This window comes from Physcomitrium patens, chromosome 5, assembly GCF_059467195.1.
Source record: "Physcomitrium patens ecotype Gransden chromosome 5, ASM5946719v1, whole genome shotgun sequence".
NCBI lineage: Eukaryota > Viridiplantae > Streptophyta > Bryopsida > Funariales > Funariaceae > Physcomitrium > Physcomitrium patens.
The window spans coordinates 14,672,009-14,744,097 of NC_143414.1; the positions used below are offsets into that span (position 1 = coordinate 14,672,009).

Here is a 72,089-nt window from a genome sequence, read left to right on the forward strand (position 1 = left end):
AAGAAAGAACTTGAAGAATGCGTGGACATTTGAGATTCTCGCGGGTAAAAACCGTAGGGAAGGAGGGGAGGGTTTTAATAAAACTTGGAGGCCTAAGTGCAACCGACAACCTCGTCAATGATCTAGGTCCAGTTAAAATGCCAGTGCAACAACACTGCTCCATTAGTTCTAACGATTTGCCAAGTATAACAGCTACTTATTAATTGACTGAACCGCTTACAGCATTAGCTTACCAATTGCAGCGCGGGTCCCCAAATGATAGAGTTGTTTGGACGTTAAGGGCTTGTTTGACTCTTCAAATAAATGAGTTTGCGTTTCAACAAAATTAGCAAATTCAGTAGCGTCCACCATCCCGTCTGCATTTGTATCTGCCTGCTGAAAATGGTCCACTGATTCCTGAGTAGCTGCACAAATCGGAGTTGTGAAGTATGATGTGACTGCCCTTGCTTCAATCGTTATTGTAAAGAATGTTGAAGTTCAAGGTAAAACGAATCGAGTAACATTCTAGAAACTAAGAGGAAAGAATTGAGAGCACCGAAGCCAATGATGAATTTTTTCTGAATTCGCAGATTTTTAACTCGAAAATCTGCAGAGTTCATAGCAAAGAAATCCGACATACCACCTACAAGGAATAAGAAGAACGGAATGCTTACCAGGGAAGAGAGCGGAAATAAGGACAGAACGAGCTGTCGGGGTCATGGAGTTGACTAAAGAACTTGCTGCTGTCGTTGCCGATGGACTTTCAGTTTCTAGCAATAATCGCATCTGATGAGTCACATCTTCAATGTTGATGCTCTCGTGCCCAATTCCTTCATTTCCTCCACTACAGCATATGATGCTATGCCGATGAAATCTATCTCCATTCACCGCACCTGTAACTTTGCCTTTAAGGTTCTTAGAGAAGATAAATCTTGATGTCAAAGGTGATTGATAGATTGTCACGTCTGTCAGACTCTGATTGATTTGATATGTTTGTGTTCCTTGTTGTCGAAACCGAAGCCGATGGCATGGCTGACGTACGTTGTATCGCACATCCTTCTCCACATGGAAACTGCCAGATGGCAACTGCTTGCCTAATGGCAAAAGCAAAATGCAACGCGACGCCATAGCCTATTCTTGATTCCTCCCCAAATTGCAAGCGTAACAAATGGACCGATAGATGATACTTCAGATTGGAGAATTACACCTGTCCATATTCCTCCCCAGTAACCTCTCCTTGATGGCGCATGATCTAAGACTCACTTTGGAAGAATCCGACTAAAACAGTGCTACAATCGCCATCTCGACCGCGTAGGGACATTAAACAAACTGCGCATACAAAGCGTCAAAGATGCACAAGACAATTAGCTAAATAACCGTGACCTCCCCCTAATTTCTTTTCATCATATTCTTGATCTCTGAGAAATATCCCGTAGACAACATCACATTAAAGCATGGAACTCGAAAGCAACTTCGACCCGAACTAAAGATTCCACACAGACATGAAAATGAGTTCGTCAACTCAAACTGATGTCAAAATCAGAGTGCAAACTGCACTATCGACAGCAGACTTTCCACCGAAATCACACAATCGAAAGGGGAGCGATATTAAGTCAACGAGGATGTAACCTGGAAAAAAAATATCGATGCCGCCGAGTAAGTCAACTATCTTTACAGCCTTGCGCAAGTGATACACGAAGCCTTGGGTCTGCTGCACCCAATCCAGCTCGCATCGTTAGGGATATAATCTCTCCCTTCCGCCAGTTCCTCTTTAAGCAAGTGCTAGCATTCAAAAGGTATTTCGCTGGACTTATTCCGGTGGCTCTTTCAGCAGAGCCTATCTCCCATGCAGTTTGCGCTCCACCTAAGTGAGCTTGCCCTTTCCAGGTTATCTGACTAAGTAGAGAGAAACAGACACGCAAACCAAAAAACAAAACGAAGCAGGAAACTATTCCTCCAGCCTATTTCAGAGGCTCCACTTACAGACTCCAAGCATTTCAGTAAAGTGCTCCTCAGGCATCATGGTTCTTCCATCATACAAACACTTGAAAGGTTCTCTTTCTTGAGCTACAGAAGGAACACGGCATTGCGTGCACGTCCAGAACACGTGAATAACGATTTGCGGAATCAGTGACGATGCCACTTGGCCAGTTCACTGTGTGTGCGTGAGTGGGTGAGTTTTTGGATCGCTGTATCGACGGACACCAGGGCCTTTCCATCCAACACACAGGGTCCAATCGCATTCCTGAAGCGGCCAACACTTGTGCTCCATTGGCCATCGCCATAGGTGGATAGGGCTTAGAACACATCTATTAGAACATCCGAAAGGGAGGAGGACATGAAGAAGACGACAACAGCTTTCCCTCCCCTGTAAATCAAGAAACTTCCTCGAAGCTGTCCCCTAATACCATTCACACAGTCGTTCACTCCATCGCGAGTTCACACAGCACAGACTGTTTTCCGTTTAATCACTTTGGCGTTCACACTGCACAGACTGTCTTCTGTTTAATTTCACTTGTGCTCACACTGCACACACTGTCTTCTGTTCACTTCATAAGATGTTCACACTACACCTACTGTCTTCCGTTCAAACTATCGGATTTCTCAATTTTGAAAACTAGGGTTTTATAACAATCTTTGCTGAGTTTAGAGCTTCCAAAATTAGATGTTCATAGAAAAATTGGTTTTTTTAATTTATTGTGAAAATAAGTATGTAAAAGTAGATCTAAGGAGATATATGCAATTTCATGTGTTTAAGATTTTGAAACTATGTGTCACTGGTTCAACAAATTTTACAGAATTATTGTGATTTAAACATTATAATATATATATATATATATAGATATATAGATATATAAATAAGAAAAAATGACTATGTAAGTTATTGAAGAATAATATATATGTATATATATTTACATATTCTTTTTTTACTCCTACTGTTCTCATAGATTGTTTGTTTAGATTTATCATTTGAAGAGTTTGTTCAAATTCAAATTAAAAAAAAACATAATCAAGCCAATAGGTGTTTAAAGCACAATTTTATCTTTTTTGGTTTCTTATTTTTCAATTATTTTTTACAATATAAGAACAACAGATCATTATCTGTGGTTAATTGCATCAGATTTATCTGTTGCATTATTTTTTATGTAAAGTTTTAGTGATCAACTCTTCCATCTTTGACATGCAGGTTACATGTTTTTTTTTTTTTTTTTTTTTTTTTTTGAATAGGTGTTCAAAAATTTGAATAAAATGGTGGTAAAATTTTGAATTGTATTCCTCAAATTATTACAATCATTGGTTTGCCAGTAATAATGTATAATTGAGTTGTGAATGAATCTTTGAGGCGTTATTAAGTTTAAAATTGTATACCTGATAAAACATGATTTTTTATAATTATAATTTATTATTATTAGTTTTCAATATACTTTTTATCACTTTAGTTAATTTAAAGTAAAATATTTGTAATGTTCCTTTCAGTAAAAGATTGATAATTAAGCCACTTTTGAAGTTGTGATGTATGTACTTATTTCTTTACTATAAATACTATTAAGAACATTTAGTAGGTTTAATACAAAAGACTGTCATAATTTTCTCAATATATATTCTTTAACTTCAGAGTAACTGATTCCAGTTCATAAAATTTTGAATTTATGAAACTGGGTACCTATGTCTTTTGTAGCTTATAGGCATACACATGTGTTGGATATTTAAAACAAGAAAAATTGTCTCAGTTTGAATTTTTTCTTTAAGAAAAATAATAATAATTTACTGATTTATTTATTTATTTTTGATTATGTGATAGATAGCTCATTCCGAAAATTGCAAAGAATTAATAAAATGTAACTTAATATTGGCTCAAATGGTTTGAAGTTATTATGTTCATTGCAACCTATCAAAAGGCTATCTTACAATTTTATTTAAATTCATTTATATTATGATATAATAAGTATTGAATGAATTTTATCTGCGAAGCAAAAGTTAAATATATATATATATATATATATATATATAATCATATTTTTTCTTATATTTCTAGTAGTAACCTATTAAAAACATTAAAAATTATTGACAAGGAGCAATCTTGTTGTAAAATAAAACAAAATTTAAATAGTTATATTATGCTATAATTCGCTTTTCAAGTACAATTATACTATATTAAGAAAAAATTAGTGAATTTAATAAATGGTTTTAATCCTCCTTCATCATTGTTTTTGTTTTTAGGGTTTATGGATTTGTTGTTTATATTTTTATATACTTGATGGAACAATTTCAAAAACAATTCTTTTTATAAGAAGCTTTTTATTAAAATAATTTATAAAATAACAATTATTGTATCTATTTATAATTTTAAAAGAAAATATGTATAAAGTATAAATGATTTCAATAGGATATTTAACACCTATATTTGTAATATTGCTATCTTTTTTTATAACCAATATTTAATACTTAGTGTTACTACTTTTAAATTAGCATTGAAGCCTCTTGCTTTACTTTAGGAAGAAAGAAATAAAGCAGTGGGGTTCTAAATATCTATGGAGGATGTAGAACTTGATTGTTACAGCAGTTTATTTTCTAAATAGCATCACAACAACAAAATTTGAAGTAAAAGAATGCCACATGACACATGCGAAGTGGACAACACACAATATAGTGAAAGCCCATGGAATGTGGCTCTTGGTGTCAACCTTGAATGTTGTCTTTTGCTACCTTTCTCATTAATTGAAACACTAAATCGAGGCAAATACAAGCTAATGATTGTAGATGACATCATAAATTGATTGACATATAAAAAGATATAATGTCTTTTACATAGATACACACATAGGGATAATATTGTCTTTAATAGACACATTTGTTTTAGTGTGTTTGTGAATGTTATATAGCATATTTTTAGAGATTCACGCAAATCTAAGTTTCTTAAAATATTATTGAAATATTTTATCTTAAATTTAAGTTTATACATTTTAATGCTTTAAAATTAAAAACATTGCATTGAAGTTAATTATTCATAAATAAATGTGTAATTTATGTTATTTATTTATATAGAAATTCAAATTATTTGTTTCTAAGCTAAAAAATAATAATACCTATGAGCCGTTTTAATTTTAATTTTTGTTCTCAGTTACACTACTTATAGGCCTTATTATGAAAATACAAACTACATTACTTATATACATAAATCACTGTATTGAATGACAGTGATTTTTCAATAATTGAGTGCTTCCTTTATTTTATTAATTTTTGATGATTGGTTCAAATAGATTTTGTCAGCAAGTTATAAACAAATAAATAAAGTGCACATTAATTAAGTTTTTTTTATTTTATTTTCATTTTCATTTTTTTGATTCTATGCATGCTGATTAATATGTTATTGTGTTACATAATTCTGCTTGATAGATTTCGTTTTAAAATTAATGATATTATGATTTGTTTTTGATATATTTATGTTGAAACTGTACATGCTTTTTTTTTGTTTCTTTCATCGTTTGTTGGTTTTAGCATTAACAAAATATGAAAAAGTTTGATTTGTTTCGATGTAATATGATTATATTTGAATAATAGTATTAAATAATACATTGAATATTGCACTACACAATTCAATTGCATGAAGACCACAGTATAAATAATTTTTTAAAAAAGAAAATTACTTCTAGTGATTTTTTTTTAATATTATTATCTCCAAAAGCCTCAAGTGTTACAACCATGTTGTGGGGTATTTGTTCCTTGTACCTAAACAATGGCTACTTTTGACTCCTAAACTTTAGGAACACTTTTAAGTACTAACAAGAACATCATCAAAGGTCCAATCCACAAAAGGTGGCCCACGCCACATATTCTTCTAATAAACATATATTCTCCAACTTATTCCAATCCTTTGAATAAGCAGTATTATACAAAAAAAAATAAAAAAAAATAGTGAAAATATGAATAGATTTTACAACAATTAATTTCAGAGACATTGTGGGAGTGGTACGTGTGGGAAGCAAAGTGGGGCGCCATTCTCCAGGCCCTGCACTTTGGTTGTGGTGATGGTGGTGGTTTTATTTTATCTTATTTTATTTATTTGAAATTGCGTGCATTCCGACATTTGTCTGTGGCCCGATTCGCCGTGTTCTGGCCCATCTCGGCTGCCTCGGAGAGCTGTGTGAAGACATGCTTGGAGTGGCTCCTCTTTGTTTCTCATGAATCCAACTGTTCAACGTTGCTTTTATTTTGCCGCGGATGTGTTTGTGGACCATCGATGAACGCCGAATCGCCTCCCTTGATTGTGCGGCCAACTTCGGTGACTGTCTCGGCTGCGATCTGCGATTTCATGCGGATTCCTCCACCAGCGCATTGCTCAGCTGATTGACAAAACACCGTCCAAGCAAGTATTTGTAGCTGACGCTTGCGACACCCGTGTTCGTCATTGTTCTACACCCCGGCTTGGTTGCAACTTGCTTTCATTTCGGTGACACAGATTGAGATTGCGTCACCGCATGTTGTCGGGATCATGTCGAAGATCATGCCGAGCGATGGCAGGGATAGAATAAAACATGGAGTTGCAGAGAAGTAGGTCTGGATAGGCAAATGAGGGTATTCGGAGTAATGTGAGATGTACCTTCGAGGATAACCTCGGTTCAGAAATTCTTGTATCGCAGGACTAGCAGCACCCGCTGGATGTCAGCAACATCATGCTCATCTTGTGGAATTCTGAAAACTGCCTCACACGGGTGAAGCTCTGTCGATTACGACAACGAGGAAGCATGTCGTTGATTTTGAGCGAGTGATGGATTGTGCACGCTTCTGACATGGATCGCATCCTTTCGGGATGATTAGTCAAGTGATTTTCGCCGGCAGTACGAGCAGCTTCGAGGGCCTCGCTGAATACTTTCAATTTCTGCAAACATTCCAATCATATACGGAAGACAAATTTTGTGAACTCCCTATTGAATGTGCACTGCTCTTGGTCTCAAAATTGTTGGTTCTGGACTTGAACTGCATGCATGTGGAGGTGCAAGTAATCGTGAGTGTTGCTCCTAATCTTTGCTCTAGATCGATATTGACGTTTTCCCTGTGTCCATCCTTGTTGGAACTCTTCTTCGACAATTTCCCGCGTACAGGACATTTGCTTGCTGCTAAGGATCTTTGACTGCGCCGTACTCAATTCACTTAGCAACCGAACTCTAGAGCTTCAAAATTTGCCAATGTTACTAGTTCTTCCACGTACATCCCAGAATTGACTCGTTTGTTTGTGGGATGGATTTGATTCGTTATAAATGGCAAGTTAAGGGAGAACGTATGAAAGCAGCATCAGAATTTACTACCTTGAGGACCGCGTTTTTATGATATCAGTTATAGATATACACCGAACTAATTGCAATTCGACGGATTCACAGTGAGATTAAGCAGGTGGGGGGTAATGCAAAGAAAATGGTGATGAAATTGAGCATTTTGTACATGTTCACAGTGTTGTTCTCGCTTAGCACTTTTCCAATTGCATTATCGCCAAAGAGTTGAAGGTTCTTGGGTTGTATATAACTTGCTTGTGGATGCGTTTCTTGTTACGGAAGACCTTCACTACTCGAACTGCATTGTACAGTTGATTTTAATTGCTCGTCTTAAGCTATTTTTCTTAAAGACCCTTGAAATCTTCAATCTATAAATGACCCGGAAGCAGCCTATCACCTTTTTGTCCCCTCTGTCTTCATCGGAGCCAGTCTTGTTTTCGCCGTCCGCTGGAAGCCTGGATCTTTCGGAGTACAAGGTCTAAAGATGTGTCTTCGTGGTGAAGTATTTCTCGCTCCTTAAACTTTGCCCTTAACCTGCACCATGCAAACGCCAGAGCATTATTCCCCGCACCCAACTCCACGTAGCAGGAGTAATTGGGCACCCATGACAACAATTACAAAACAACATTCCTCACCTCCATAAAATGGTAGTTGTTTCTGTAAAGCCTGACATAAGAAAGATCGACAGCTACCTTCGGACCTGTAAACTGCTCGCTCGCTCGCTCACATGGTATGAAAACTCCAGCGCCGTTAGATGAGTCGCCGGTATTAGACCCACCCTCAAGTGCAACGCAGATTCCAAGGCTTGCAGCTGCAGGTTTTCAGTGCGTCACAATTTCATAAAAAACTTGAATCGCTCAAGGTTGCTAGCTATCCCTGTTCTTAAATGTACTCAGCTTTCTCTTTAATGCCAAGGGATTCCGAATTCTATCAGTACTCAACCTGGTTCGGCAAAGCGATGCTAACGAACTCCAGTGCACGCTTCTGGAGCCAGTCTTGCACGGTACTCTTGATGAACAGAGTATTAAGTTTTTGTACGGAGTTTTCTCTCTGTGAGCGAGAGAGGGCTTCATCCATTTTGCGAAGTCTTCCCCTTGATGGGAAGTCCTTTCACCAGCCAGACTTCGACTTGGACAGAATTAGGGCGGGTCGTCAGTGCAGATCACTCGTCAATGTTGGAAACTCCAGAGGTTGACCTAAGTCGCAGTTGAGCGTGACTGAGAGTCTGCTATTTGCTGTACTCTGTAGTCTGATGTTGATGCTGCGTTGACACTGGTTTTGTTCCTGTGCGGGAGATTCTGCGTTCTGACGCTTGCCACAGTGGTGTGTAGCTTTAGGAGGCGAGCCGGGAAACTGTGGAAGATGACGACGGGAGCTTGTTTCATGTCCATTTTGGTAGGGAGCGAGAGCAAGAGCAAAAGCAAGAGCCAGAGCCAGAGCGCGCGGGCCAGAGACAGCGAGAGAGAGAGAGAAATTTCGTAAGGTCTGACGTGAGAAATAATGGGCATCTCTTCTTAACTTGCTGTTAGCAAAGAATATCAGATGATATTCTGTTAGCAATGAATATCATCTGTTAGCAAAGAATAACATGAGAATTACTTCATAATAATGATGCTCAGTGAAATACGTGTTCGGGAGTTTAGGATGGATTTGCTGGTTACATGCAGCAAGCGAGACATTCTGCATTGGCAATATTCGTTGCATTCACTTCCAGATTGAATACCGTACTCGACAGATGAGCTTGGGAGAGAGGTAATACGATGTTAACGTGCGATGTTGAGAAATCGAGTAAGTGCCAAGATCATAGCACTTCATCGTGTTTACGTTTAGGATCATCATCTGTGATGCCTGTAAAAAGTTAAGGATATCTTAATTAGCAGATCATGCTAGGTGTATTCTGCCAGTCATAACTAAGGCTGAACGTCTCGATGGAGTATGCCTAACTAGAATTTAGATTTTGTCATTTCTCTACGGGTGGTACCCGGAATTAAAAACTGTACAACGTTTATGACTCTGTAAAGCTTTAACTAACTTCTGTCCGCTCAATTTGACTAATTGTACAACTCTGATAAATTGCATCACGAAACAGGTTGACCGGCTCTATAATATTGTGGCCAGATACCTGTACTGTAAGGGTGCACTTTTCTTAGGCTCTCTAACGCTTTTCGTACCCATACAAAGTGAATGTATAATTTTGTACTAGTGGAACTCGTCTACCCCTTTAGAGTCTCCAATTACGGAGCAGGTGGTATCTATTGATTGATGACGAAGTGGCGATCAAGAGCATCCAGCAGCTTTACCGCAATATACCCTGCAAATGTAGAGGATCCCTCCAGGATCTGCACTTATCACCCACTCAAACAAAAACCATTTCTTCGTGAGTTCTAAATTATCTGGACCCTAGTATCTTTATACTCTAACACATAAAATCGTTCAAAGACTCCGGAAAAAGAAGATATACAAACATTTATGCCCAACCATTTCGAAGCAAAGTTCTAGCAAAACTGACCTTCGTATTGAAGAGGAAAACATCGTGTTCGCCAATGGTAGCGCCACTGGCTTGAAGAAGATCCAATTGGAGCTCTTGTAGCACGGAGATGACATCAAATACTAGGCAGGTTTTTCCTCTCCTCTGGTTTACTTTTATTGTCACCTCGTCGTGGACTATGCGCACATCCACATGTGTTCCGTTTTGTGAAGTTCTTTGAAGCCAGGAAGATCTCAGTTGTGAGCCATCCGCAGAAAAGGTGTCATTGCCTTTTTGCATCACAAGATGCCCGTTAGAAGCATTTTCAGGCGTGCAGGCCCCTGGATAAGTGTCTGTGGCGTCCAAGGATCGCCGTCGCTTTGCGCCACTGGAATCACCCGCTGCTCGTCTCTTCTCTTGCACCAGCAGCTGCAATTCTTGAACTGTCCTTTTGAGTTCTTTCACGTACTCAATAGCATCTGCTACTATCGATGCCCTGTCCGCCTGCCATCACGGCATTCGTGTTAAAATCCTTTAATTACAGTGGTGTTCCTTGTCTCACAAGTACACTTGAGTCTACTTTAGAGTTGGAAATCCATCCCATTATTAATGCTTTTTCTGGAAAACATTAGGGTTCTGTAATCATATACCTTCGTTGGATTAGGCACCAACGAGCGTAGAGTTTGATATTTCTCATTAAGGTATTCTCGCCTCTGTCGTTCGGTTGCAAAATGGTTGACTCCCCGCGGCTCTCCTTTGGCCGATGCAGCTCCGAGCTCCCGCTTGGATCCATACACTATATTTTTGCCGCTCAAGACTTCTCTCTCTTGGTCCAGATCCACTAGTGTAGCTGGTCCACCATGCCTCGAGGCCTCTGGAGTATTTCCTCGCGATAAGTTGTGGAAAAAGCCTTGTGAGGAATTTTGTGAGTGATGAGCAAGAAGAGGATCAACGCCGATGCTTCTGTTATCAGTATTGACTGGACCTGAGATTGTGGAAGTCGAATACCAGGGACCTTTCCCTCTGATGCCTGTTGTATAGCCAAAGCTTGGTATGAGAGATGTCGAGGTACTTCTGGGAAACTGGAAGAGATTTAGTAAATCAGATTCGCCGGGAAATTTTGCACCGCTGCCATATGGTGCGTTTCGAAAGCGATCGGCACTGTAACTTTGATTGAACTCATGCGCTTCAGTTTGAGCCTGGTTATATATCTGCTGTACTTGTTGTTGCTGCTGAAGGTGGACCATTTCTTGTAAAACGTTAAGACTGTCTTCCCAAGCCCCATGACTTGCTGTAGCTGGAACCTGACATAAGTTGGCCTTGAGTGTTTGCGATTTGTACATCTAAAGAATTTTAACATCTTGAACTGTGACTTACAATGTGCAGACCTTCCAAGTTCCAACTGATATTCAGGAAGCATAAGCATGTATATCCAAACCCTTCCAACAAAATTTATCTGGAATGCAATATACCTGGGAATTAGCATCCGATAGTTGAGCCTGCTGGGTTTGCGAATGCTGTTGGAGCATTTCCTGAAGCAGATGATTATGATCATCCCCAACTTCGTATGCAGTAGAGTTCAAGTCTCCCGTGAAAGTACCCGTCAGGTTTTGCTCCACGGCTGGTTCCATTCCATTTGACGGTAACTCACCTAACCCAGGGAAGCTCGCTGATGGATCTAGTCTATCCATTGTTCCACCAAAATTCAGCATCATATTGCGCCCGGCGGCCTCAGGTGCTTCACTTTCAACCTCAAATGTCGATTCCTGGGTCCCATTGAAGTACCGCGAATCATCATATGTCATATTATTTTGGCTGTTATATCGGTGCATGTTGTCTTTAGGTCGAGATGGCCTCGAACTCAACAGCTGACTGGAAACCTGCAGGGACAGTCCATAATACAACCGTGCATAGAATGTTCGCTCTTAGCATTTGTTGCTGGAGGATTGGGAATAGATGCGTTGGTCAAAGTCATTATTTTACTGATCTACGCTTAGGACACCCTAGTAATGAACTCTCAGAAGTTACATTATGTATGATTCGTAAAATGTATGCCCCACTGAACTCAAGTATTATTTCTTTTGATTTATAACCAATCGACCGTTCCCTGATTTTTGTGTACTTACAAATAGAATTATCAAATCTTGTTGTGCTGTCACGGAACAAAATTTATGATATTCATTTACGAACTGTATCGATTTTATTTTTTGAGGTCTTGTTAGGGGCGATTACTATCTGATTAGATATGTCCAGTGATTCGCTGGTTACCGGCTGGTCCAAAGCAGCAATTCACATCATAGCCTGGCTGTTAGTTAATGAAAAGTACGGAGGGCTGATATGTTGACGCACGTTGATTTCGTGATCAAGGATCTCCGGTGAGGTAGGCGTCTTAGGCAGAATCGAGGGACTCCTCTCGAGGTCGTTTGCATGACTCCTCGCTCGCTCTTGAAACTCTCTTTCACAATCTGCAAGGCCCGACTACAGACCAATCAAACACCCTCGTCAGCCGATAGCGGTTGGAATCCGTCATGACCATATGAAGGGCTGTGACAATCCACGTTGGTTTGTTTCCACACTAATCTGAGACTCATTGGTCGGAGCAAAGTAGGATGATACATAACACACTGTTGCGAGGGAATTAGTTTAATTGTAACCGACACATCTCAGTAACGTCTACGTATGCTGATTTTGAAGAGATGAAAGAGAGCATCGATGCCAATGTCATAACTGGATCACGGTTTCTAGTTATTAATTCTCTGTGTAGTTCTAAGTTTGGATCCTTCCGAGAAACAATTGAAAGACATCCACGAGTACTTACAATGGACCACAATTATTCGGAGAGCTGGGCGGTGATAAAGAAAAAAAACTGTATTTGATGTCGATAGGACAGAATGGCTAGTGTGGAAAATCGTCCGAACATTGACAACGTCATTTTGAGGTCAGCTAAATTGTAGAATCGTTCTTGGCTAATGATGTTACGTAAGCGGGCTCTAAAGACTCATCTTGGTTCTGATCGTGCAATAAAGAAAGCTCTCAGTACTAACACAGGTCTAGTGCGGAGATAATGTGATTGTATCCCTGCAGGAGAGTGAAACCTTGAGCACTCAACAATCTAGCCACTCGATGCTAAACATCACGATTCCAGAGCGACCTTGCGCTAATGAGAATCATGAAACTTCTTACAATCAGCGGATTACGCGGGTTTGTTCAGGGGGCACATTAATCTTCTAAGCAGAACTCATTTCGTTCCTTCATATCAGTTGAGAAGGTCTACTAAGCACGATTCGGCTAATCTTGTAGTTAGTTATCTATATGCACGGATAATGGTAAAGCAAGTTTTCACTTGATCTCTAATCTGGAGTCTGACCCAGTCATTTGAGGATTTAGATCACCAGGATCTCCTCAGAGACAGAAAGTGAATGACCTACTAGTGGATAAGTTCCACGCAGAGTTGGTTTTTTTTCATTCTTCACCTTTTTTTTTTTTTTTTTTTTTTTTTTTTTTGTCTTTCCACAAATCGGATAGCGCAGAACCAAAAGACTTGAGGTCGGAAGTACAGCTATAGTTTCTCACACCGATATCTGGAAATTTTTGATCTAGTCAAGTACTTTCGAAAAATAAGCTAAAAGTCGCTTCTCGTCTCTATTATGTTCACAGTATCAATCCAGCAAGAGCCTTGGCTCTTCAAGCGCCCGCACAATTCTTCACAGGGTTACCAACCTTTTGTGTAAAGATGGACAGAGAAGGGGTAATCAGATAAAGAGGGCTTAACCACATCGAAGGATGCTTCCAGGTTGTTTACCTCTGATCCATGTCGCAGGCATTCTCTACCAGCCTCCCGAGCAGAGAGTGTAGTCTGCGGGCACATTGACGTGCTCTTAAAGAAAACCTCTTCACTTCAATGAACGATTAGGCACTCAGAGACAGCCTACGGTGCTAAACATCAACAACTCAAGACATGGAAGAACTCCCAACAAAAAGAAGAAAAAACTCCTAAAACACCTGGAACAGAAGGTAATCTGTAAGCCTAGAGTTAGAAACTAGGGGCTCCTATGGAGATCAGAGATGGAACAGGAAACACAACAAAATACAACACACAAACTTTAAGCCATAGTTTCTGGCGTCTATCCACTGCGAGGTGACTTCCAGGAGAGGTTAATGGATAAGAGGTGGGTGAGCACTCGGTAGCGACGACGACCAGAGCAAGAAATGAAGAAACCTTGGCCGCGTCTTCTTCTTCTTTGCGACTGGAATCACTAAAGCTGCCTCTGACACATCCCCTTGATCAGCCCTTGCCCGTCGCTTTGTGCGTCTGATATTGTCTTCCCGGACCCAGTAGCACTTGCTACCAAAATCCGACGGTGGTAGCTGACGGTCAAGACGCCGTGACCCTACCATGAGCCTCGGTTGCCGCCCATGTTCCCCTTTTCGCCGTCACCGGTATGCATTATACACTATAAGCCTTGAATGTCTTGCTCCACGCCAACTCTTTCTGCTCGTTTTGGATCAAGTGCCGCGCCACAGCATGCAGGTCTTCGTCTATACATAGCGTGATGTTTCCGACTTCGGTCGCTTGAGGGATTACATCTCATGCCAGGAACCGCGTCCATCTTTCATTGGGGGCCATTCTTGCAACCTACCGTCGCGCGTAATAACCCGTTTCGTCCTCTTCCGACTTGCACATCATCCCTGGCTTAAATAGGCAGCGATATTCACCTGGTCCTGCCTTGAAATACGATCGGGGTGGTTCGGATTCACCTCGTCTCCTCATCCCCCGCGAAACGCCGTCCTGCAGAGCTGTCAACAAAATTATTCTCCCAGGATCATGTGTTAATGCTTAGGATAGAAATTATCAACATATGTTCCCTTTCTGAAGCTTTTTAGGTACCCTGTCACAGTTCTTGCTTTCTTATACTTTCGAGTACATTGTGGTGGTTACGGTAACTGGCGCTGAGGTATCATCTGTAATTAGGGGTGGCCGCGATCGTAGCGCGCCTAGGCCCCTCGATAGTATCTACATGTACAAGCTGAATCGAGGGAGGCGCAGCTGACGAGAACTGGTGCAACATAACGATGTCAAATTAAGTGCAAGACCAGAGCATGATCAGGTAGAATCCACAGCCGGATCTGGCCAGTGAAAAAGATATACAAGACAATGTGTTCATTGTCTGGACAAAGGAGAACCAGTGCCGGGCCGCGTTTCACTGTTGGTAGACTGAGACTGGATTCATTCCTATCAATGAATCAGCTGGAGAAAAATTATTTGAGACGAAACTGTCAAGTACTACAGACAAGCTTGACATGCTGACACTGGTGTCCACATGCATCCATTATCATTGTAATATTTCTACCACTAGTGCTAGCCTCGGTCTGTAGGATTTATTAGTGAAGACGGTCTCAACTTCTTCTGTAGACCTTAAGCGACCTGTGTTGTGTTTACGTAATGGGGTGGGGTTGCAAAGTAAACTGTGTATATCTGGGACAATTCAAATCATGTCCTCAAGGGCTTGGCGAATTGTGCGCGTGGTTTTTGCCGATACTTGCTGACCTTGTTACCGGCAAATGTACCAAAGGGAGTCATTGGGGAGCCTGGGCAGCCACACAATGTTGCTGACAACCCTTTGCAAATGACTGCTAACTGCATCATCTTTAAGCACTTGGATTCTTTGAAGTGAAAAAAACTCGTAGGGCTGACCAGGGTGCTTGATTAACATGTGCTGCACCTCTTGGGGAGAGCGCTGGAGTGAGCTGCCAAGTGAATAATGGGCCACCAGGTCACCCCCAGGTATGTACGATGAAGCGCATAAACGCTTGACACCAAAACTGAGATGTTACATCATCGTGAGTGGCTTCCAGCTACTTCTGTAAAGATTCTATACGTTTAATTCTTCGTTACTCAACTGTACACCGCCACTCCAAATCAGAATGTCCTCGCACAACTTGTTTAACTTGAGTAACATAATTTGACTCGGGTCTAAGGATTAATGCTGGGGTGGTCCTGGAATGTAGACGCTGGGCCGGTCCTTCAAACTATGATAGACAGTTTCTTTCAATGGCCTTATTAAGAAAAGGATGTAGACCACTGCACAGACATACGGTTCAAGCTGGACGACACATGTATTAGGTAAGCTGTGGCAACGTAGATAAGACTGCGTAGATACATTGACTCCAGCCGAAGGACAAGAAACATGTGGAAACATGTACGTATGCAGAAACATACACCACATGCAGACAATTAATCGGTCTAGGGGAGACAGCAAATTTCTACCGTGAATCCCACCCAGAGATTGCTTCAGCGAAATCGACCTGCAGTTCACACTGAAAGTCTCCTTTTTTGTAGTTCAATAAAAATAAAAAATAAATAAAAATAAAAATAAAAATCTAAGCGGAACTCTGGGGATACTCATATTCATCACAAACCATTCAACTTACTGCATAAGCTTGTTATCCAGCTAATGGAAAATCCAGTGGGTTCTGGTGACCGAACCCAAAACCAACGCAGGGACTCAACCAAAACCTGATCAACGAGGCCAATTTTGCATTTGACCAAATTGACTCTCGCCAGCAAACAAGATTTGGCTACTAGTACACCTTTAGGGAATGGTCTGCTGATAGTTTCACTGTTTCATTCACATCGTACTCCATGATACACAAGTTAGATTGAACCCTAACATGATGATGGCCAAGTCTTCAGAGAAGTACCCCCCTCCCCACCCCCCCCCCCCCCCCCCTCCCTTCCCATGTTCGGGCTTCAACTCACCCATACATGTGGTGGATCACTGGCTGGCTAGAGGCGATTCGGCACCAGAATATTCAGCTAGACTCCAAAGCACTGAGAGCTGTAACGGTCATCCAGGCGCAACCTTGTCGGATGCATGATAAGGTTGTGCTTCAAGCCCAATCGGTTGCTAGAATTCGGAACTTTAGAACTTGACCTGAAAGGTTCCAGTGGGGTCATCTGTGCCACTGTTTATTTTTCCAGTGCTAAGTATATGAGTACAGTTAGAAGGATAAGCATTGGCCCCCTTTTGTCAAGCTCGATCGAATGAATGTGTGTACCAACCAACCAACTGGGTAAGTTGGTTTTTTTATTTTATATTTTATGAATGATCTCGCCGAAGCTCCATAAGCTCGTCGCAAGTGCGATTAGTACTGCGGCGTTATGTCTGTCTCAGATGTAGAGACACGTAACTTTAACTTTATGCACAATTGTAACCAAGCAAAATCCCCACTCCAGGTTCCCCTACAATCATAAGACGGCATCATCCGGCCATGTAAATTGTGTCGCCTCTCCAGAGACGGTGAACAATTGCTGAGGTTGTGATCGGACATGGAAGTTACCCGCTGCTAAACACACAAAATGCTTTTGGGTCCCTTCACTTCTTCTTCTTCTGCTTTCCTCCTTCAATTAATTCTATGGTTTCTGCTAGTTTCTTTTTTCTTTTTCTTTTGAATACGTTGTGGGACGAAGGTTCTAGATGTGTGTTGCACTTTGATGATTCATTGTGCGTTTTCTTAATTGTTTGTTTGTTTTTTTATTTATGGTTTAAATTATTTTTATTTTCTATTTTTAATTTTTAAAATCACATTTTTTGGTAGTAATAATAAAAATCATGATAAAAATAAGCTTTTATATGAATTTTTCATTCACAACAATCAAAGTGGAAACTTGTATTATCATTCATGGAAAAAATCTATAAGAATTTTAGTTCATATATTTATTTATTTCAGATTTTTAATGTGAATTTTTAATTAAAAAAATACAAGTAATTTTTTTGACCTATACAAGGACTTATTTATGTCTTTTTTTATAACTTTTGTTTGGAATCTAAAGATATTTTAAGTTCTTAATTTATTTTCTACATTTATAGGTAAATTAGAAAATAAATAAATAATATTTTTATAGATATATTTGTATACTGATAATATTTTAAAAATACACATATTTTTTCACCACAAAAATATTGGCCATAGAAGTTAAAAACCAACCTACTCCAAGTCATTAGGTTTCAATCTTTACTTAGAAAAATATTAAATAAATGATAATAATATCTCAATATATTACAATTTAATTTTAAACATGTAAATATAATAACATATTTATAATGTAAAACAAATCAAGAAATAATTTAGTATTAGTACAATGGTTGAAAGCATATTCCAACAGGTTTTTGGAAATTTTTATTTATTAGAATTTATATTTTATAATAAAAAGATTAAAATAAAATTTTACTATTTAATGAACTTTTATAACATGGATAAATTTTGATATACTTAGATGATAAATTCACATCACATGTGTAAAATAGATTAAAAAAAAAAATTGTTAAAATAAAAACATTGATCTTTTGATACATATGAAAATTTATATATAGTATTTCTATAACCAATGTTATTTAATGGCAAACAAATTTCTTGTTAATGTTGTCTAAATATTATTTTGATATAACAACATCTTAATAAGAAGTGACTTCTTAATGTGTTTTATTACTAAAAATTAAAATAAAAAATTTGGAATGATTTGATTTGAAAATCTTGATCTTTGTAATATAAATAAAATTTTAAAATAATTATTTATCCCTCCTACCAATAGAGTACATTGTACCAATATTTGACAAACTCATGCTTGTTAAGGACTTGGTTACAAAAGCCTTTGCTATTTGTATTAAGAATCTTGAGAGAATCAAAGAGTTATATCATTAAATCATTACCAACATCCAAAATAATTAGGTAAGGATGACAACATCATACCAAAAGAAGTACAAAGCTTAGAAGTTCAACAAGAAAGACCTTATAATTTGGTGTTTTAAAGATACAAAAATTTGCAACTCTAAATTTGATGCCGTTTGGCACAAACTATCTAGGATATAACTTGAGTTGCCTAATAATACAATATTACTAATCAATTAAGACAACTGAGATCTTTGTATTACTATTGTAAATACAAATAAACTTTGTTTATACAACCTTGTGATTTTGGCTCCTATAAATCTACAAGCCATCTTATCTTGCTCCAAGACATTAGTCAAATTCTTGAAAATAGAAGTGATGCTAATACCTCCACATTATCCTGCAATCATAATCATGAATTATATCCAATACATCCTTTCAAGCTTATGGTAGCACATATCACCACCTTATTATTTAAATAGAATATAATTATAAAACATCTTGTCTTGTTAGTAATAAAAATAGAAACTTTCATGATGGCATTTAAAAAACTTCAAATCAATGAAGCTCCTTATAGAAATATCTTGTACCATTAGTTTTTAGTCTTATGATCAATCAACATTGATAATCCTTACACTATATCTCTTGCACTTCACCTTGTATTGTTATCTTTTCATGCTTTTGATCATTTTTATACTTTATTATTCTTCTTCTTTCTATATGTAATAGAACAATGGCCTCATTCACATTATATGCAGTTCTTTACATTGCTTAAAATCCAAGTTTGGATGGATATGAAAGATTACATGTGAATAGACAATATTGAACTAGGTAGTTTTTATCAACACTTGTTTGCCAACATTAACAAAACTTGGTGTAAAAAATTTGTAGAGAGTATAATTTACTGCAACTCCATCAAGAAATAATACATAAACATAATGGAGGTTGAAGACATCTTATGAAACATAAAATACCTTTATGCAATGTATGGATTTATATTCTTAGAAATAATGTGTTATAAGCTTAAGTATGAGTGCCCTCATTAATTCCAAGACCAAGACAAGCTAAGATTACAATATTCATACCTACAAGATTCAATGTAACCTTGATGAATTTATGTGCATGTATAGAATTCTTACATTGGTATTTTTTTGCAAAAAAAATCAACTTCATATCAAGGTCATAGTAGATATTTATATTTTAGCTAAAGATAATAAAAAAATAAATTAAAAAAAGATAATTTATAATGCATTCACGTATAAGTTGTAATATCTAAGGGACAATCCATATTTGTATGGTACCATTAGCTTACTTCTTATAAATTAAATACACAAGTCAAATACTATGTCACAAAGTTCTAGTGCCCTCTATCTTGGCTTACAATGAAGAAAATCTGAAATAAGGAATGATGCTTAGTTCAAATGACAATATAAAGAATACAAAAGCAAACCTAAGCAAAAAAAAAAAAAAAAAAAAAAAAAAAAAAAAATCCCGCACAAAACTTTATGTTAAGACAATAAAAATTGACACCACACTACCTCAACATAGTCTTAGGAGGTAAATTGAGAGGAGAAAGTCTACAATACTTGTTTACAACATGAAATACTAAAACACACCAACCAAGAATTAGTTTTTTTGGAAGCATTATAGAGCACAAGATTACAAAACAATGATAAAGTTATTTGAGCCACAATTAAAGAATATACAAGACTTTCTACATTATTATAAGTCCAATTTAACAAATTATAAAAGACATTATAGGAGTTGCAAAATGCATTGTCTATTTCCATAAGCATCAAAGATTTAAAAGATACATAATGCAAGAGTGACAACTAACATCTTTAGCTCAAGAAATATGATTGGATAATATTGCAATATAAACATGAGATTGCAATACTTACATATAAGCACAAAAGGGGATATACAAGCATTATATGATAAGCTTCAAGCGACAAGAAAAAAATAAAATAACTTAAAAGTTATGAAAAATATTATGCAAACTCAAATAAAGGAGTAATAAGCAACAAATATGAAGTTACATAGGGCAAAGAAAGTAGCTAAGTTTGGAATTAAAGATTTATAAGTAAAGCTTAAAAAAATAGCCTAGATAATGGATATATTTGTGCATAGAGAAATTCAACTCGCACTAATAGAAAAGAATTATTCAAAGTCATTCCAACTCAAAGTCAATTCCAAATATAAAGAAGAGTGGCTCATATCAAAGATACTACAAGATACCAACATCCATACTAAAACACCTCATCTTAAGCAATCTTGCAAAGATACAAGTTTATTACATAATTCTTTCAACAAAGTAGCTCATTACAAGTATATATTGTAGGTCTTGGATAGTGCCTTGAATCCAAAATGTAACTTGTAAGAAATCCAAAATGCTTTTAGGTATAAGAAACTAACATTAATAGGTTGGCATAGGCATCAACTTGTAGAATGGACAACTAGATACATACTCAATGACAAAGATTAAAGTAACAATTCAAATAACAAAAGTGAAGATGTATTGGTTGCTAAAAATCCAATTTTAAAATATTTTTTCAATCATGTATAACTTGAAGAATGGTATGCCACAATTATAAACATGATAGATTGTTTGTTATAAGCATAGTCAATAAATTAGTTAGTTTTTAATATATAAATTCATACATTATACATACAAAGAAAACATCAGTGCATGCATCAGGGCATGGCTAATACAATACATCATTAGTATTATGGTAAAAAATTGCCTTATAAGGTTCAAACTTTTTCTTGTAAAACCATGCCAAAGACTTCCACGCATCACCAATATCTTGAAAACATGATGTTAGATACCTCAAAAGATGAAATGTTACTTGATAGAGCAATAAAATGATACAAGGACAAAATAATGAGCAGAAAAAAAAGAAAAATACTAATGATGCTTCTACAAAATGCAAATGCATCTTTCAAGTATGGACAAAAGAAACAAGATATTTAAAGATTGGAGAAATATCACAATATGTAGTCAAAAATTAGTGGAATAAGTATAATGTTATCAAATAATAAAATTTTATGATAGAGTGTTATTGGACTAATGCTACAGACATATATATTTATTTATTTTAATAATTATCTAGATAATATTAATTAGTAGAAGTAGGTAAAAATAGATTAATTTCATAATATCTTGTAGAAAACTTCTTAAAAGCTTTATAGATGTGGTTTCACCTTTAAATGTATTTATAAGTGATTGATAGGTTAGAAGATTGGCCAACAAGTTAAGCACATCTTGAATTTATTGATAGCTTATAGTATATGCTAACAATGTGGTGCATATATAAGAAACTTGTCTTATAAGTTGATGCACATGTCTTACAAATTGGACACAAGTTAAAGGTCTTATAAGATGTTGCCATGTAGCTCTTAAATATATAGTATATATAAATGCAAGAGTGAAGCCTTCTTTACTCTTGTCAACTCTTTTGTTGCTTCTAGTCTAATTTTAAACTTTGTTAGTTTTTTAGTCTTTATAAATAGATATTCCACTTTTTTAAAAAATATACATACTTTCTTGTTTTTATTTTATTATCTTTCTTTGATATTTATCTCATTTGTTAATATATATATTTTTAAATTATTATCTTTGATAAATTGATAATAATATATTTATAATATTAAAATTTTATCTTTTTTTTTATTAAGAGTAGATTTTTTTTATTGATAAGACATAAATATATTAAAAATTATATATTATATTCTTTTAAATTTATATTATTTTTATAATTTCTATTTTTTTAATATTTTCTTCTATTTATATTAAGATATATTAGATATTTATTTTATTGTATAATTATGGCAAAGTTTGTTGAAATAAAGAATGAAATGGCACAAATGCAAGAAAAAATGAAAGAATTAATACTTGCTATACATCAACTCAATTTACCATCACATGGAGCAATAAGATTAGTAGGAAGTGAAGATATAGAAATAATTGGGATTGCTTCAATATTTGCATCAAATCTTGTTACTCTTCTTATGGTAGAATACTATTTAAGGATTAGAGAACTAAAAATTACCTTATTCAAGCAATTTGATAGTATAAGTTCAAAGTTTTAAGAATTTATCAATCAATTATAATTGGCAATTGAACTTCAACTCCAAAGCTATCTAATTCTAGGATCACAAGTCAAGTTTATTAATATATTACTTTTAAGTTTTTTATTATCATAATTTTTATCTTTTTTTGAATGATGTGATCCAATATTGGATAATTTAGAGGTTTTTTTTGTAGGATTTCAATCTATATATTAAAAATATGATATAATTTATATTGTAAAAAATAAAATCAATATTTTACAATAAAAAATTGATTTATAACATTACATATTTTAAAAATTTAACAAATTATAATTAATATGAAATGAAATGATGCTGTAATCATAAACCAATTTTTTTATGGATTAAAAAATAAATTTAAAAAATTGATGCTTAATTTACTTGATTCTTAATTTATTTGATCTTCAAATATTAGGTCAAGAAATTGACTTTGTTGTGAAGTACAACAATCAATTTTTTGAATTTCAATCTAAGAGTTATATAAATGGGCCTCAATATTTTTACAGTTCAATAGCAATACCAATGCTACAATACGACCAGACTATCTCAAAAATCTAAGATCCTTTTAATCTACAACAACAAAAATTCTATCACAATATAGGACAAAATAGACTACAATAAAAGAAAATGTAATAGAACTAAATAGAATAATAAAAAATCAAACTTTACTAAGAAAAAGGATCCAAAGCCATACTTGACCAGATGTCCAAATGGCCTTAGCTAATCCTATTAATACCTTGTCCAACCATCATGGAACTTTCTAGAATATTTTTAATGATAGATCCCACCTAAATAATTGCCTTAAGCTCTTTTTAGAATGTTTTATTATAGGCTCTATCTAGATAACCATCCTAAGCTCTTTCTAGAATGTTCTATGGTGGATCTTACATAGCCCACTAACCTAGCCCAAATTCTAGAAACTTCTCAAACATGGTTATAATTATTTATCCCTATGCATCAAGAATACAAATATCTTATTTATATCCCATTACAAACGCCTTTTTAATACATACATTAAAAATAAAAGATATGCAAATTGACATCGTATGTTTTAAACTTCAAATTAAGCAAGAAAAGATTCATCATGAACAAATAAAATTATGCTTATATTTTGAAAAATCTAAATATATTTCTTAATATTTTCAAAAAGAGCAATGCAACCAAAAAATGAGGAGTATGGCTATTACAAAAGATATTATATTAGAAAATGAGTTTGTTCAGCTACAATAGGAATTATATAGATAGAATTTTATATAATATCTAGTAAAGATCATATTCTCTTTTCAAAACTTTTTTTTTGTACTATAATAGATGTTATTTTAAGACTCAAATATCACAAAATCTTTGCCTTATTAGATTCAAGAGTCTCAACTTATTTCTTTGATAAAGAATTTGTTAAAAAATATAACATATCTTTAGTGAAGAAAACTAAACATATTCATATAGAATTCATAGATGCTCATCTGTTGTCTTTTGGAAATGTTACTCATAAAATCCTTCCTATAGAAGTAGCAATTAATGATAATAGTAGCTTTGTAATATTTAATATCATTATTTTTTTTAATCTAGTCATTTTAGATTTATCATGGCTAAAAAAATATAATCTTTGATTTTTTTAGATTTCTTATAGTCTTAATTTTTTTTGAGAGTAGAATTAAGAGTATTATTAAGTGAGTAAAAAGTTATAAGTCTAGTACAATCAAACCTATATTTATAGATGCAAGAGCTTTTTTGCATGTTGCAAAAAAAATCAACTTTTGTTATTGATGCCATACCTATTTTTAATGGTAGAAAGATTTCAATTAGCATTTTAAGTCAATATTAAGATTATTAAGATATTTTTGAAAAAAAAATGAAAACACTTTTTTAAAACATCATTCCTATGACTATTCAATTAACTTTTAAAAAAGAGTTTAACTGCCATTTGGATCAATTTATAATTTATTACAAAATAAATTGATTGAATTCAAAGAATATATTGAAAAAAACTTATCTAAGAATTTCATACTCCATTCCAAATTTCCAATAAGAGCTCTAATCTTGTTTGTCAAGAAAAAAGATAAATCATTATAAATGTGTATTGATTATTAGAGATTCAACAAGATTACTATAAAAAATAGGCATCTTCTATCTTTGTTATCTAGACTTTTTGATCAATTGAATCAAACCAAGTTTTATACAAAAATAGATCTACAAGGAGCATATAATTTTCTATGCATCAAAAAAAGAAATAAATAAAAGATTATATTTTGAATCACATATGGATATTTTAAATATAATTTTAAGCCTTTTGGACTCTCAAATGCAATAACAAATTTTTAATATTTAATAAATGATGTCTTTTGTGAGTTTTTGGATGATTTTATTGATTGTTATTCAAACAAAATTTTAATTTACTCTATGAATATAAAAGAATATGAACTTCATATTTACTAAGTCTTATAAAAATTAAGAGATATATGGCTATATGTCAAGATAGAAAAATATATATTTTATACTATTTAAGTTGATTTCTTAAGATATATCATTTCAAATGAAGGATTTATGATGGAACTTAAGAAAATTTAAACCATTATAAATTAGAAGATTTCAAAAATAATAAAAAATATTCAATATTTTTTGATATTTATCAATTATTATTGAATCATCATCAAGAACTTCTCTCAAGTTATAGTTCCACTTATATGTTTGACTTGCAAAGATAAACTTACATGGAATTAAGAAGTAGAAGCAATATTTGAAGCTTTGAAAAAAGTCTTTATTTTTGCACCAATTTTATGTTACGTCAACTTTTTCAAGCCATTTTCTTATAAAAATATGTATACCAAACTTTGCTTAAAGTTCCATATTATTGCAAAATAGATCATCCAATAGCCTTTCATTTTTTTAAAAAAAATTAAATAGACGAGATCAACTATAAAATCTATGACCAAGAACTTCTTGTAATTAAAGATTCATTTCAAAAATAATATGATTATTTAAAAGGCACTTCTAGTTTAGTTTGACATGGAATTTGACCATTTTAAAAATCTAAGATCCTTCTAATCTATAGCAACATAAGTTCCATCACAAAATATGAAAAAATAAACCAGAAAAAAATTGAACAAAATTAAATAAAATAGTACACAAAAGACAAAAATTTAAGCAAAAAGAAACAGAACATATCAGAATTGAATTGGAAGATGCAAAACCAAACTTTACTAAGAAAAAGGGTCCAAAGTCATACCTCACCAAATACCCAAATGGCCTTGACTAGTTCTATTTATATTTTGTCCAACCATCCCAAAACTTTTTAGAATATTCTTAATCATGGACCTCACCAAGATAATCATCCTAAATTCTTTCTAGAATGTTTGATGATGGACTCTACTTAGATAACTCCCTTAAGCTCTTTTTAAAATGTTCTATAATGGATCCTATATAATCTACTAATCTAGCCCCAATTCTACAAATTTTTAGAAACTTTTCAAACATGGCTCCAACTATCTACTCCTATACATCAATAATACAAATATTTTATCTATGCCCTCTAATATAATCACTATATACACATATCACAAGAATTTCAAATATTTTATATTCATATGTATTTTGAATTGTTGCCAAACACGTTGAAGCATGTCTTTGTTAAGATTCAAATTTAAGATCACTTATTGGCCAATAAAATAATAAGATTTATTAGATTTTATTTTTAAATATTTTTATATTGTATCAAAAGAAAGAAATGAAACTTTTGATCAACAAAAAATAATTTTCTTAAAGATAGAGTAATTTCATCTTTGAGCAATGAAATCAATATTAACTGTTGATTCAACTTTTCTTAAGCAAGTTTAGTCAAATAAATCCTTTGATTTTCTTATTAATGATATTGAGAATAATTCTTCAAAAATTCATGATACTTCTAAGTTTGAATTTAAGAATAATCTATTCTATTTTGAAGGGTACTTATAAGTTCCAAAAAGTGAAGTATGATTATGTATTCTTCAATCTTATTACAACTTTTTAACAATAGGGCATTGTGGATACAATAAGACTTTGGAGCTAATATCTAAGGATTTTTGGTGGCCTCAAATATAAAAATTAGTTAAAGATTTTGTATAATCATGTGATGTTTATTCAAGATCAAAAACTCCTTGTCATTGATCTTATAGACTATTTCAATTATTATCTATTCTAAAATAATCATAATCTTTTGTTTCTATAGATTTTATTACAAATCTTTCAATTTCAAATTCTTATAATTCTATATTTACAATATTAGAACATTTCACCAATATGATATATTTTGTACTATGTACAAAATCTATTACATGTGAAACAATAGCTAAGCTTTTCTTTAACAACATCTATTGCTATCATAGTTTGTCAAAGAATATTATATCTAATAAAAGAACACAATTTGTATCAAGTTTTTAAAGAATCATTTTCAAGATATTAAAGATGGATATAAAATTATCTTTTATTTTTTATCCTCAAATTGATGGACAAACAAAATGGATGAATTCAATTTTAGAGTAGTATTTGTGATGTATCATCAACTATCACCAAGATGATTAGATTTTTTTTTTTTTTGGCAAAGTTTGTTTATAATAACATAGTACATTCTTCTATTTTATAAATATCTTTTTATACTAATTATGATTATCATCTGTAACTTGATATTTTTTATTTTTTAAAAGTTGATAATCTTATAGCAAAAGATTTGTCAATCATTTATCAGAGCTACATCAAACAATGAAGAGATAATTAAAAGAGGTTTAAGGTCGACAAAAGATTAATGCACATGCCTATTGCAAAAAAAAACCTAAATTCCATATTGGTGATAAAATATGGTTACTTTGTAATAATATCAAGATTATTTTTTTTTATGATAAATTGAATTATTATAGTTTTGAACCATTTTTTAATTGTAAATAAATTAATCTAGTTACTTATTTATTACATCTACTAGAGTCTATTAATAAATACACATGGAAGCTAGCTAAGAATCTCACAAAAATAATAGAAAAGGTCAAAGTTTTTTTATCAACAACATTTATCAAAACTAAGATGACAAATTAAACAAATCTTTGCTATAAAAGAAAGGATGTTCAATGAAGATTGCAATCCATCTTCTATCCTACATTGCTATTCTTTTGTATTTATAGCGCTAACATGATAAAGAACCAACAACCAATAGATTCAACTCAAGAGCTATCATTTACTAACTTTTTGGATAAGACATTGCAATTGTCATAGTCTTTAAGATGATTTAATAGAAATAAATACCTTCAAGAATGACATGTTCTTTTTCAAATATATGGCAAGATACAATGCATTTGATATCATGATCTTTGAAGAGACTTCTAATGTTTGGTGATTTTATTGGAAGATGGTCTACATGCCTTAAGATGAGACATTATCGTTGGCTGAGAGGACTTATCAACTATGTTAAAAAAAATTTAAATTTTTTTATAAATCAAAGTATGTTGCAAATATAATTCATTGCATCTTAGACTTCCTCAATATGTGATCACTATTCTTTGTAGAACTTCTTAGAAGGACAAGTAATAATATATTTTTACATATATATATATATATATATATATATATATTCCAATAATTATTTAGATAATATAAATAAATTGAAGTATGTAAAAATAGATTAATTTAATAATATCTTATGAAAAAAGCTTTGTAGATGCTTCATAGACATGATTTTATCTTTATATGTGTCTATAAGTAATTAATAGATTAAAAGTTTGGCCAACAAGTTAACCATGTATCATATGTGTTGATAGCTTGTGGTACAAGCTAATGATGTGGTGCACATGTAAGAAACTTATCTTGCAAGTTGAGACACATGTCTCATAAATTGGACATGTATCACATAGCTCTTAGATAGATTGTATATATAGAAGCAAGAGTGAAGCCTTCTTCACTCTTGTCAATTCTTCTAGTTTTGAAAGTCTTTAGATTTCTAGTCTTTCAAAATAGCCATTTCAGTTTTTTCTTAAATATACATACTTTCTTGTTATCATTTTGTCATGTCTCTTTGATACTTATTTATTTGCGTATCTTTCTTTGAGTTCTTGTCCTTGATAGCCAAAGGCCATGTAATTCCAAATTTTGGTAATAAACTAATTCATTTACAAATTAATGCATATTATTGGTTGCAATTTTTACAAAATTTTTTCTTGTGCTTGCTTATAGATCCTAAAGTTTGAGATATATATATATATATATATATATATATGTATATATATATATATATATATATGTATATATATATATATATATATATATATAATGAAATTGCAATATTTTTTGGACACAACTTTCTTTAATTAAATAATCATAGAAGGCCTTTAAACACCTCCAATGTTATAAAAATATTGTTTGTGATCTATTGAAGTTGTGAAGTTTCTAATATTTTATATTTATTTTTCCACAAGTTTTAATACTTGACAAAAGAAGCTAAAAACAAGTTCTGAATGATACAAAGTTTTTAAAAAAAAGAAAAGAAAAGAAAAGAAGCAAAATGTAGTGTCATCCATCATCCTCACGTCAGAAATACGTATACATAAATGCGTATAAACATACACCAACCAGGAGAAGCAAAAATGAGAGGTTAGGAAATCCATGAGGGAGAAATAAGGGAGAGTGTGCATGGCATGAAGCCCCAAGGAAGCAGCTATGGAGCTTGATGCACACGCGCACACACACGCAAGCAAGCAACCAAGCAAGCACGCACGCACGCCGCAATACACACACCGGCGATGTCCCGGTGCAACCTCTTCCTCGAGGCTTCATTGCGCTTTCTTACCATTGCTTTTTAGTGTCTCGGAACTTCTGGCTTGCGACAATGCGCGCTAAGGAAGGATTTCCGAGGTCATGAACGGAGGTTTGGCTGTCAACTTGTCTAACAACAACAACAGCAGCACCGATCACCTTTTTCCCAGGAAGGAAGAAGAAGAAAGGACGGGCAGGAAGGAGGGAGGGAGGACCACCACCGTTTCCTGTAGCGTCACCGTGATGTGGTAGTGACGACGACAGGGAACAGCCCCGCGAGAAGGCAAAGGCAAGGTAAGCCAGCCTTCATCTCCGTCTCCGTCGCCATCGTCATCGCCATCCCTGGCTTCGTGAGTCTCTCCGGAAGGTTACGACGCTGCGTGGGCGGCACTGGCAGCAACGGTCGCAGTTGCGGTTGCGGTGGCGTCAGCGTCAGCGGCCGCGGCTGGCTGCAGCTTGGCTCTTCACATCAAGGAAGGCTGGTCCACTTAGTTTACAGCGTTGCATCCTTTTCTTTTTCTTCCTTTTTCCTTTTTCTTTTTTGATAATGAGGATAGTTCCTGCACACTTATTGTGCACAAGGCCATGAAGAAGAGTAATAAAATGGCATTTAAAATGGTGAATTATTAGCATCTATTATTGGAAGGGTAAATAGTATATACCCCCCCTTCATAGTATTGGATATATTTATGTGCTTCTATTAAATCAATTAAATGCGGTTCTCTCTGTCCTCTCTTTCAAGGCCATTAGCGGGGTCTTTTCACATTACATTAACCATTTGATTAGGATACTTTTGAACTCTTCCTTCTCTTCCCTCTTATTTATTTATTTTTTGTTTGATGAATCCAGGTGACCCACCAATCACTTCACTATCTCCTGCTTCTTTGATCCTTCCTTCCTTTTCTTGCTTTCTTATTTCTTTCTTATCTTCCTTGTCTCCATCACTACATGATGCGATTGTTGGGGGGCAGTTGGCCTACCCTTACAACCCCCTTGAACTCTATTATGTATATAAATATATATCATATATTATATTATATGTTATATTATATTATCCTCGTCATCATCATTGCCCAGGTCCACTGGGCATGATTCCACCCCAGAATGCTCTAACCCCCACCCTCCCCCCCCCGACTTCCATCAGGGTATAAATATACAAATATTTATTTATTTATTTAAGTAACAAACAAACGAACTAACAAACACACACACATGAATTCACACAAGTGTGAATTTATGCCCCATTCCACATTTAAGGCTAGTCAGAAAATTTTAAATGAAAAATAACGCTTTTACATATATATATATATATATATATATATAGGCCCACTCTTTCAGAAACTTTAGTTCTTGCTTCTATTTTTCAACGCCTCAATTTCTTTTTTTGTTTTCCTTCTGGAAGTTCAGTGAAAGAGCAAATAAGGGACCAAGAAGACATAGGGACTCATCCAGTTTCTTATTAAAAAAAATAAAATCCACAGCATGTTTCAACACAATAGTATGGTTATGTTTCTGTTTTTATTTTTATTTTTATTTCTTAAATATATCAATACTGATATATGGAGTTTTCAAGATGAGTATCATCAGCCAGTTGCAGCATGTCAAGGGGTCATTCCTCCTACAAAGGAAGAACCATTCCTATTGTGCCCTTGGAACATCATATCATTATGGAGGATAAAGGAAGAAGGGGAAAGATGAGGTGGTCTGGGCCCTTTCTTTCTTTCTATAAGGTGGAATAGAATAGAACAAGAGTAAGAAAATGGGGTCTGTCCTCTCACTGACACTGATGACACTCCAAGCAAGTGAAGTGGCCATTTCCACATGTGAAAGGAGGCCACTACCTCCACCATTTTACCATAAAACACCAAGCCGGTCCTTTTCCAAATGTGGCTATTAAGACTTCTCACACTATTTATTCCCCTTCTGGCACTCCTCTTCCTCTCTCCCACTTTGCCCCATCCATTATGTTCCCATGGTACCCTTTTCCCATTCCCCTCAATTTCACAACCTAATGGAGTAATATATATATATATATATATGTGGGTGTGTGTACTAAACAACCCAAGTAGCTGTTCCATCTTGGCATATATACCCCAATTGTTAATGATTGAAAACCCTTCCAAAACAAAATGCTTTGGCTTGTAGCCCCTCCCTCTTTTGGGAACCAGGGAAGAGGCCATCCATCACATTGTGAGTACAAAATAAAAAAACAGGGAATCAATAGCCATGGGTAGGTACATTTCCCTGGCTAATTTGCCCTCCACTTACCCCACTATTGTATAAGCTAGATGTCCCCAAGTACACTCTTGGTAGATCATTCTCAGCTTCTCAGCTACCCTAACCCTAAAATCTTCAACGAAAATAAAAACACAACAAAAAAAATATTAAACAAGAAAAAAACAAGACTCAACTCCACCACCCCCACTGTTATGAAGCCACCTGATCTTTCTCTCTTTGTTTCTTTCTTTGCCGTTGACAAGCAGTCCATGTTAGGAGTTGGTTGTCAGTGAGTGGAATGCTATCCTACTTGCACCTGCTCCACTGATAAAATATCTGGGATTGTTGGAGTGTCACACTGGCAAGAGATCTTCTTCTGGTGAGAACTCCATTGTGCTGGGAACAACAGAAGAGGAAAGAGAAGAAGAAGAAGAAGCAGAGACGGAGAATAAGTTAGTAGTACTCTCCCCCAGACAAAACTCTGCTAAAAAGCCCAGTGCTGACGAACTGACAGCCAGATAACATGCGATATTTGAACAGGGAGGCAGGCATGATCCCAAACCTGAGTATTCATTCCTCACTAGCCCACAACTGGAACGATTCAGCAGTGTGTGTGGAGAAACACCAAGGTTTGTAAAGTTTGCAGAGGATGGAAGCTGCAGTCTAGGGCTCGGAGTTTTAGTTCAAGAGGCTGCTCGTCTGAGAAACCCAAATGGGCGAAAGTTGGTGAATGTATTGAAGGGGCTGTCACCCATTTCTTGGTGCCATTGAGATGGCCCAACAAATTGCTCATTTTCTCTTGTGAATCAGTGTCTTTGATGATTGTAGCTTAAAGTTGTGACAGTGTTTTTGATTAAAATGCTGAGCATTTGATAATGCAATGCTGGCCTCCCCAATGCCGAAAATTGTGGACATAATAATGTGTCCTGGCATCTTGATTTCAGAAATCCTCACTGTTTGGCGCCTAGAAAATTAATTCTGGAATTTTGTAGGAGAGTTTTTCGGTAGTGGTTTAGGAAGTAGAGGGAGTGAATTACATCTTGAAGGCATTGGTTTGACCTTGTTACTGTCCAAAGCAACGATGTGGACTGCCCACAACCTTCAGCGGTTATAGACGTGACAGTTCTGCATTCATCTTTTGGATATTTTACTCAGTTCCAAGCATGTTGTTCAAAATCTGAAACACAACCACATGAATGCAAGGTTTGGGTTTACCTTAGTTTTAGTTTTTTACATAGTTGAAGGGATTGCATGCTGACACCCAATTGGGTGGAACGGCTTACTTCAACTTCTATCCAGAAATCCATACTACTGCAAAGCACCGACTTCGAAACATGAGCTCCCCAAGTGAGTTGACAGATGAAGCTGCCTGAGGTTCAATGCGTTGTCGAGACATGTCACAGTTGCTCCAGAAAATAGGAAGTCTCTTGTGAAGCAGTCGCATCCACTGCATTACCCAGGTGAGATACAGCGCCAGCAAGATGCCACTTACTAGTACTTCAAATAGCATGAAAAGGGATGACATTGTGATTTCATAAAACACAGAACTCAAAATATGTCAATTCTGTGTACACATCCTGCTTGAGAAATGCACTTATAAATGACGTGAACAGAATTCTGCTACTCAGGAATGCAAACACGATCCTAAACTGGATGGCGAAAAAACGGCTATATTCTTGACGCAGAACCACGTTGCACCTGCAAAGTATGAATCTACAATTCATTTCCTAGGCACTTGATACCACGCGCCCTGGGATGCACTACCCCACTGTTAGCACAGCGGAGTACATCGCATGGAAATACCTCACTTTGTAAATTCTAATATGTCATGAAGGAGATCATAACTCAATCACTGTAGCACAAAAAAAATATAAAAATATAAAAATAAAAGAAGAAGAAGAAAAAGAACAAACAAACAAACAACACAAACAAACAAAAGCAAAAACAAAAACGGATTTTATGCGCAAGCTTAATCGGAACCGAGGTATGAGCTAAATGATTTGATTGCAGGATGCCCCGCACCATTGAATTGGTCCAACGCGTCCTATCATGATTCGGCATATGCTGTGGCATCGGGTCTCATCGAGGAACTTGCTTGACATACGATCACTTTTATCACACATACTTGCAAGGACGTATTTGTGAACACTGGCGTGGCACCTGAAATACTCGTGGTCTTCAGTTGAAGGTTGCGATTCTACAGCACACAGGGTTTGTATTGCTCCAAAACAACAGAAAATACGTAAATATATCTATATCTATATATATATATATATGAAGCAACGGTAGATCGTACCTGCACCCAAATCGCAGCTTATCAGAATTTTACTCCCCGTGAAATGATGAGTGGAGGCTAAGAGACTGATTAAGCTGCATTCTCTCAAAGAATATTACAAAGGATACAATGCAATCCAATTGAAACCTGAAACATTGAGGAGTTCATCAATATAAAATTGATATCATTTTAAAAGGAAGATGAACTGTGATATATTACGAGTTGGCTAAAAAACTATAGGTTTACAAAATACATTGTGGCCGTTCGTCGGAAATACAAATTGATACCTTCAGCAATGAAATGCACATTAACCCTAAACAATGTATACCATGGATAGCAAGCAACCAATTTCATTAAAATCCCAGCAACTCAAAATTGATCGTATGAAGTGAGAATAAACGAACTTAAAGTGGATCAGGTAAAGGACCCATTGATGATGACGAATCAAAGATCTCCAGAAAATATAGCATGAACTCCAATAGATCAATGGTGGACTCACCGCATGCCCCGGCAACAAGCACCTGTACTGTGAGGACGTTGAATGAATCTCCGCAAGTCAAGTCTCCGCATTGCAGCTTCTTCATCTCGAGCATAACGTAGTACATACAAACACACACTAAGAATCCCATCAGCACCCGTAGAACCCGTTCGACGCAGAAAACGTGAAGACGAAACAAGAAAATGGTAAGTTGATACAATCAGCTAACAAGCACAGCATCATCCTAAACCAATTCTCAGAAAACACTCAACCCCCCTCTATTCCCAGCCAGAATGTACCACACATTCACTTCGAAGATCAGCAACCCTCATCGTTGACCTGAAGTCTTGCGCCTGAGGACGTTGAGCGCATCGGTACCCAATTCGACCACAGACAATCACTTCATGGGTCCATTAATCCCAAAGCTTCTGATTCCTACGCAGGCATTATAAAATAAGAATTAATCGTTGGAATGGGAAGACCCACGAGTGATTACCGCTTTCCTGAAACAAAACAACGAGCCTGATGTCAGATTGACTGGCAGAGATGACAGAAACTGAGAAACCCAAATTAAATGCGAAATCGAGAAAAATAACATTACAATGTGCGCTTCTCGATGGCAGAATTTGTTGCGGCCATTGTCGACTAGATGATGAATCAAGTGGAAATTTCCAAGCTCGCAATGCTCACAAGACGAGCTCATTTTCTTCAGCTTTCACTCGCACGGGTTTAGGTTTGGGGGTCCGCGGACACAGAGATATGAACCCCAGGTTTTGCTAATCGGGTATGGAACCGGGTATAGATAGATTGACGAAACCGGATAAAGGTTAGTGGAACTGGAATATTTGTAATTCTAGTGTAATATGTTTGAAAATTTAAATGTCCATTTTTTATCATGAATTTTTTTATGATTTTTTCTTAATAAGTTATTTTTTTTATTTGAATAGTATTGTGATATTTTTTTAATTTTATTTCTTATTTTTTATATCATACATATTCCATGTATTTATGTACTAGGAATTTTGAAATCATAATAAACATATATATATATATACATAAAAACGTAAAACACATAAAAACATGCATGAATATATATAATAAATGATTAGAATTTTATAGTTTATTAAAATAATAAAACTAAAGTTTTATTTTTTATTTTTTATATAGTTTGTATTTTTTTGTTCTACAAATGATTTAAAATTTTAGATTAGATTTGTTTCATGTATATATATATATTTATATAATTTATTATTTAATTAAATAAATTAAATAATGCATTATAATATTAGATAGTTAAATTTATATTCTTAAATTTTAAATTTTTTGAGATATTATCTTATTTAGTCTTTATTAAAAAATATCTATATCTTTCAGTATTATTTTAAGATCCAAATTTTTTTTATGGATTTTATATTACTATTGTTGTAGATAAGATCTTATAAAAGACAACAAATAGAAGAAATAAGGACACAATAATTTGTAACTAATTAATTATATTATCAAGTGAATTAGCCAAGGACAAGAACTTCATGAAAGCAAATAAAAAAGGGAGAATTTTTTAAAGAAAGATGAAAAAATAGAAATAAGAAAGTATGTATATTAAAAAGAAACTAGAATGGCTATTGCCAAACTATAAAAAAACTAGAGATCCTTGAAACTAGACTAGAAACATAAAAGGAATTTGTAAGAGTGAAGAAGGCCTCTCTTTTACCTCTTTATATACTATCTAACTAGATGCTATTGTATTTTGTGAAGTTTGTTTATAAATGCAATAAGCATCTAGTTGTAGAAGATAAAATAGTACTTTCAATAAGATGCTCTCAATAGCTCTAATAGAATCCTAAATAAATTGTAATTATATTATAACAATATTAATCAATCTTCAATTAAATTCTAAAAAATTTAAGATTTATTTTTAAACATTTGCTAGGATTTGCTTTCATCCAATATATGGATGCTTCATTGCTTGAGATTTTAAATGTTGTCTTTGTAAGTACCTTCATCCATCTTTTACCAAAGTTTGTTTCTAATTTTTTTCCACTCTCTTATACTATCTTTAAAAAAAACAACTCCTTTCTATAGTGCTTCTATAATATCTTTATATTCCCTTCTTGAATGATCCACACTATGACACCACATTTACTTATGCACTATGTACAAATGTATAGATAAGATATTTGTATTGTTGATACATAAGGATAGATAGTTAAAATTATATTTGAAAAGTTACGAAAGTTTCTAAAATGGGGGCTAAATTAGTGGATTATATAGGATCCAATATTGAACATTCTAAAAAGAGCTTAGGGTCGTTATTTAGATGGGATCTACCATAGAACCTTCTAAAAAGAATTTAGGACAATTATCTAAGTAGGATCCATCATCTAAGAATATTTTAGAAAATCTACGGTGGTAGAACAAAGTATAAATAAGACTAGCTAAGCCCTTTTGGGCATCTCGTGAAGTATGGCTTCAGATCTTTTCTCTTTAAAAAAGTTTGGTTTTACATCTTCTTATTTAGTTTAGTTTTGTTTTATTTTTATTTGCTCAATTTTGTCCTTTGTGTCTTATTCTATTTAATTATGTTGAATTTTATTTTGGTCTATTTTGTCCTACTTTGTGATGAAGTTTTATATTGTTAAGGATTAAAAGGATTTAATATTCTTGAAATAAATTGGTCCTATTTTATTGGTATTAGAGCGAATATTAGATTGATCTGTGGTAGTGTATCAATAGTCATCATCTAGTTTGAGGTTAGTTGTTGTGGTCACACTGGATACTATGTTGAGGCTACCATGAGCTATTCTTAAAAATTCAATTGAAAGGTGAGAAAGCATTACAATAGTGGAGTCTAACAAGAAATTACAGCTTGAAAGATGTGGTGGAGCAATCCCACATAGAGGCTCAAATATATTATTTTTTAGGCCAAAAAGCTACTTTGAAAGGGCAAATAGAAGCTTCTAAGACAAAGGAGTGGACATATGGTAGGCTAAAATTAAATAATCTTAGAACATAATGCTAGGACTTCAAGGCAAGAAGATGTATGTCAATAGCTCTTCAACATGTAACAATACTTCTAACTATATGAGGCAAATACCATTGAAGGAATTATATATGCAGCTAATTATTTGAGAAATATGGCATCCATTTGATAGCAACATCAAGTTCAAAGCTATCAAGTTCAAGGTGGATTTTGTAATTGAGAGGAATTCGAGACCAACTTTAGGAATAAATTTTAGCCCATCAATGTAAAAAAGATAACACACAATCAGTTGGCAAATCTTACATAATTTAGAGTAGTGCAAGATTATATCTCTCAATTCAAGTTCCTCTATTTTTAAATTGGTAATGTTTCAAAGACAAAGATGATGGATTGATTTCTACGAGATTTATAACTTGGGGTCTAGCAAGAGGTAGAACTAAGGAATCCACAAACATTTGAAGAGGCAATTATGATTGCAAAGATGGTTGATGCAATAAATTTCAGAAATTAAAGAGTATGACTTATAGCACAAAGTTCTAATGCTATAGTACAACAACCAATGCTAATGGATATTGATGCCCTATAAGGATCATTGACACCACAAAGACAACAAATATTAATACAAAAGGATTAAGTTTTTATTATTAAGAGCAAAGCCATCAAATTAAAGATTGTCATAAACGTCAAAATTCAAGCACCAAAAAAATAAGGTGGGTTGACAGTCTTGAGATTTACTAAGTTGATAATGAGATAGAGTAGGAAAACGAGGTTATCAAATAAAGGTACCAAGGGCCAGTATTAGAGATAGCAATTGTGTCTTAGAGACAAATGGCATGGCCTTAAACAATTATAAAAAGAGTTGACTTGTATATCTAAAGGAACTACTAAAAAGATAACCATGTCTAGTACTTATGGATTGTGGCTCTATAAAAAATTACATCTCAACTAAAATTATTGACCGACTCGAGATTAAAATTAATGTAATTAAAGAAAAGAATATATATCTTATAGATGACTAAGAGAACGTATTAAGTGAGATATGTGAAGAAGAAATCTTGAGATTGACTAACACCTATGTCTTAAAAAAGAGGTTCAAAGTAACAAAGCTAAGATATGATGTTATCTTTGGTATGTTGTAGCTAAAGGTGGAAAATAAACAAATTGATTGGATAGAAAAGAAAATTTCTTTCAAAAAAGATAGATGTAAAATGATTCTTCGTACATCCACATTAAGTGAAGAAAAAAAATAATCTATAATTAAAAACTTATTTATAGAAATAACCTTTATAAAGAAGTAAATATAATATAAGCAATTGGTATATATGGTGGTTCCAAATCTTACATCAGTGGTGGAAAAGACAACCAAAAGAATAGAATGGACAGAGAAACTCATATAAGAATATCAGGATGTCTTCCAATCAACCTATCTAATAGCATGCCTCCTGATTGAGGTGCCCCTTTTCAAATAGAACTATTGCTTGGATCCAAACCAGTAAGTCAGCCAATTTATTACTTAATATCAAATGAATTTGAAGAGTTGCAAAAGACATTGGACAAACTCTTGGAAAAGGCATCATTTAAAAAAATACATCACCATGAGGAGCACTTGTATTCTTTACATCCAAAACAGATGGTGAACTTTAGCTTTGCATCAACTATTAAGGCATTAATAAGTAGACTATTAACAATGCATATCCACTTATATGCATGGATAATCTTCTTGATCAACTTTAAGATGTGACCATCTTTAGTAAATTAGATCTTTGAATTGGCTGTTGGTAGATACCTATTACAAGAGAAGATATAGAAAAGATGGTATTTTGTATGTGCTATGGATATTTTGAATGGCTTATTTACCTTTTGACCTTATCAATGCTCTAGCTTCTTTCATGGATCATATGAACAGATTGTTTGAGGACCTTTTGGACAAATATATAGTTGTCTTTATTAATGATAACCTTGTATATAGTAAAATTCTTGAAGAGCATAAGTAACACTTATGAGAAGTATTGCATTAGCTTCAAGATAATTGATTCTATTGTAAGCAATCAAAATGTGAACTTTGGAAGGTCCTAATCACCTTTTTGGAGCATGTTGTGTCCTCCAAAGGCATGCGTATGGAGCAAGATAAGATGAAAGCAATAGAGGATTGACCAATCCTCAAAGATGCTTTTGAAGTCTGTTCATTTTTAGACCTTATTGGATATTATTACCATTTTATTTGGCAATTTGTACATATTGATGTCTAATTGAAAAATCTATTGGAGAAAGGTGTCTCATTTGAATAGAAACTAGAGTAGCAAAGTGCCTTTGATAGGTTGAAGGAGACACTTATTATTGCTTCAATATTACAACCCTATAATCTCAACCTTCCTTGTATACTTGACATTGATGCTTTTGACTTTGCTATTGATGTGGTCCTTCAACAAGACTTTGGTAGGGGCTTTCAACTTATGGCACATAATTTACGTAAGCTAAGAAGGACAGAACACAATTATTTTGTATATGATTGAGAGTAATTAGCAATTGTATATGCCACAAAGGTAAGGTAATACTATCTGTTAGAAAAGCTAATGGTTGTTTAGACTGACCATTGATCCTTACTACATAATTTATATCTAAAAAATATGAAATCATGACATCATAGTTAAAAAGAATAGTTGCATCTTTTTAATATCAAGCTTCAGTATAAGCAAAGGTGACAATATACTATATTAGATAACTTATCACGAAGACCAAACTACAAGATTAAATTGAGACATAAGACAAAAATTGCTACCATTAATAGTATTATTTCAAATCTAATCAAAGAGAGAGAATAGAAGGAAGCTATACATTGAGATGTTTATTTTAAGATGGTTAGCGATTGATTGAAGGTGGATAATATACAAAATCAAGATTATAGTCTTAATGATGGCTTATTCTATTTTAAGAAGTAGATTTATATACCTAAAAATGATATATTTGAGATGTGTATATTTTAAGAAGGACATGACATCCAAATATTTGGACATCTAAGGTAAGAGAAGATTTTAGAACAAATCTCAAGGATATTATTTTGGGTAGATTTGGATCATGATGTTTGAGCTTTTGTAAGCTTTTATAAGTCATGTCAATATAATAAAATATGCAACACAATATCTTTTGGACTATTGTAGCCAATTCTACTATCTAAAGCAAGTTAAAAGTAGGTGACTATGAATTTCATTACGTGTTTGCCATAGAAGCCTCATGGTCATACCGCAATTGTCGCCTTTATAGATCAATACTTGAAGCAACTTTACTTGGTTCCAATGTGCTGAGATATTGATGCTTCAATGGTTGCACGACTCTTCTTTGATATTATCTTTTTTCACCATGGATTATTTCATGTAATTATTTCAGATCAAGATCTACGCTTTTCAAGAAGTTGTTGGCAAGTCTTCTTGAAGCTACTAGGTACATGACTATCATATCTATAACCTTCTATCTCCAAATAAATGGACAAACAAAGCATATAAATTGGACCTTAGAAGATATATTGTAAGCATTTGTGGTAGTTCATCACAATGGTTGGGATGAATATTTGATGTCCTTGGAGTTTGCTTACAATGATAGAAAGAACTTAGGGCAATTATTTAAATGGTGTCTACCAAAGAATCTTCTAAAAAAGGCTTAAGATGGTTATCTAGATAGGGCCCATCATAGAACCTTCTAGAAAGAATTTAAGGTAGTTATCTAAGTGGAATCCATCATCTAGGAACATTCTAAAAAGTCCAAGGTGATAGAACAAAGTATAATTACGACTAACCAAGGCCTTTTGGATATTTGATGAAATATGGCTTTTGAACTTTTCTCATAGTAAAGTTTGATTTTATATCTTCTTATTTACTTATATATATTTTTTATTTCCATTTGCTCAATTTTATCTTTCATGTCCTATTTTGTTTACTTCTGTTTAGTTTTGTTTAGTTTTGTTCTAGCCTATTTTGTTTTATTTTGTAATGAGGTTTAATATTGTTAAGGATTACAAGGATCTTAGACTCTTGATATAGCTTGGTATCATGGACATACACATGTAAACCAATAATTATCTATATGATTTAGACAATAGTAGGTAAAAATAGGTTAATTCTATAATATCTTCTACAATAGCTTCATAGATATTGCTTTGACTTTATAGGTATCTTTAATTGATTTTTTAGGTTAAAAATATAGTGAATAAGTTGGCCATGTATCACATATGTTGGTAGCTTGAAGAAAAAACTAATTATATAGCTTACATGTAAAAAACTTGCCTTATAAGCTAAGGCATGTATCCTACAAAGTCAATACATATTAGAAGTCCTATAGAACATTGTCACATAGCTCTTAGTTGGATAATGTGTATAGAGGCAAAAGTAAAGCCCTCTTCACTCAAGTCATTTCTTTTCTTGTTTCTACTGTAGATTTATGAGTTTTTAGTTTCATTCTCATTTGACTATAGCTATTTTAATTTCCTTTCAATATACATAGTACTTTATTTTTATTTTGCTATTTTTTTTTTGATACAAATTTTCTAAATTTAAGTATCTTCTTTTAGTTTATATTTATGACAAATTGATAAGAGTATACTTACAATATTAGAGCTTTGTCTTTTCTTCATTAAGAGTGGATTATCTTTTTTTTTTGATAAGACATAAGTGTATTAGAAGTTGCAGATTATCCTCTTTTAAACTAATATTGTTCTTAGTATCTTCTATGATCTCAAGTCCCTTCTTCTACTTATCTTGAGTAATATTAGATATTTATTTTCTAAGTATTATTATAGCAAAGCTTCTTAAAATGAAGAGTGCAATGGCACAAATGCAAGAGCAATTGGATGAGATAATGCTTGTGATGCATCAAGTTAGTTTATCATGACATGGAGCAATAAGAATGGTAGGAAGTGAAGATATAGATATGATTGGAGATGCTTCAACATTCATAACCAATGTCACGGACATATACATGTAAGCCAATAATTACATATATAAATAGGTAGAAATAAGTAAAAGTAAATAAAAGTAAGTTAATTCTATAGTATTTGGTATAGAAGCTTCCTAGACGCTTTATAGATGTTGTTTTGACTTTATAGGTATCTTTAATTGATTTTTTGGATTAGAAACGTGGTCAACAAGTTGGCCATATGCCACACATGTTGTTAGCTTGAAGATCGAAGCTAACTATGTGGCCCACACATAGAAAAACTTGCCTTGTAAATCAAGGCATGTATCATACAAAGTCAACATATATTGGAGGTCCTATAGAACGTCGCCACATAGTCCTTAGTTAGATAGTATATATAGAGACAAGAGTGAAGCCTTCTTCACTTTTGTCAATTCCTTTCTTGTTCTAGTCTAGTTTCAAGGGTCTCTAGTTTTCTTGGCTTTTGGCAATAGCCATTCTAGTTTCTTTCTTAATATATATATCAAGTTATTTCTATTTTATCATCTTTATATGAAAGAAGTGTCACTTGTTTATTTATCTTTAGCATGTTCTTATACTTGATAGATTGACAAGAGTTCACTTACAATATTAGAGCTTTGTCTAATCTTAATTAAGAGTGGATTACTCCTTTTTTTTCATAAGACATAAGCATATTAGAAGTTACAGATTACCCTCTTCTAAACTGATATTGTTCTTAGTATTATCTTTGTTCTCAAGTCTTCTCTTCTATTTGTCTTGAGCGATATTAGACATCTTCTCTTTTCTAAGTATTATCATGGCAAAACTTACTGAAATGAAGAGTGTAATGGCACAAATGTAAGAACAATTGAAAGAATTAATGCTTGCAATGCATCAACTCAATTTACCACTACAAAGAGCAACAAGATTGGCAAGAAGTGAAGATATAGAAATGATTGGAGCTGCTTCAATATCTGCACAAAATCATGTCCCTCGTCCTATGGTGGAACATCCTTCTAGTATTAGAGAACCAAGAATTGCCCTACTTGAGAAGTTTGATGGCACCAGATCAAAGTTTAGAGGATTTATCAATGAAGTACAACTTATGATTGAACTTCAATCCCAAAGCTATCCAACTCCAAGATTGCAAGTTAGATTCATTGGTACGCTTCTTTCAGGTTCAGCATTATCATGGTTTTCATCTTTTCTTGAATGATAAGATCCAATATTTGATAATCTAGAGGCTTTTTTAGTGGAGTTTTGATCCATGTATGGAGAACATGATGTAATTCATGTTGCAACTAATAAGATCCATATTTCACGACAAGACAATTAATCAATAACAATATATGCTTCACAATTTTGACAACTTGCAATTGATATCAAGTGGGATGATGCTGCACTTATTAGCCAATTTTTTTATGGATTACATTATAAGGTAAAAAAATTAATGCTCAACTTACCTAATCCTCAAACATTGAGTCAAATAATTGACTTTGTTATGAAGTGTGACAATTGCCTTTTTGAATTTCGATCTAAGAACCGTACAAGTGGACCTCGACATAACTATAATTCAGTAAGCAACACCAACATCTCTTCAACACATACATTCAGAAGTAGAGGATATGCAAATTGATGCAGTATGTTTCAAACCTCTTACTGAGCAAGAAAAGACTCATTGTCGTCAAGAAGGATTGTGCTTATATTGTGAAGAATCTAAGCACAATGCTCAATATTGCCCAAAGAAGCGATGCAACCATAAAATGAGCAGTACAGCAATCAAAGAAGATAGAATGTCAAAAAACAAATTTATCCAGCTACAATAGGGATCGTGTGGTTGAAATCTTGTACAACACTTAGTGAAGGTCCTATCTTCTCCTCAGAACCCTCTCTATATTTTACGATAAATGTTATTCTAGGATCTAAATATCTCAAAGCCTCTGTCTTTTTAGATTCAAGAGCCTTAGCATGTTTTTTAGATAAAAAATTTGACATTGTATTCGAAACGTTCATACTTTGTTCCAGAACATTATTCCTATGATTGCTCAATTGACCTTCAAGAAGGAGCACAACCGCCATTTGGACTAATCTACAATTTATCTCAAAATGAGTTGGCTGAACTCAAGGAATATATTGAAGAGAATTTGGTCAAAAACTTCATATGCCATTCCAAATCTCCAGCAGGAGCTCCAATTTTATTTGTCAAGAAAAAAGATGGATCATTGCAGATGTGTGTTGATTATCAAGGATTCAACAAAATTACTATAAAAAATAAGTATCTGCTACCTTTGATATCTGGACTTCTCGATCAGTTGAATCAAGTTAGAACTATACAAAAATACATCTACGAGGAGCATACAATTTGGTATGCATCAAAGAAGGAGATGAATAGAAGACTGCATTTTGAACAAGGTATGGACATTTTGAATACAATGTCATGTATTCGACTTCATAACGGACTTATAATAGATTCTAAGAGAGTTTAAACTATTATGGATTGAAAGATCTCAAAAATAGTAAGAGATGTCCAATGCTTTTTGGGATTTGCCAACTACTATCGGATCTTCATCAAAGCCTTCTCTTAAGTTGCAGCTCCACTTACACGTTTGACTTGCAAAGACAAACTTCAATGGAATAAAGAAGCAGAAGTAGCATTTGAAGTTTTGAAGACAACCTTTGTTTTTATACCAATCTTGTATCGCGTTAATTTTTCTAAGCCATTTTTTATGGAAACAGACGCATCAGATTTTGCTTTTGATGCTATATTGTCACAAATGGAAACAGATGATAAACTTCATCCAATAGCTTTTCATTCCAGAAAATTTTTAGCAGCCAAGATCAACTACGAGATCCACGACAAAGAACTTCTTACAATCATGGATTCGTTTTAAGAATGGCGCCATTATCTAGAAGGTGCTTCTAGCCTAGTCACATTATAGACGGATCATAAGAACCTTGAATATTTTATATCAGCATGTATTTTGAATCATCACCAAGCTCGTTGGAGTTTATCTTTGTCGAGATTCAAATTTAAGATCACTTATTGACTAGAAAAATAACAAGGTTTGTCAGATGCACTCTCTAGACGATCTTATTTTATACCAAAGGAAAGAGATGCTGCTTTTGATCAACAATGGATAATTCTCTTGAAGCCAGAGCATCTTTATCTTCAAGCAATGAAATCAACACTAACTGTTGATTCAACTTTCATTAAAACAGTTCAATCAAGTATGTCTTCTGATCCTCTTATTTGTGATATTAAAGAAAATCCCTCAAAATCTCATGATACTTCAAAGTTTGAATTCAAGAAGAATCTAATATATTTTGAGGGACACCTATATATTCCAGAAGGTGAAGCTCGATTACGTGTTCTTCAAGCTCGTCATGACTTTTCAGCAGTATGACATTTTGGATATAATAAAACTTTGGAACTAATATCCAAGGACTTTTGGTGGCCTCAAATGTAGAAAGCAGTTAAGGATTTTGTACAATCTTGTGATGTTTGCTTAAGATCAAAAATTCCTCATCATCGACCTTATGGACTTCTTTAGCCATTACCCATTCTAGAACAACCATGGTCTTGTATTTCTATGGATTTCATCATGGATCTTTCAATCTCAGGTTCTTATGACTCTATATTCGTGATAATAGATCATTTTACCAAGATGGTACATTTTGTACTATGTATAAAATCTATCACAGGTGAAGAAATAACTAAGCTCTTTCTTGACAATATCTATTGCTATCATGGATTATCCAAGGATATTATATTAGATAGGGGAACTCAATTTGTATCAAGATTTTGGCGGACTCTTTTCAAGATTCTAAAAGTACATATAAATCTATCTTTGATATTCTATCATCAAACTGATGGACAAATGAAGCAAGTTAATCAAGTTTTGGAGTAGTATTTAAGATGTACCATCAACTACCAACAAGATGATTGGACAACTCTTTTGCCATTGACAGAGTTTGCTTGCAATAACACAATACATTCTTCTATAAAACAAACACCTTTCTTTGCTAATTATGGTTATTATCTATAACTTGATATTTTTGACTTTTCAAAATTTGATAATCTTGCTACAAAAGATTTGGTAATTCATTTGTGAGAGCTACATACAACGATGAAGGCACAGTTAAAAGAAGCTCAAGAACAACAAAAGGTTAATGCGGATGTCTATCGAAAGGAACAACCACTATTCCACATGGGTGATAAGGTATGGTTACTTTGTCGCAATATCAAGACCACTCGTCCTTGTGAGAAGTTGGACTATCAAAGGTTTGGACAATTTTCTATTTCAACACAAATTAATCTAGTTGCATATCGTTTACATCTACTGGAGTCAATGAAAATCCATCCAGTATTCCATGTTTCTCTTCTTGAACCATATAAGACAATGGATATATCAAAAAGAAGACAAGCTCTACCTCCTCTTATAGAAGTGGAAAATAATAAAGAGTTTGAAGTAGAAGAAGTCTTAGATTCAAGGCAACACCAAAATAAATTAGAATATCTTGTCCATTGGCACAGATATGATATTAGTGAATGTACATGGGAGCCAGTAAAGAATCTTGCAAATGCAGCAAAGGCGATGGAGACTTTTCATCGACGACATCCATCAAAATTAAGGTGAAAATCTTCTTTATAAAAAAAACAAGATTTAGGCAAGATATCATTCTACTTTCAATCTTTGTTTGTAGCTTCTTTGTAGTTGTGACGCTCAAGAGATGGAGAACAAATAGTAGTGGATTCAACTCAAGAGCCTTCGTTTGTTGACCTACTAGATGAAACATTATGTTTGTCTCAACCTTCAAGACGACACAATCAAGATGAAGATCTTCAAGAACGACATATTCTTCCTCGAATAGATGGCAAAATATAATGCATTTGGTAACATGACCTTGGAAGAGACTCCTGATGTTTGGTGATTTTACTAGAGGTAGAAACAACTCCTGATGGTGTTCCAAATGTTTTATTGGAAGGAAGTTATGAAGGCCTCAACAATGATCAAATAACTGGGTGGTCTTTTTGCCTTGGTATGGAACACTACCGATGGTTGAGATGCCCTATCAATCATCTTTGAAGAGAACAAAGATCAAAGTATGTGGCGAATATAATTCGTCGCATTATAGATTTCCTCAACATATGATTACTCCTTCTCATGGAACTCGTCCCTAGAAGGGGGGATAATGTCACGAACATACACATGTAAGCCAATAATTACATGTATAAATAGGTAGAAGTAAGTAAAAGTAGATAAAAGTAAGTTAATTCTATAATATTTGATATAGAAGCTTCTTAGAAGCTTTATAGATACTACTTTGACTTTATAGATATCTTTAATTGACTTTTTGGATTAAAAACGTAGTCAAAAAGTTGGCCATATGCCACACATGTTGTTAGCTTGAAGACCAAAGCTAACTAAGTAGTCCACACATAGAAAAACTTGCCTTGTAAGTCAAGGCATGTGTCCTACAAAGTCATCACATATTGGAGGTCCTATAGAACGTCGCCACATAGTCCCTAATTAGATAGTATATATAGAGACAAGAGTGAAGCCCTCTTCACTTTTGTCAACTCTTTTCTTGTTTCTAGTATAGTTTCAAGGGTCTCTAATTTTCTTAGCTTTTAGTAATAGCCATTCTAATTTCTTTATATATATATATATATAGATATATATATATCAAGTTATTTCTATTTTATCATCTTTTTATAAAAGAAGTCTCACTTGTTTATTTGTCTTTATCATATTCTTGTCCTTGACACCTAATCATGTCTCTTCTCCTATGATATGACATCTTTTTAGTACTAGAGAACTAAGACTTGTCTTGCTTAAAAATTTTGATGGCATAAGATTCAAGTTTCAAGGATTTATCAAACAAATACAACTTGTGATTGAACTTCAATTCCAAAGCTATCCAACTCCAAGATCACAAGTTAGATTTGTTAGTACACTTCTTTTAGGTTCAATATTATCGTGATTTTTAACTTTTCTTGAATGGCAAGATCCAATATTGGATAATTTGGAGGCTTTTTTAGAGGAGTTTTGATCTATGTATGAAAAACATGATGTAACTTGTATTGCAACCAATAAGATCCATATTTTATAATAAGACAATCGATCCATAACATTATATGCTTCTTAATTTTGACAACTTGCAATTAATACCAAGTGAGATGATGCTACTATTATTAGTAAATTTTTCTATAGATTACAATATGAGGTAAAGAAATTGATACTCAACTTACTTAATCCTCAAATATTAAGTCAAGTAATTGACTTTGTTGTGAAGTGTGATAATCGACTTTTTGAATTTGAATCTGAGAGTTGGATAAGTGGGCCTCAATATTACTATAATTCAATGGCAACACCAATGCCTCCACAACACATACATTCAAAAGTAGAGAATATGTAAACTGATGCAGTACATTTCAAATCTCTTAATAAGCAAGAAAAGACTCATTGCTATCAGGAAGGATTGTGCTTATATTATGGAGAACCTAAGCATAATGCCCAATATTATTCAAAGAGCGGACACAATTATAAAATAAGAAGTATGAATATCAAAGAAGACAATATATCAAAAAATAAGTTTGTCCAGCTTCAATAGGGATCATGTGGCTAGAACCTTATACAATACCTAATGAAGGTCCTATTCTTTCCTCAAAACCTTCTCCTTGTTTTATATTAAACATTATTTTAGGACCTATATATTATAAAGCCTATGCCTTGTTAGATTTAGGAGCCTGAGCATATTTCTTAGATGAAAAATTTGCTAAAAGACTTAACATATCTTTAGTAAGAAAAACTAAACCTGTTTATGTAGAAGTCATAGATGATCACACATTATCTTTTAGAGATATTATTCACAAAATTCTTTCTATAGAAGTAACAACTAATGGTCATAATAGTTTTGTGGTATTTAATATCATTAGATCTTCCTCTAATCTAATTATTTTAGGTTTATTGTGATTAAAAAAATACAACCCTCGAGTAGATTGGATTTCTCATACTCTTGATTTTTCTAAAAGTATAAGTAAGAGTGCAGTTAATGAAGTAAAAAATCACAAGTCTAATACAATTAAACCTATGATTGTAGATGCAAGAAGTTTCTTGCATACTACAAAAGAAGGATCACCATGTGTTATTTATGCCACACTCATTTCTAATGGTGCAAAGACTTCAAGTGGTATTTCCAACCAATATTAAGATTTTAAAGATGTATTTGAAAAAAAAATATAGATATTCTTCCAAAACATCATCCCTATGTTTCTTCAATTGACTTTCAAGAAGGAGCACAACTGCCATTTGGACTAATCTACAATTTATCATAAAATGAATTGGCCAAAATCAAGGAATATGTTGAAGAAAATCTAGCCAAGAACTTCATATACCATTCCAAATCTCAAGAAAGAGCCTTAATTCTATTTGTGAAGAAAAAAGATAGATCATTATGGATGTGTGTTGATTATCAAGGACTGAATAAGATCACCATCAAAAACAAGTACCCACTACTTTTAATATCTAGATTTCTTGATCAGTTGAATCAAGCTAAAAACTATACAAAAATAGATCTATGAGGAGCATACAATCTGGTATGCATCAAAGAAGAAGATAAATAGAAGACTATATTTTGAACTAGGTACGGATATTTTGAATATAATGTCATGCCTTTTGGACTTACAAATGCACTAAGAGCTTTTCAACATCGTATAAATAATAATTTTTGAGAATTTTTGGACGATTTTTTTATTTGTTATTTAAACAATATCTTGATTTATTCTAAGAACATAAAAGAACATGAACTTTATGTTTGTTATGTGTTACAAAATTAAGAGATGCAAAATTCTATGCCAAGTTAGAAAAATATATAGTCTACATGATTCAAGTTGACTTTTTAGGTTATAATATTTCAAATGATGGATTTATCATTGATTCTAAAAAAATTTAAACGATTATAGATTAGAAGATACCAAAAATGGTCTAAGATGTCAAATATTTTTTGAGATTTGCCAATTACTATCACATCTTCATCAAGGACTTCTCTTGAACTGTAGTTCTACTTACTCATTTGACTTATAAAGATAAACTTCAATGGAATCAAGAAGCGAAAGCAACATTTGAAGCTTTAATGGGAGCCTTTGTTTTTGCACCAATCTTGTATTGTGTTGACTTTTCTAAGGCATTCTTTATAAAAATAAATACATGAGACTTTGCTTTGGGTGCCGTATTATCACAAATAAAAATAGATGATAAACTTCATGTAGTAGCTTTTTATTCTAAGAAATTTTTAGTAGCCGAGATTAATTATAAGATCCATGATAAAGAGCTTTTTATAATTATGGATTCTTTCCAAGAATGGCATCATTATCTAGAAGGCATTGTCGTGATGTAATACGACTATATAGTGAAATTATAATCAAAATTGAATTTCTAATTAATATCTAATTATCTTAGTTCAATTATAATTTGAAGTATCTAAACATGGCTTTTATAAAAGCCTCTTAGGTTATTTTCTTATCTTAATAGTTAGTAAGTTAAAGGTTAGTTAGTAATTTTACCTTTTAGGTTGTAGAGACTCTTCTACTACCTTAGAATGACCATAAATTAATAAAATCAGATTAGAAGAGGTAAATAATTAATATAGTTTGTACTAGGGTCAAGTTGAGAGTAGGATTGGCTAAAAAATCCTTAGGATAGGTTAGATTGATACCCGAGGGTCGGCCGTTAGTGAGATAGGATCAAAATCAGACCTTTGGCCATAAAAACGATTGCCTAGGACAAAATAGGGATTTATTTGAAGATTTGAGGATAGGATTTGAAAGTTAGCTTGAAGTTCTTTCCAAAGGCATAAGGATTGTTTTTAGAAGGTCTTTATAGACTTAGCAATTGTTGTTCAAAGTCAGGGTTTATATCAATGATTTGGATTTTATATAATATAATTAGGGCTAGTAATTTTGACTAGTTCGTACAATTGGTGTAACATCTACAATTGAAAATTTGAAAATATTTGGATTATTGGGTGTGCTAAGTGTATACAAAATTTTGTGATTATCTAATGGCATGGTTTAGAGATATCTAATTTTTAGCACAAGAGGATTTCAAAAGGTGGCAGTTTGAGGTTGGGTGGGGTTTCTATGATATCTAAAGATCTTTTAGTCAAATTAAGGTGAAAATCAGAATGGTGTTGAAGAACTTGAAGATCAAGCTACACACCAATTTTGAGATAAAAAAAATAGTTGAAAAGGGAGAAATCACTGCTGGAATTTCTGCTTCACTTTTCAAGTTGGTGGCCGAGTGACAACAGTGCAATTTTTGGAGGTTTTCTCACAATTTGTAAATTGGATTGGGCTAAAAATTCTTGAGCATATAGAAGACTTACATTGAAAATTGCATGCAAAATTCTACATTAAGTGGACGGTCGGATTGGATGTTACAGCTTGTTAAAGCTTACTAATTAGGATTGGGGCTTACAAGAAAAATCTAAATTGTTTAAATATGAAAGTAACAAGGTAATTGGGATTTATGTATGGTTGAGACTACTAAGAAGAGTCTTTTTAGCACTTTTGAATTGAAATTCAGATAATATTCTTCTTGTATGGACAAAACCTATTAGGATTTTTTGGCTACTTATGAAACACAATCTCATCTTCCACAGCTAGGTGCCCAATGCATTCTTAAGCAAGACAATACATAATATGACACTGCTTCTAGTCTAGTCACCATGTATACAAATCGTAAGAACTTCGAGTATTTCATGTGAGCTCATGTTTTGAATCATCGTAAGGCTCGTTAGAACATGTTTTTATGAAGATTTGAGTTCAATATTATTTATTAGCTAGGAAAATAATAAGGTTTATTTGATGTCCTTTCTAGATATTTTTATCTTACATCTAAAGAAAGAGATGCAAATTTTGATCAATAAAGGACAATCTTATTAAAGCCAGAATAATTTCATCTTTAAGTAGTAAAATCAATATTAACTGTTGATTCAATTTTTTTCAAACAAATTAAATGAAGTATGTCCTATAATCTTCTTGTTTATGATATCAAGAATACTTCTTTCAAGTCTTGTGATACTTCTAAGTTTGAGTTCAAGAACAACCTACTTTATTTCAAAGGATGCCTATATGTATCGGAAGGAGAAACACGTTTACGTGTTCTTCAAGCACATCACAACTTTCCAGCAACAAGACATTTTGGATACAATAAGACTTTGGAGCTAATATCTAGAAATTTTTGGTGGTTGCAAATGTGAAAGGCTATAAAAGAATTTGTTCAATTGTGTGATATTTGTTTAAGGTCAAAAACTCCTTAACATCAATCTTATGGATTTCTTCAACCATTACCTATTTCAGAACAACCATGGTCTTTTATTTCTATGGATTTTATCATGGATCTTCCAATCTCAGAATTGCGTGATTCTATACTTGTGATAATAGATTATTTTACCAAAATGGCAAATTTTGTACCATACACAAAATCTACCACATATAAAGAAATTACCAAGCTTTTCCTTAATAATATGTATTGATATCATGGATTGCTGAAAGATATTATATTGGATAAGGAGACTTAATTTTTATCAAGGTTTTGGAGAACTCTTTTTAAGATTTTAAAAGTAGACATAAAGCTTTTTTTGGCCTTTCATCATCAAACTGATGGATCCACAGAGCGCATACACTAAATTTTGGAGCAATACTTAAGATGTACCATCAATTATTAATAAGACAATTGGAAAATCCTCTTGCCATTGGCAGAGTTTGCTTATAATAATATAATGCATTCTTCTATGCAAAAAATATATTTTTTTAGTCAATTATGGTTATTATCTATAACTTGATACTTTTAACTTTTTAAAAGTTGATAATCTTGCAGCAAAAGGTTTAGCAAATTATTTGTTAGAGCTATATGCAACAATAAAGGTGTAATTAAAGGAAGCTCAAGAACGAAAAAAGTTCAATGCAGATGCCTATCAAAAGAAACAACCACAATTCAATGTAGGTAATAAAGTATGGTTGCTTCATTGTAATATCAAGACTACTTGTCCTTGTGATAAGTTGGACTACCGCAGGCTTAGACCTTTTCCTATTTGTGGACAAATCAATCCAGTTGCTTATCGATTACATCTACCAGAGGTAATAAAGTTCCATCTTATCTTCTATGTGTCTCTTTTTGAACCATATAAGACTATGAACATATCAAGAAGAAGACAAGCTCCACCTCTTTCTATAAAAATAGATAATAATGAAAAGTTTGAAGTGGAAGAAATTTTAGACTCAAAGCAGCGCCAAAATAAATTGAAATATCTTGTTCATTGGCACGGATATAATATTAGTAGATGCATATAGAAGCCAATAAAGAATCTTATAAATACAACAAAAGTAGTAGAAAATTTTCATCAATGACATCTATCTAAATCAAGATGAAGAATAGTAAGTCTTTACTATAAAAAAAAATAAGGTAAAAAAAAATGCATTCTACCTTCTATCTTTTTTTGTAGCTTTTGTATATTTATGATGCTAAAGAGATGGAAAACTAACAACCAGCAGATTCAATTCAAGAGCTTTCATTTGCGGACTTACCAAATGAGATATTATAATTGTTACAACCTTCAAGACGATGAAATCAAGATGAAAATTCTCAAGAACAACGTGTCTTTCTTCAAATAGACGACAAGATACAATGTGTTTGGTATCATAACCTTAGAAGAGACTTCCAATGTTTGGTGATTTTATTAGAAGTAGAAACAACTCCTAATAATATTTTAAATATTTTATTTGAAGGAAGTTATGAAGGCCTCAACAATGACTAAATAATAGGGTGGTTTTCTTGCCTTGGTATGGAATACTATTAATGGCTGAAAGGACATATCAACTATCTTTGAAGAGAATAAAGATTGGAATATGTGGCAAATATAATTCACCACATCTTGGATTTCTTCAATATATAAAGACCGCTTCTTGTGGAACTCGTCCATAGAAGGGAGAATAATGTCATAGACATACACATGTAAACTAATAATTATCTATATGATGTAGATAATAGAAGATAAAAGTAGATTAATTCTATAATATCTTCTATAAAAACTTCTTAGAAGCTTTATAGACATTGTTTTGACTTTATAAGTATCTTTAATTGACTTTTTAGATTAAAAACATGGTCAACAAGTTGGCCATGTGCCACATATAATGGTAGCTTGAAGAATAAGCTAACTATGTGGGACACACATAGAAAACTTGCCTTATAAGCTAAAGCATGTGTCTTGCAAAGTCAATACACATTAGAGGTCCTATAGAATATTGCCATATAGTTCCTAGTTTGATAGTATATATAAAGGCAAGAGTGAAGCCTTCTTCACTCTTATCAATTTCTTTCTTGTTTCTAGTCTAGATTCATGAATCTTTAGTTTCCTTGTCATCTGGTAATAGCCATTTTAGTTTTTTTTTAATATACATACTACTTTATTCCTATTTTGCCACTTCTTTTTTGACACAGATTTTCCAAGTTTATGCATCCTCTTCCAATTCATGTCCATGATACTTAGTCCTATTTCACACTATACCTTCTATTAGTCTCAATTTTTATTTTATTGATGCTCTTAATGTTTAACTCTTTTCCTTGAGTTTCATAAATTTTATTTATAATCTTTTATCTCCTTTATAGTTTCATCTATACTCATTTTTTTTTTCTTTGGTAAAGTTATTGAAGATTGAATTATAAACATAAAATGATTAATGAGCATTTTTGTCTCAAATATTTGCAATAGCTTTTAATATCTACCTTATTTTTTTCTTTTTTCTTTTTATAAGCAATCCTATATCTTCATTTACTTCTTTCTGATTTTTTATTAATCCTTTTTTTATCTTTAAATAAATTTTTTGACTTTTTTTATAACTCTGTACCGGCAGCTTGAAGAAATAGCTCTATTTTATTTGGATCTAGTAATTATTATTCTTTCTTTAATAAATGAGAATATTATCTTTCAAATTTTTATAATAATTTTATTACTTGAAGATACTTCTTAGGTCTTTCAATCCACTTAATAAAAGAATTCTTTGTAATCAAATCACTAATTTTTAAGAAAAATTCATCCTTCAATGATTGAAAAAAAATCTTCTAGATGCCTTTAAAATGTCCTATAATTGACTTTACATGATTTTTTAATTTTTGGAACAAAAGCTAGTTCAAATAATTGAACCATTTTTTAAAAGAAAAAACATGCTTCAATTCCATTTCTTTAACATAATATCTTAAGTACTTTATAATATATTTTCCTTTAAATTAATCAATTTTATTGATAACTACTTATAAAGCCTTATTTATCATACCTTCTTTGCAATCTTTAACTTATTATTATTACAAGAATAGAGCAAAAGCCTTAAAGATGCTTGCAAAGTTGGAATCAAAATACATCCCTTGTCTTTTACTTGAAGCATTAATTGAAGCACCACCTAAAGCCCCTCTTTTTATTATCTCGCCTTTTTTTTATATATAATTCAAATAAACAAAATTCCAAACATCTTTTACATCAAGCTTTTCATGTTGGATTCACTAAATTATGTCATATTTTATAAAGTTTGCTTGAGAATATAGTAAGCACCTAGCTATGGAAAGTAAAATAGAACTTACAAAAAATTATCCTAAAAGCTCTAATAGAATCTTTAAAAAATTCCAATTAAAGTATAATAATATTAATCAATTTTTAATTAAATTAAAAATAAGCCTCAAGAATTTTATAAAATAAATATAAAGAAATCATAAATTAATCTTAAAGAAATATATATAATAAAAAAATCTTTAAAAAATATTAAAAATAAAAATCCTAATTGATTTCTTACCAAATCTTAATATAATTTTAAATCATAATCTTAGATTAAATTCTAATAAAGTCCTAAATTCTAGAATAAACCTAATTGAATCCTAAATCCTAAACCAAATTCTAATCAAATTCTAAATCTTAAACAAATTTTTAATAATTCTTATAGCAGATTAAAACCTGAACAACTAATAATTAAACTATTGATATCAACTCCATATTATTATACTTCTTTATAATTAAGTCAAAAACACGGCCAAGAAAAATGAAATCAATCACACTTATTAATTGAAAGAAATATAAGATAATCTATTTAGGTATTGGGCAACGTTTTTCTTCAACCTTGATATTGAGCTTCTACTACTAATATCTCCTTCTTATTACTAGTTATAATATTTAATTACTTTCAAAATTCACTAAAATATTAAAAATTAAGTCTACTATCTATAAAATGATTTTTTAATTCAATCCAACTAATAGATTGCTAAAGATCTTACAAATTCTTACTTACTTTGAAATTCTAATTTTTAAGACATCAATCCACATAAAATTTAATAATCTTTAAACTAACTATTTGGTAAAGCTCATATTCATAATATATATTAAAAAAAACTATATTCACAAATTCACAAATTTCTAATTATAATTCTATTATAAAATTCATAAAATTATCCAAAATATCAATCTTATTTATTTTATAAAATCTAGATTCATCCAAAATAACCTTTACTTTGTAAAGCTCTTAAAAATTCATTAAAAACTTAAATCCCTAAAAATTAATATTCAAAAAATCTTAACTTGCTCTGCCTTTAAATTTTACTCTCTAATTTACAAAATAATCTAAAAAATAGCATAAATACTTAATTTTATGTTTTGGGATTTGATTTCAACCTTGATTGGCAATCAATCCTTTCTGAGTATCAATTCTTGTTTTCTTCAGATAGTTTTTGCTGAAATCCATTCCTATCTCCCTCTTACATATACTTATATTCTTTATTTTTCTAATCTATCTTATTTTGCCTTATTTATGGCCATACAAAGTAAGTAGAATCCATTTTTATAAAACATAGTTTTGAATCTATAAGATTTTCCTACCTGTCTATCTTTCATCTATATTTTTTTACTATATCTTTTTAATTAGGTTCTTCTATAATAAAATAATTTATTTCTTCTTTCACGTAATGGTTGGATTATTATTTGACAATTCTTCATGGTAACATTTTATAGGACCTCTAACACATGTTTAATTTATAAGACATGTATCTTAACTTGCAAGGTAAATTTTTATATATATACCATATGATTAGCTTATACCACAAGGTATCAACACGTGTGACACATGACTAATTTGTTGGCCAATTTTTCATTCTACCAATCACCTATAGATACATATAAAGATGAATCTAAAAGTATGAAGCTTTTACAAAACTATTCTATAAGATATTAATAAATTTATCTATTTTTACTTACTTCTAATTATATAATATTATAAAATGACATATATTTACTGCATACTTTAATCTTTCTTTTCTTTGAAGGTAGTTGATAGGTCTTCTTAGCCATCGATAATGTCTCATTTCAAGGTGAAAAAAATATCCTAGTATTTTATCATTATTTAGACCTTTCTAATTTCTTTCAAATAAAATATTTGTAATATTATCTAAAGTTGTTCCTACCTCCAATAAAATCACCAAATATCAAGAGTCTCTTCTAAGGTTGTGATAGCAAGTATGTTGTATCTTGCCATCTATTTGAAAAAAAACATGTCATTCTTGAAGATCTTCAATTTTATTATATTATCTTCAAGGCTATGACAATTGCAATGTTTCATTTGATAAGTTAGCAATTGATAGTTTATGAATTGAATTTATTGGTTGTTGATTTTTTGTCTTGTTAATGCCAAAAATATAAAGAAATTACAATCAAAGATAAAAGATAGAATGTAATCTTTATTAAACATTCTTTTTTATGGCAAAGATTTTCTTGAGTTTTTATATTGATTTTAATGGATGTTATTCATAAAAAGCTTTAACCTTCTCTATTGTATTTATAAGATTCTTAGTTGGCTTCTATGTGTGTTCATTAATTAAATATCTATGCCAATGAATAAGATATTCTAAACTATTTTGGTACTATTTTGAATTTAAAACTTCTTTCATTTCAAAATTTTGATTATTATCTACTTCTATCATAAGTAAAGAAACAATTAAGTTTTTCTTTGATAATATCTATTCCTATCATGGATTAGAAAATTATATTATATTAATTAAGAAGATTTAATTTATATCACAATTTTAAAAAATTCTTTTCTAAATTCTAAAGATAGATCTAAAATTATCTTTAATTTTCCATCTTCAAATTGATACATAAATGGAGCATATGAATTGAATTTTTGAGTAGTATTTGAGGTATACTATCAACTATCAATAAGATGATTGAACAATTTTTTTACCATAGGTAGAGTTTGTCTATAATAACATAGTACATTCTTCTATTTAATAAATACTTTCTTATGCTAATTATGATTATCATCCATGATTTGATACTTCTTAAAAATTAATAATACTATGACAAAAGATTTAGTGAATTATTTATCTAAGCTATATATAACAAAAAAGACACAAGTAAAAAAAATCAAGAATAATAAAAGATCAATATAAATGATTATTGCAAGGAGTAACTTCAATTTGACATTAGCAATAAGGTATGGTTATTGTCATAATATCAAGTTTATTTGTCGTATTGATAAATTGGACTACTTTAAATTTGGACCATTTTATGTATGAAAACAAATCAATTATGTTGCTTATTGAGTACATCTACTAAAGTCTACGAGGACCCATCTTATATTTTACATATTTCTTCTTAAGCCATATATGATAGTAAATATCTCAAGAATAAGACAATATTAATGTCTATAGAAACAAAAGACCATGGTTATTCTAAAATAGGTAATGGTTGAAAAAGTCCATAAAATCAATTACAAGGAGTTTTTGATCTTAATCAAATATCTTATGACTCTATAAAATCTTTAATTTCCTTCCACATTTGAGGCCACAAAAAATCTTTAGATATTATCTCCAAAATTTGGTTGTATCCAAAATATTTTACTATTAAAAAATTATGATGAGTTTTAAAAACATATAATTATTCTTTACCTTTTAAAATATATAAGCATCCTTCAAAATAGAATAGATTATTTTTAAGTTCAAACTTAAAAGTATCATAAGATTTATAAATATTATTTTTAATATCATAAATAAAAAAATTAAAGGATATATTCAATTAAACTTACTTATAAAAGATTGAATCATCAATTTATGTTGATTTTATTAGTCAAAGATAAAAATGCTTTGACTTCAAGAAAGTTATTTTTTATTGATTAAAAATTTTAATTTTTTTTGGAATAAGATAAAACGTCTAAAAATGATATTAGAAAAAAATTATTATTTTGATTGATAAGTAATCTTAAAATCAAATATTAATAAAGAAATATATTAATAGATTTAGCAATGATTCAAAATACGTATTGCCATGAAATATTTAAGATTCTTATAATTGATTATATATATATATATATATATATATATATATATATATATATATGATAATTTTACTAGAAGTATCTTTTAGATAATGATACTATTTTTTAAATAAATCCATGATTGTAAGAAGCTATTTATCACGGATTTTATAGTTAATCTTGTTTGTTAAAAAAAATTTAGAATAGAAAGATGTTGGATAGAATTTGTTATTTGCTTTGATTTATGACAATTCAATACTTAAGGCAAAGTTTAATGTGTTTTTTTCTATATAAAATGCCTTGAAGAAGTCAATACAATACAAGATTGGTACAAAAATAAATGCTATCTTTAAGGCTTTAAAAGATGTTGTAAGTTTTTTGTTCTACTTAAGTTTATCTTTACATGTCAAATGTGTAAATATAAGTCAAAGTTAACAAAATTTCTTAATAAAGATCTAATAGTAATTAGAAAATTTCAAAAAATATTAAATATCTTTTATTGTTTTTAAAGCCTTATAATTAATGATAGTTTTAACTTTCTTAAGATCTATCATAAGGCCAATATTTGAAATGATGTATTTCAAAAAGTCAATTTAAGTAGTGTGAACCATGCAATTTTCTATCAAAGCATATAATCTTGTATCTCTAAGTTTTTATAATATATGACAATTGTGAAGTTTATTTCTTTTATATTCTTATAATAGATCAAAATATTGTCTAAATAATATACAAAAAAATCATCTAAAAATTCTTGAAAGACATCATTTATAAGATGTTGAAAAATAGTTGGAACATTTGTTAGTCCAAAATATATGACATTATATTCAAATGACCATACAAAGTTCAAAATATTATCTTTTATTCAATTTTTATTTTTATTTTTATGCATATCTAGTTGTATGCTCTTCATAGTTCTATTTTAATGTAAATCTTAGCTTAATTCAATTGATTAAAAAGTCTTGATATCAAAGATAGGAAATTTTTATTTTTGATAGTGATCTTATTAAGTTCTTGATAATCTATACATATCTACAATAATCTATCTTTTTTTTTATAAATAAAATAAGAACTTTTGTTGAAAATTTTGAATGGTGTATGAAATTCTTGGCTATGTTTTTATTAATATATTCATTGAATATATCCAACTCATTTTGTGATAAACTATAAATTGATCCAAATGGTGCTTGAACTTCCTCTTAAAGATCAATTAAGCAATTATAAAGGTAATGCTCTAAAAGAATATCTTCATTTTTTTCCTTGAAAATATCTTTAAAATCTTAATATTAGCTTAAAATATTACTTAAAGTATTTTTATTATTAGAAATAAATGTAGCATATATAATACAAGATAATCTTTTTTTTATAATATACAAGAAAGCTCTTGCATCTACAAATATGGATTTAATTACATTAGACTTTTAACTTTCTACTTGATTAATAAAACTCTCAATTATATTCTTAAAAAAACTTAAGACTATAGAAAATCAAATTTATTTAAGAACTATATTTTTTAGCTATAATAAATCTAAAATGACTAGATTAAAAAAATCTAATGATATTAAATATCACAAAATTACTATGACCATTAGTTGCTACTTCTATATAAAGAATTTTATGAGTAACATCTCTAAAAGATAATAGGTAAGCATCTATGACAATTATATTAATAAATTTAGTTTTCTTTATTATGGATATATTACATTTTTAATAAAATTTTATTTAAAAAATAAGCTAAGGTTCTTGAATTTAGTAAGGCAAAGGCTTTTTGATATTTAGGTCTTAAATTAACATTTATTGTAAAGCAAAGAGAGAGTTTTAAGAAAAGAATATGACCTTCATTAGGTATTATATAAGGTTATAATCTGATGGTTCTTACTTTAGCTGGACAAATTCCTTTTTTGACATACTATCTTCTTTGACAGGAATAAATATTTTTTTGTGGTTGCATTGTTTTTTTAAATAATATTGAACAATAAGCTTAAATTTTCTATAATATAAATACAATTTTTTTTATCAATAACAAGTATTTTCTTGTTTATTAAGAAGTTTAAAACATACCATGTCAATTTACATATCTTCTACTTCCAAATGTTTGTATTAAAAAAATATTGGTATTTCTATTGAATTATAAAAACATTGAGGCCTATTATCATACTTCATAGCAATGGGCTTCAGTAAGGTGTGACAATAGACCACCAATAAAGTATCATAATCTTATATAAAAATTCCAAAATTCAATTGTCACACTTCATAGCAAATTCAATTACTTGACTTAATATTTAAGGATCAAATAGGTTAAGTATCAATATCTTTATATCATATTGTAATTCATAGAAAATTGACTAAAAAGTGTAATATCATCTTTTTTGATATTAATTACAAGTTGTCAAAATTATAAAGCAAATAATATTATAAATCAATAGCATTATTATAAAATATAAATCTTATTGGTTGCAATACAAATTGCATCATTTTTTCTATATATGGATCAAAACTTTGCTAAAAAAACCTTTAAATTATCCAATATTGAAACTTGTCCTTTAAAAAAAGATAAAAACCATGATAATAGAAAACTTAAAAGTAATGTATCAATAAACTTTACTTGTAAATTTAGAGTTGGATAGCTTTAGAATTAAAATTTAATTACTAATTTTACTTCATTAATGAATCCTCAAAACTTTAATCTATGCCATCAAATTGCATAGGCAAGAAAATTCTTAATTCTTTAATATTTAAATAATATTCTACCATAGAAGAAATAATATAATTTGATACAGATGTTGAAGTAGCTCCAATCATCTCTATATCTTCAATTTTTGTCAATTTTGTTGCTCTTTGTAGTAGTAAATTGAATTGATGCATTACAAGCATTTACTTCCTTAATTACTCTTGTATTTGTATAGTTCTACTTTTCATTTCAATAAGTTCAAAAATGATAAAATTAAAAAAAAAAAAAAAAAAAAAAAAAAAAAATGCCTGATATTGCACAAGACAAGTAAAAGAAAGGACTTGAAAATAAAGAAAATATTTTTTAAAAATATTAATTTAGAAGAAGATAATCTAAAATTTTTAATATGTATATGTGTTATCAATAGAAAGGAATAATCTACTCTTTAAAAAAAAAGAGAAAGCTTTGATATTGTAAGTGTACTCTTATCAATTTACTAAGGATAAGAACTTGATAAAAACAAATAAATTAGTGAGACTTTTCTTAGAAAAAAATGAAAAAATAGAAATAAAAAAATACTAATAAAAGATAAAAAATTAGAGATTCTTTAAATTAAACTAAAAAAAAATAAAAAAAATAAAAAAAATAGATAAGAGTGAAAAAAACTTCAATCTTACCTCTTTATATACTATCTAAGTAGATATTACTTGGCTACATTCTATAAGACTTCCAACATATGTCCAATTTCCAAATTACATGTTTTAACTTATTAGGCAAGTTTTCTGTATAAATGCCATATAGTTAGTGTATACTTCAAGCTATCAACATGTTGTTGTGTTTTAGTTTGGCTACCATATAAAAATAATATGTGTATATATTTAATGTATAATTTACTTAGAAACATAATAAGAGTCATATTATTGAATTATAATTGGTTGTAGAATATGGTTAAATTACTACTTTAAAAGGAGGTTGTTTAAAAATATTACTATTAGAATTTATATAATTTTATTTTCTTTTGATAGTCACTTTTGAAGTTGGTTTTATTGGTAGTAACTTTATACATCTAAATTTATCTTATTAGACATTGGTGACCCTTAAAGTTTTATTTTGGTTCTTTAATTTGGTGTTTAAGACATATAATATGTAAATCTTATATGAAAAGAAATTGAAGAAGGATTTTGGTAGCAAAAAAGGTAGTTAGGATATCCATATGAATGAATGGAGATGAATGATATAAATCTCCATTCCTATTGGTTAAAAACCATGACTAATGGACTTTAAGGAGGTTGCCTAAAGTCATATTAGAAATTAGGATTAATCTTTTAGAGGGATTTGAACATTGGAGGCTAAGGTCGGCAAGTTCAAATTTTTGGCTATGGTTTTGGTACAAATTCTGAGTCATTAAGAGTTTTTATGAAAGAGATATAGGTGCTCAAAGTCAAGGTATCAGTTTTGTATCTATTGTCACTCTTTTGGGTATAACGCACACATGTAGAAAGTAATAGAGAATCAGCAATTAGGGTTGGAGAAAGCACTTTCGTGACTATAATTTATATATATTGCTTGATGAATTTTAAACTAGAATGAAAGAAATATTGGAAATTGAAGTCAATGCTTAAAATCTAACAAGTAGTAAGTGATCCAAATTGCCAGTGGTTGTGTTTTGAGCTATATCTTGTGTAATTTGATAATATTTTGGTTAAAACTTTCAAAGAATGTGTATTTTCATGATACTAAACTTTATACATAAGTTTTGTGGTATTTGGATTTTGGATTTGTGAAATATGAAGCAAATAGTACTCGGGTGCTTGTAAATTAGGATTTGAAGTACTTGCTAGGGTTTTTACAATGCCAAAAAATCAATAGCAAATTTAAAGTTAAATATTTTTGTAGTAATGCTTAAAGATAAATTCTATATTATCTGTAAATTTGAAAAAAATTTAATGGTTGAATCAAGAGATATGAATTTCTAAAATTCAAAAAGAAGAAACCTTTTGCAGAAAAAATTTGTTTTGAAAGGGTTTTATTATAATTTGAGAATTTTATACAAAATAAAGGGTTTTTTTGGAATCAAGACTTTATATTTATGTTGAAGATGGATATATGGGGCTATTATTAAATTTTGATATAAAGTGAAGTTTTTGAGAAGAGATAATGGATTTTATTTGGAATTATTGAAAATCCAACTTACCAGAAAATGCTCAATTATGATTTGGTATAACCAAGAATGTTAGGAAATTTCTAGATATTTTAGAAAGCCTTATACACAAACCTTTTTAAATATAAAAAGTTTTATTAGTATGATATCTTTTTGATATTGTAGTATTTATTTATCTTTTATTTTAAAGATTAAATAACTTATTAGAGCTTGGCTAATAAGTTAAAATTAAAACTTTCTACAGCTAGGTACCCAATATATTCTTAGATAGAAAAAAAATGTAATACGATAATGTGTAATACATATCTAACTTGTTGGCTAAGTGTTCATCATATCAATCATCTATAAACACGTATTAAGGCAAATCTAATTTTATGAAGCTTCTAAGAAGCCTCTCTATAAGATATTATTAAATTAAGTTATTTATATTTATTTCTATTTATTCATATGATATAATTATAAAATATTACTTTTATATCAATAATATATCAATTTAGATCTATCTTAGTTCTTATCTTAATGCCAAATATAAAAGTATTTATTTTTATTTAAAAAATAAACAATTAATTATATATTTTTTAAATTTTTTAAAAATTATTTTTTATAATGGACCCAATATAAATATTAAAAAAAATACTATCTATATAATCTATAAAAAAATACTATATAATATTTTTTATGAATATATAATCTTATTAAATTTTATCAAATAAAAAACCAACCAATATTTCTATCAAGTACAATCTTTGCTTTCAAAATTGTGCTTTGAAAGTTGCTTTAAAATCTTATTCTTTCAAAATTGCTGCCTTTGTCTTCTATTTTAATTACATAGATACATGAAAAATATTTGTAACTTTTTTAAATATCTAATAATATGATAGAACTAGTAATTTAATATTACAAATTATTATACCAATATGGCATGTGATGTTGTAAATATTGAGGAACATCCAGATTCAATTGACAATGAAGCAATGGACTTAATAGTGGATCAAATTATTGGTAGGGTGACACATGAATGTAATCAAATGGTATATAAGAGAGCTTAATTTTTATAAATATAAATTGGTACTTAGCTTTGAAATATTGGCTTTGTTCTTCATAGTTTGGATGCTTAATTTGACCTTGTAAGATCATACCAATTTATTGATCTAATCTACTTTTACTTTTATTAATTTCAAATATAGAGCTAAACTTCTAGTATAATTTACAATAGAGAAAGAATTTGTGGGACATATGATATTTAGTGGATTGATTTTAGAAGGATGAAAAATGGTCCTAGAATTCATTGCATGTTGATTGTAGAATTAAGTTTAAACAGTGATGCAAATATGCACTCAAATTAGACTAATTGGTGATGTTTAAATAAAAAAGGTTGTATAAATACAAGACAATTTGAATTACATTTTATTATAGTGTTTTTGTAAAGAATATAGTTCTACATATAGAAAAACATAAATGTATTGTAAAATTTGTGGTCGTCCTTTGCAACTCAATTGGCCACCCTATAGAAATAAGCTACTTGAAATAATGAGTAATTTCATATAATTTGAAATTTTTTTTATAGAGATTTTGGAAGTACTATGTGTTACCATTGGTAATCATTCTTGCAATAATAAAGGAGCTCCACTTTGGTATCTTTTCTTAATATATAAGATTTTTTAACCTTAATGAATATGATGGCTTAAAATTGCTACTAAAAGGATTTGCATGCTACTAAGAAGACTTACTGCAAACTAAGCTCAGTTTGTAATAATAGTATAATGGGACATGGATAAGATAATCGTATTATTGATGTGTAGAGATAGATAATTAAGGCCGTTTTTGGCAAGTTTCTAGAAGCTTTTAGAATTGGAGTCAAGTTGGTGGTCTATATGAGGTCTATCATAGAACATCTTAAAAGAACTAAGGTAGTAATTTAGATGGGGCCTTCTTCTAGAACCTTCTAAAAGGGCAGTTATTAAGGTGGAGTGTGAGGCCAAATTTCACCACTTGATGAAACCTATGCCACACAACAAGTCTAAGAGATGGAATTGGAGAGCTCCCAATTGTGTAATTGTTAGATTAATTTAAATCTTCATATTAAAAATTCAATTAGTTTTAGGCCTTCTAAGCAATGGTTACCAATATTAAATTAACATGTTAAATAAAATTCACTATATAAACACAATAAAAATAATTAACTAAGCTATTACTATTAATTGACCATAAGAATAAAAACTTAAGTTTGAAATAAAAGCTAAGTTAAAAGTTAAGTTAAAAAAAATTACAATTAAAAATTAAGATTAAAAAGTTAAGTTAAAAGTTAAAATTAAAAGATTAAGTTAAAAAAGTAAGTTAAAAGATAAAATTAAAGGTTAAGTAAAAAGTTAAAATTAAAAATTAAAGTTAAAAATTAAAGTTAAAAATTAAAAGTTAAAATGAAAATATTAAAGGTTAAAAATTAAACTTAAAATTTATTAGCCAAAAAGTGAAATGTGGAGCTTACAAGTCACTATGAAGACAATAGTAAAAATAAAGTGAGAGAGGTAAAAGCGAAGGTACCTTGACAACAAGTAAGAATTAAAGGTAACAACCCCCTTCTATTCCAAAATTTTGCCAAAATTTTTAATTGGCTTCAATTTGAATGATTCTTAGCTTTTTGCAAGGCTGAATTGAAGATGCTTTTGATCCAATAATTCTCATTGCAATCTAATTATCTAGTTGTGAGAATACTTCTTTTGAAGTTGACTGATCCAAACTGCCGCGGTGACCAACCCTCTTCACTTAGAAATTCACTAAAAATTCAGATTGTCTTTAAATTCAACAAGACTTATGCCTTTCAGAGCTTAGCTTATAAAACTTGATGCTTCCAAAATTTCAAATAAATCCAATTATAGGCATTGAGAAACGCCTTTCCAAACTCGATTGATTCAAACTGCAAAGGCAGTCGACTCCTTCAAACTCAGAAATTCACCAAAACTTCCTTCTTACTCCAAATCAAGTAAGTCTTATCTTGTTGGAAAGCTAACAACAAAAGCTACAACTATTCAGAATCTCACATTGAAACAATAGGGATTGAGTGACTCATTGAAGGAAATCCGAGACACTTAAAACCCTTGGGATATTTGAAAGATTGAGGATATATCTACCTCAATGAAACATATTTTAAAACTTAATGACCATCCTTCACAATACAAAATCCATACATACACAATCACAAGGTTTGCAATGAGAATTAAAATCTAAATAAAATTAAGATTAGGGTTTCGGCCAAATTTTGGTATGGCTTTGCTCTTCACCCAAAAGAGGAGAGAAAGAGGGCTTGGAAAACCAAGCCTCTCTCATAAAATTGAGTGGAGGCTCATAGAAAGGTGGCTACATCTTCATCCTTGATTTTCTAAGATCCCTAATCTAAATCTACGGCCTTCATTCATCCAAGAGCCAATCTCGTTACCAAGGTTGATGGCTCTTGTAAGTGGTCAAGAAAGCATTTTTTGTAAATATAACTTCACTATTGTATTCAAAACACCTTTTTAAGCTAAGATCGACTACTCATATGCCTCAATCCATGCTCAATTATAATTTTCATGGAAGTTTTTACTTACAAGGATCTTGGCAATTTTTGTGAAATTTTTCAAAATTAGAATTTCATTGCTTCTCTTGTATTTTGAAGGAGAGGTTACTGATCTTGTTTTCTTCACTCCACGAGGTATATCCGGTGCCACCATTGCATTAAAAAGACTCCCATTAAGTAAAAGAACCACCAGGCCGCTTGAATTTGTCGAATTTGGAAGAAAATCCAAAATTATCATTGCTAACTTTCCTAAATCTTTTAGAGAATTATAATTCCAACTCCTAAATCATGTGAATGATTATAGATGCACTCATAGGCTTTTAGTCAACCCTTATAGTAATGACTAACAACCTCTAAATTATTAAACTAATTAAGTTGCTATTCTAATTTTCTAACTCTTATCACTTTAGTCTTAATTAACCTAATTCAAGGAATTAGGCTATGATTTATACCATGAAGGGTTGTAATACTAAAAATTCTATAAAACTGAATTCTACTTATATAAATCCTAATTTAACATGTTTAATTATCATAAAATAGGAAAATAAAAAAAAAAAAATAAATATAATTGAGAGCTCATATGGAGCCTATCTTAAAATCTACTAGAAGAATAATTATCCTGGTAAGGCCTACTATTAAAAATATTCTAAAACATTCCAAGATGGTTGGATAAAGTATAAATATAATTGATTGAAGCCATTTGGGATATTTTGTCAAGTATGGCTTTGATTCTTTTGTCTTAATAAAGTTTGGTTTGCATTTTTTGTTTTGTTTTGTTTTGTTTTATTTTGCTCTATTTGATTTTTTATATTTTAATTTTTTTAATTTTGTTCACTTTTGTTCTGCTTTATTTGTCCTATTTTATGATGGAATTTATTTTGCTACAGACTAAAAGGATTTTAGATCTTTAAGAGAATTCAGTCTTGTTTCATTAATATCAAAGCAAGTATTAATTTGTCGTTTGAAAGTATATTAATAACCACTATTTAATTAGAAATCAGTTGTTATGGTCACATTGGTTATTATTTTGAATCTACCATGAACTACTTTTAAGAAGTCAATTGAAAGGATAAAAGACATTGCAATAGCAAAATTTGGTAAGAAAATTATAGTATGGAAGATATGGCAGAGCCATCTTAGATAGAAGCTCACGTACAATACCTCCTAGATCAAATAACTACTTTACAAAGATAAATGGAAGCTTGTAAGGCAAGAAAGTTGATATTTTCTAGGTTCCAATTAAGTAAGCTCAAAACATATTCCAGAACTTTAAGGCAAGAAGATATATATCATTGGCTCTTCAATACACGATAATACCTCCAACTATCTAAAATAAGCATCATTGAAGGAATTATGTATGTAGCTAGTTATTTGAAAGATGTCGCAATCATTTGGTGGTGACATTGAACTCAAAGCTATAAAATTCAAGATGGATTTTGTAACTAGAGGGAGTTTGAAACTAAATTTAGGAATCAATTTTGATACATTAATATAAAGAAGTTAGCATGCAATTAACTAACTAATCTTATACTATCTAAGTTAATGTAAGATTATATTTCTTGATTCAAGTTCCTATGCCTTCAAATTGGCAACACTTTAGAAGCACAAATGATGGATTGATTTATATAAGGATTAAAACTTATGCTTTAGCGAGAGGTAGAATTAAGAAATCCATGAACATTTGAGGAGGCAGTTAGGATTGCAAAGATGGTCGATGCTAGAGATTTCAAAAATCATAGAGCACAACCTATAGGAAAAAATTCTATGCCACTATTTAATATTATAGCACAACAACTAATACCAATGGAGATAAATGCCTTACAAAGACCATTGACACTATAGAGACAACAAATATTGGCACTTAGAAATTGTATTATTACTATCGAGAGCTAGGCCATCAGATCAAAGATTATTCAAAGCATCAAAATTTAGGTACTAATAAATTAAGGTGGATTTACAATCTCGAGGTTCACCAAGATGATATATAAAAATAAAAAATAAAATAAAAAATAAAAAAATAAGACTTTTTAATAAAAGTATCAATGACCAATACTAAGGATAAATATTTTCTTTCAAAGACAAATGGCATGACCTTAGACAACTATCAAAAGGATCAACTGGTATATCTAGCAAAATGACTAAGAAGACAACCATGTCAATTACTTATAGATTGTAGCTCTATAAAAAATTATATCTTGACTAAGATTGTCAACCAACTTGAAATTAAAACTGAGGTCATCAAAGGAAGAAGTATATATCTAGCTTATGACAAAGAAAACGTATCAAGTAAGACATGTGAAGAAGAAATCTTGAGGTTGAATAACATCTATGCCTTGATACAGAAGTTCAAGATAACAAAGCTCAGATATGATACTATCTTTGGTATGTTATGGCTAAAAGTAGGAAATAAGTAAGTTGATTGGCTAGCAAGGATAATTTCTTTCAAAGATGATGGATGCTAGGTGATTCTTTGTACTACCACATCAAGTAAGATAATAAAATAATTTGTAGATAAGAACTTATTTGTACAAATGACCTTTATGAAGAAACAAATACAACATATGCAATTGATATATATCGTAGTTTCAAATCTTACCTCAATGATAGAATAGACAATTAAAAGAATAATATATATATATATATATATATATATATTAAGATATTTTTTGAATTGACTTATTTAATAGTATATTATATGATCAAGGTATCCCCTTTCAAATAGAATTATTATTTAAAACCATGACAATAAGTCGACCAATTTATCACCTAGCATCAAATGAACTTAAAGAGCTACAAAAGACATTCGATGAACTCTTAGAAAATAGCCTTGTTTAAGAAAGCATGTCACCATAGGAAACACTATTACTCTTTGCATCTAAAAAAGATGGTAGATTTTGGCTTGGCATCTATTATCGAGGCATCGATAAGTAGACTATCAAGAATACGTATCTACTTCCACACGTAGATGATCTTCTTGACCAACTTTAAGGTACAATCATCTTTAGTAAATTGGGTCTTTGCAGTAGCTATTGGTAGATACATATTGCAAAAGAGGATATAAAAAAGATGGTATTTTATATGGACTATGGACATTTTTAATGGCTTATTTTACTTTTGGACCTCACTAATGTTCCAGCCTCCTTCATGGATTATATAAACAGATTATTTTAGGACCTTTTTGACAAGTATGTAGTTGTCTTCATTGATGATATTTTAGTCTATATTAAAATCCTCAAAGAGCATGAACAACAGCTATGGGAAGTGCTTTACTGACTATAAGATAGTTACTTCTATTGCAAGCAATGAAAGTATGAACTTTTGAAGTCGGAAGTCACATTTTTATGACATGTAGTATCTTTTGAGGGCACGCATATAGAGCAGGATAAAGTGAAAGGAGTGGAAGATTGGCCAACCCTCAAAGATGTTTCTAAAGTTGATCATTCTTAGGCCTTATTAGATGTTATCACTATCTTGTTTGGCGATTTGCACACATTACTGCCTCATTGACAAGCCTATTGAAAAAAAATGCCTTATTTGAATAAAAACTAGAATAGCAAAGTGCCTTTGATAAGTTGAAAGAGACACTCATTATAGATCTAATATTGCAACACTATGATCCCAACCTTCCTTGTATACTTAACATTGATGCTTTCAACTTTGCTATTAAAGTTGTCTTTCAACTAGACTTAGATAGAACCTTCAACTCATGGCATATAAATCACACAAGCTCAAAAAAACAAAGCGCAATTATTCTACATGTGATTAAGAGCTATTAGCAATTGTACATGCCACAAAGAAGTGGCAACACTATCTGTTGGAAAATCCAATGATTTTTTGGATTGACCATCAATTACTGCTACATAATTTACATCTGAAAAACATGAAATCACGACTTTATTATTTAGAAGAATAGTTATAGCTTTTTGACATTCAGCTTAAATACAAGCAAAGACAATAATATACTATATTAGATAACTTATTATAGAAACCAGACTTGAAGGCTAAATTCAGAGATAAGATAGAAGTCTCTACCATTTGTAGTATCATTTCCAACCTAATCAAAGAAATAAAATAGAAAAAAAACTACACATTGGAATGTTTATTTTAAGGTGATTAGCAATTGATTAAAGATAGGTAATATATAATATCAAGATTACAATCTTAGTAATAGCTTGCTCTATTTAAAAAAGTAGATTTATGTACTAGATAATGTTATATTTTGGACGTATATAATTCAAGGAGGACACAACAT

The 72,089-nt window shown here is 31.5% G+C and overlaps 3 protein-coding genes and 1 long non-coding RNA gene across 49 annotated transcripts in view; all 4 read right to left on the reverse strand.

Annotated features, from left to right (window-relative positions):
* LOC112282609 (uncharacterized) overlaps positions 1–2,014 on the reverse strand; it is a 3,363-nt gene extending 1,349 nt beyond the window's left edge. The window contains exons 1-3 of the mRNA XM_024520421.3: positions 1,609–2,014; positions 654–1,308; positions 234–404 (exon numbers count right to left, since the gene is read on the reverse strand). Of these exons, the coding sequence (XP_024376189.1) occupies positions 234–404; positions 654–1,107 (625 nt within the window). The 5' untranslated portion in view covers positions 1,108–1,308; positions 1,609–2,014. The remainder of the gene's footprint in view (positions 1–233; positions 405–653; positions 1,309–1,608) is intronic.
* A 5,358-nt stretch (positions 2,015–7,372) lies between these two features.
* Positions 7,373–8,235, reverse strand: LOC149989300 (uncharacterized). Its single transcript, XR_016503172.1, has 2 exons — positions 7,886–8,235; positions 7,373–7,784 (listed from the first exon to the last, which is right to left on the reverse strand). It is a non-coding gene; the product is annotated as an uncharacterized LOC149989300 (long non-coding RNA).
* Positions 8,236–9,186: 951 nt separating this feature from the next.
* Positions 9,187–14,064, reverse strand: LOC112282243 (transcription factor EAT1). Of its 3 annotated transcripts, XM_024519646.2 has the most exons (7): positions 13,937–14,064; positions 13,520–13,573; positions 12,067–12,182; positions 11,190–11,597; positions 10,368–11,021; positions 9,760–10,221; positions 9,187–9,589 (listed from the first exon to the last, which is right to left on the reverse strand). In XM_024519646.2, exons 2-7 carry the CDS (start codon positions 13,539–13,541, stop codon positions 9,503–9,505), a joined length of 1,749 nt encoding a protein of 582 aa, XP_024375414.1. In that variant the 5' UTR covers positions 13,542–13,573; positions 13,937–14,064; the 3' UTR covers positions 9,187–9,502. The 3 variants fall into 3 exon arrangements, with proteins under 3 accessions (XP_024375414.1, XP_024375411.1, XP_090106748.1); XM_024519643.3 differs by lacking the exon at positions 13,937–14,064 and having other exon boundaries at positions 12,067–12,195; positions 13,520–13,698; XM_090250622.1 differs by lacking the exon at positions 13,937–14,064 and having other exon boundaries at positions 13,520–13,684.
* A 17,273-nt stretch (positions 14,065–31,337) lies between these two features.
* LOC112282091 (uncharacterized) lies at positions 31,338–34,969 on the reverse strand. Of its 44 annotated transcripts, XR_016503059.1 has the most exons (8): positions 34,822–34,929; positions 34,525–34,723; positions 34,242–34,358; positions 33,764–33,889; positions 33,490–33,627; positions 32,683–33,165; positions 32,030–32,602; positions 31,338–31,863 (listed from the first exon to the last, which is right to left on the reverse strand). XR_016503059.1 is itself a non-coding variant. In XM_073533849.2 (6 exons), exons 2-5 carry the CDS (start codon positions 34,524–34,526, stop codon positions 32,776–32,778), a joined length of 363 nt encoding a protein of 120 aa, XP_073389950.1. In that variant the 5' UTR covers positions 34,527–34,723; positions 34,822–34,931; the 3' UTR covers positions 31,338–32,602; positions 32,751–32,775. The 44 variants fall into 44 exon arrangements, 8 of the variants coding, with proteins under 8 accessions (XP_073389950.1, XP_090106746.1, XP_073389949.1 ...); XR_016503077.1 differs by having other exon boundaries at positions 31,338–32,602; positions 32,683–33,217; positions 34,242–34,320; positions 34,560–34,723; XR_012217446.2 differs by having other exon boundaries at positions 31,338–32,602; positions 32,683–33,217; positions 34,520–34,723.
* Between the last annotated feature and the right edge of the window lie 37,120 nt (positions 34,970–72,089).

What these genes read in the sequence shown, in the direction of transcription:
- LOC112282243 (XM_024519643.3), bottom strand. Translation starts at nt 13,585, where the DNA reads ATGTGCCCGCAGACTACACTCTCTGCTCGGGAGGCTGGTAGAGAATGC. An exon ending in GCCTGCGACATGGATCAGAG is followed by an intron (nt 12,196 to 13,519) that starts GTAAACAACCTG and finishes ATTGGTCTGTAG; the next exon opens with TCGGGCCTTGCAGATTGTGA. An exon ending in TGGTGCCTAATCCAACGAAG is followed by an intron (nt 10,222 to 10,367) that starts GTATATGATTAC and finishes CCGTGATGGCAG; the next exon opens with GCGGACAGGGCATCGATAGT.
- LOC112282091 (XM_073533840.2), bottom strand. An exon ending in GCTTGTTGCCGGGGCATGCG is followed by an intron (nt 33,628 to 34,241) that starts GTGAGTCCACCA and finishes CGAGTATTTCAG; the next exon opens with GTGCCACGCCAGTGTTCACA. An exon ending in CGCGTTGGACCAATTCAATG is followed by an intron (nt 33,166 to 33,489) that starts GTGCGGGGCATC and finishes CATACTTTGCAG; the next exon opens with GTGCAACGTGGTTCTGCGTC.